The sequence below is a fragment of the Octodon degus genome, unplaced genomic scaffold, assembly GCF_000260255.1.
Source record: "Octodon degus isolate 3935 unplaced genomic scaffold, OctDeg1.0 scaffold00017, whole genome shotgun sequence".
In the NCBI taxonomy this organism is placed as follows: domain Eukaryota; kingdom Metazoa; phylum Chordata; class Mammalia; order Rodentia; family Octodontidae; genus Octodon; species Octodon degus.
The window spans coordinates 20,078,598-20,130,155 of NW_004524593.1; the positions used below are offsets into that span (position 1 = coordinate 20,078,598).

The following is a 51,558-nucleotide window of genomic DNA, read 5'->3' on the forward strand; positions in this document are numbered from 1 at the left end:
TGGAACGGGGGATTGAACTCAGGCCCTTGCTCTTGCCAGGGAAGCGCTTATTCTACTGAGCCATCTCCCCAGCCCTTCCTCCTTACTTCTTAACAGCTGGCTCCTAGATTACCATGGAGAAGCAATTTAATGCTACCTGTTTTAATGCTTTCCTTCCAAACTAGATTCCTGACCTCACCTTTGAGCTCTGTTAAGCTCCTTTTCTTCCCCTCAGCAAGCGCTCCCTTGCTCGCCAAGCGATTTCGATGCACGCATGTGTGAGGGTCCACTGTGCACAGTGGGAGGGTCACTTCTCTGTCTTTTCCACAAGGGTTTGAGCTCAGAGTGCTGAGGGAGATCAAAACACAGGAGTAAAAGTAGGTTTCACCTGCCTGGCTTAGCGGCTATGGGAAAAGGAATGGGGAATAAGAAGGATTCTTCCCACTGGCAAGTAGCAGAAGCCAAATGCAAGCTCACCAAAATTAATAGGGAGATTCGATGAGTGGCCAGAGAGTTACCTCTGGTTCCAGGTTTGGGTACCACTAGGCCTCCAAAACGTGTTCTCAATTTTTTTTTATTTCTCTGTCTCCAAGCCCTGAGGTTTCTGTCTTCACAAAGGAGGTCTCTGTAGGGACTGTGGCATGGCTGAGCCAGGTGTTATCCACAAAACGTGCAAGTCGATGTTACCAGCAGCTTGCCATGCTGAAATAAAGGCGAAAGCTCCAGAGCCAGACTATCCTATGCAGAACTTGCAGTGTAAAGGAGAGCGATCTGGACTCAGCAGCTGTTAGAGTGAGCATTTTACAATGTTGGGCGTCAGGAGGAGGCCCCGATAGTGGAGAGGCAAGGGCTTCCTGAAGAGGGTTGGTGCTAGCTCCTCTCCTGAGCCCACTGAGGCTTGAGTTCTGGGTGAGAGTGTGTCTCACCTTAAATTTGGTGGGGATTTATCTCTGAATTAGTGGACATAGATGACAGAAGTCAGAGTCACTGAGAAGCAAGCTGAAGCATCCAGGGAAGCCAAAGGGAGAGGGGCTGCTGAGTTGGGCCCTCCCTGGGTCTGTTGACATAGTGGAGGGCAAAATACTGTCATGAAGAGTTCTGTCCACTTCTCCTTAGCACTGCTCCTCCAGGGCCTGCATCATTGCCTGAGAAGCCTCAGCCCTTCCCAAGGTAGAACCCTGCACTGCCCGCCCAGCCAGCCTCTGAGGAAGCTGCTAACATCCCCAAGGCCTCTTGGGCTGATTTCAGAGCAGCCGCTGGCAGCACAGAGACATCCACCATGGTGAGAGGGAGTCCACCCAGAGTCCCCGCCTCCTGGTGAAAAGAGCTGCCTGAGATTGAAACAGGAGCTCTAATCCTGCTCAGGGGCTCCAACGCAGCATGACAGGAGCAGTGCGCAGGGCCATGAGTCTAAAGTGCAAGAATATGGTGCCAGGGGTCTTGGCCATGCCCCAGGCCCCCTGGCACCACCCACATGCTGCCCTCGGGCATGGACCCCTCCCCCCTGCTGTTGCGTGGGAGCAGGCAGTGGGGCAGAGCACGAGCACTCCTGTCTCCCTTGGTTTGTCCCAACACCGGCCACTCTTAAGGAGTTGCTTAGTGGGCCACTGCGTAGACAGCGAGTGGGGTGGGAGTTGCGACACTTCTATTGCGATATTTCTGAGAAAAGCTGCAAGAGCTTTACCCACATTGGCTTTCCATTCACAGGCCTTTGGGGTACAGGTTCATTCTCTCTCTTGCTCGCCCAGTGTATGGGGACCACGTCAGATCCTGGGAACATGCACGCCTTTGGAGACAGTGCCTATAAGCTTGCTTCCCTCGCCAACTAGAGTCCTCATAGTGTGGTGTGCCATCTGCCAGCTTGGCTTCTGTGACTTTGGTGCTTGGGAAAATGCAGTACCATAGAAATTCACTAAATGCCACTTGACTGAATGGACTGGCATAATCAATGTCCTCGTCAAACTCCAGCGGAGGAGAGAGAAGTACGAGCACATTATGTACATCGTAGTCCAGGGTGCTGAGTTCAGCAGCACAGGGCACGCCGTTGGGCTTCATGGGGAACAACGCCATGCAGGATGCACATTTTATAAGATTATTTTGTAGTAGCCACCCAAGAACCGCATACAAAGAGTGCGGGAATTCTGTCACTCACTAAAGACCAAATAATCCAGCTGAGGGTTTGGATCATCCCTATAGCAATGCCCTGTGCGAGTCCAGCTGGAGGCCTAGAGCCCGTGACAATGTCTCACAAGGGCCTGCTTCAGGGATTTGCACTGGGAAGGCCCACAGGTCAGTGGTGGAAGCTAGGAAGACTATGCCAATGGGAGGAAGGATCTGGGCTAGCAGTTGAGGGATCCGCACAGGAGCCAGATCCACTTGCTTTGCACGTAAGGTGAGAACCAGAGCTTAAGGTAAGCACAACAGCCATCCGCAGTGACAGCGAGGTCCTGTGCTCCTCCACCAATGAGGAAAGCGGAGTTCCCATCAGGAAAGCCAACGTGACGAGCTTCTCCAGGACACTGAGCTGTGCACTATCTTCCCCTCCAGAGCCAGAAGGCGATGTTCAAAGTGGGGACCAGAGCTCCCCTAAACTGAGCTGTAGCCTTTTTCGGTGACAGTAAGGTCCCAAACTCCCTCTCCAACGAGAACAGCCAGCGTCATCAGGAAAGCCAGCATGACAGGGTCCCCCAGCTGAATAGCCCAGGAGAGCCCGCAGTTGCCAAGGCTCCAACAGCTCCTCCAAGCAGCTTCCCTAAGAGCCTCCCAACTGCGTCTCTGGTTTTACCTGCTATGCTGCCTGCAGCAGTCCTCAGCGGGGCCTCCCACAGTGAGCCCCGCGCTAGTTCAGTTCAGGTGGTTGTAAGAAGTTGGCCAACAGTCGGCATCCACCACACAGGGGATCCTTAAACTGCAGAGAACGGGAATGCGGGACAGTGTTTTCACGAGATGGTGCCCTGGGTGACGTCAAAGCACACGGAGCACCTTGCGCCACCCCCTGCTCTCCTCCACTGCTCTTTCCCAGGGCTCTTGGTTCTGTCTCTCTCTTTGGCAAGATGGGACAGTGGGTGGAATGAGGATCCTGGGCTGTTCCGTCCCAGACGTGGTCCTCTACGCAGCCAGGCGACTGGTGCCACTCCCAGATCTGGGCACCGAGCCTGTGGGAGCTGGATTCCCAGGATCGTGAGAGGACCCCTCCTGGGAAAAGGTCGGCTTGGGAGAGGAGTGAAGTAGTTGCCACGGAGGCAACACAGGTATCAGAAACTGGGCTCCCACCAAAGCGTAGGGCAGCTTTTCCCGTGTGTGTGGCCGAGTCCATAGGGTTAAACTATGATTAAACTTAACGTGAACATTCAATCCCCAAGGTAACCGTGATGTAATGTTCCGTGGAGTTTAGGCCAGATTACAGCTGATTGTGTTGCTTCATATTGGAATCCGGTCCAAAATGTTGATTCCTCTTTTTAAATCCTGTAGTCATTCCCAGAAATAGCACGACCCACCAAAGAGAAGCCTTTCTAAAGTTTCTAGGGAGTTTCAATGAGACTTTTTGTAAAGCACCACCTGGAAAAACCGCAAGCAACACTGACTCTTCCCCTGGGAGTCTCGGAAAGCGCCACACATCTAGACGAGGCAGCCCGCAGGGCCCTCCGCGGGGTCCCGCGCTCTCCCTGGAGCTCTAGCTGGGAGGAAAGCACAAGGCCGGGAAGCAGAAAAGCCCAAACCACGCTGGGCTGAAATCGCATCCCGCTGGGGACAGGGCCCCATTTGTAACCTTTGGTCCCTTCTGGCTGCCGTGGACACCCCGCCAGGACAGATCCTTTTTCTTGGGCAACAAACGCTTGGGTCTTCAGGGGCAGAAGCGCGGCTCCTGTTCTGTTGCTCTAGGGCCCTGCAAGGGTTGAGCAGACACGGAGACCAGAGACATCGGATTTCCCGGAGGGAATGCCCTTCCACAGCCGTGGGAGCACGTTGGTCCTTATCACTGAGTCCCTGCTTTGCACAGGATGGGGGTCCCTGGCCACCCCCCACCAGCGACTTCACAGGCAGGCTGGCTGCGGGGTCCAACCGCAGCATTTCGGACCACGCCGGAGTGCGAAAGCAAATATGGCTTTTAGGAAGGAACCTAAAATAATGAAGTTTTTAAAGGACCAGCAACAAGAAGGAAGTGCGCCGTGGGAGGTCCTAGCGGCAGGGCTCCTCGGCCACCAGTTCCACCATCTCGGCTACTCGGGACTGTGCCGAGGAGCACCGTACACTGCTCCGGCCGTGCACAGCTCGGTTTCCACTCTGAGTTCATAAACACTAAAAGTTAAAGGAAAAACCTGAACAGAGCTCTTCCCCATCCCGTGTTTTCAGTGCATATGGTTATGCAGATTAATCCGTTTAACTCTGGCGGATTTGTTTTGATAAAATTGATCTTATTGGTCTACTTGTGTACACAATGATCACAATCAGCATCAGGAACCCGCACCTGTTCGTGACAGATCTTGGTTCTTTTTTCCCTAATCCCCTCCCCTTCCATCAACGTCTCTTGCCCTCTTTATGTACAGAGGCCTTGTTTCCATTTTTTCCTTCTATTCTCTTTGTTTTCTTTTTTCCCCTCCCCTTCCCCTCCCCCTTCCTGTCTCCGTCCCACGTGAATGTTTCTCCCAATGTCCCAGTACCCACCATACACTGTGCTCCACATTTTCTCTTTGCATTCTCACACCAGAGAAAAAAATGCAACTGTTACAGTTTGGCAGATTTGTACACGCACACTATGTGCCTTCGTCCTTTCTCCCCGTGAGCCCCTTTTCCCATTCTCCTCCGTAGCTCTATGTCTTTGGAGCATTCCAATGTTTATAATGTACTTTGATGATATTCATATCCCCTATTGCTTGCCTCTGCTGCCTGAGGCTGTTTGGCAAAGCAGTTGGAAATGAACAGAAGATCCCTAACTGTTCCATGTTAATAGGTGAGATGTTTCTCTCCTTGATAAAACTACACAGCAGACTCTGTGCCCTCCACTTAAACAGCAGAAAGACTCAAGAATGAAACTGTGATTGCCACACTCCCAGTGTCACTGTAGGCTCCTGTCCCGATTGCTTTTCCTGTCCCTTGCTCTCTAGCTCCTCGTTCCAGTCTGACTAATGCTATCCTCGATTTCAGCTACTGTTCACAGCGAGCTGGAACACACAGAAGTCTGCAGAAGGAAGCTCTGGTTAGCCCTGCCCTCTGCCAATTGCCAGGTGACAAGTTAGTCGGTCTCCTTAACCTCAGTTATTTCAAGAGAGCAAGAATTTTTTGCCTGTCTAAAAGCAGGAGGGGAGACCAGGTGAATGATGTGTCTCAATTTGATACATACTTTGCATTAGTTTACAACTAGTGTCGTGGGCCTGTCACCTTGCCTTGCTGTCAGTACAGAAGTGACATACACAGCTTGAAGAGTTCAACCATGCCACAGCACACATGCCTGCGCTCAGACTTACTGACTTGCATCTGGGCAACTTGATATTTTTTAAATTACATCAATTGATGTCTCCCTGAATTCTCAAACAGCAAGAAGTTCAACAATTCCATTGTGTTTTCAGAGGAATTTAAAGTTTTTAAAAATTTGAAAGAAAATATGGGCCCAAAATTCAGGTGAGTCATGCAAATGTTCCTTTGGTCTCTCTCATTTTTGTCTGTCGCTGCATTGCCTTAAGCTTCTAGCCCTTCTTGCCTTGGTGATGTCAGTGACTTCCTTCTTGCTGGCCACATACATGGGCCACCATGTTTCAGTTCACCCTGTGTGTGCCACTAACTTCTCTATACACAGATCTAACCATGAGCCTCTATTCTCAGCAGGAGTCATGCTTCTTTTGCACAGGACTTTCATAAAGCAGGTACAACAGGACTTCTAGTCTCACTTTTCATCCTTCAACAGGAAGTGTATGGCTGACCGCAGGGGACATCAGCTGCCCCATCACAGGCCATGAAGCTTCTTGCCTGCAGAATAGCCCAGGCTGGGCACTCTCTGTAGAACTTTCCTTTGTGTTAGTTTTCTTTTGCTATTAAAACAACACACAGTGATCTAAACCATTTATGAAGTCACGTGTCAGAAGTTCAGGCTCCAACAGAGCGAGGTTCTCTTCTCTGTCCCCCACAGGGCTGGAATCCAGGCATCAGACTAAGCAGGAGACTGCACTACTGGCCATTTGCCTCCAAGCAGCTGTGTGTCTTCACCAGAGGCCATTTCCTTGGACCTGTGGGACCTGGGCCTCGGTGCCCTGGCTTGCTGGCATCTGGAGACAGTGGCCAGCTCTCAGTACCCCGCGTGTGTCCTCAGGAGGTGGCTTCTCCAAAGCTTCTCTCATCTCCATGTTCTCCGGCTTCACCATGTGGAGTACTGATGAGTACTGATGAGTACCATGTGGAGTACTACATGGTCATGGCCCGGGCTCTGGCTGCAGAAGGCCTGAGTCCCTTTCACTGATGCCACTGATTGGAGGAGGTTCAGCCAGAAAATCCCTTCAACAAGCTAAGGCTTAATTGCATTGGAGAAACCTCTCCTGCTCTCCAGCAGGCAGTTATGGGAGCAATATCTCATGGCCGTCACGGATCTCACCCAGACTTACCGGGAGAGCACGGCACCATGGCGAGACCGGTGGGGGTTGCCTCCAAACTCGGGGCAGCAAACTTCCCTTGTTTCTCTGCTGGACACACTGGCAGTCATCTCTAGGAGCTGCTAAAAGGCGCCTCCAGGGATGAGTGGTCCTGGCAGCCTCAGGACTCTCCCAAAGACTCTCTGTGCACCCCAAGACTGTGATGTCTGCCACATCGGTCACTCCCAGCCATGTGGGTAGTTGTCGGATCTTAGCGGCAGATGTTGTTCTTGTCTTCGTTTTATTGTGCATGTTGTCTTAGACCCATTGCCTCTGAACAGTGTTCTTCCTACTTGAAGGGGTGGGGATGGGGGTTATCCAGTAGAAAACACTGTCCCAGGCAAGGGTGCTGGTTTATTGTTGGAGGAAGTACCAAATCACTGTCTCTGCATACCAACATTCAATTTTAGTATTCATTCAGATTTGCTCATAGAGGACAGACCCACATGAGAAAATGTTCTCAGCAAACTGGCTGTAACATATTGAGAACTAGGTAGAATTTTTAAAAATTCAATTAGTTTGTGTCTGTTGTCAAAATGACTATAAGCAATGGCCATAGCTGGAATAAATGCCTAACCAGGAGAGGGCTTTCCTTCCCTGAGAATCTCAGGATGGCCATTAATTATAACATTTTCCCCACTAAGCTTTCTTTCATAAAGAAAGTAGAAGGAATCTGCATTTCATGTCCTTGATTCTTCCCTGGAGAGCCGGTTCAGGAACTGCCTGTCTCTCCAGGACTCGCACATGCAGCGTTTCGTGCTATTCTGAGCACACACAGAGCAGATGGATGCTGCAAGGACATCAGGACGCTCCACAGACCCCGGTGTGCAGCCCGGTCAGGAAGGAACAGTTGCTGATGCCTGTTTAGCAGCACAAAATGTACTCTGGATTGTCACTTTTCCTTGAAAGAAAACTGGAATTGGAGCAATTTTTCATACTATAGGCCGAAGTTCAGGATTCCTCATTTTGAAAAGAATGAGCATGGGAAATTCTCCAGAACCACAGCTCTGCTGCGACTGTTAAAACAGAAGAAGAAGAGGCTGGAACTTCACTCCCAGAATTCTCGTGTGCAGGACCACACTGTCCAGAGTTTAGAACTTCCCAGATAACAGTGGAGGAAGGAAAGTCACTCCACACCTCCTAATATATTTGGGGACAACTGGGGTCCGGCACTCTGTGCCAAAGGAATGCTGGAAATAAAGGCGCTGCTTAGGATAATATTTAACAAAGCATTTTGAACTCACACCAACCTTCCATGAATGGAATTAGGGAGCTCTGCCAGTGTTCCGAGGAAGATGATTCCCACAGTTCCCCTCCAGAATGGCTTAAAATATGCAGGGGAGGAAAGCAAGTGGGCTGGATCCAGCGGAATACCTCATGGACAATTTTCCTAAGCTGGGATGAATTATGTTAGCTTCTGTTCCCTGATCAATATGTATTCACGAAATGTTTGGGACTGCTATTGTCCTAATCAGCAGAGACAGCTCCAAAATCAATCTGGAAAATAAGCACTTGAGCCTGTGACTCTTTTTTTGCGGACACTGTTGGTCACATCTGTCACAACTGTACAACTGTTGGCCTGCTCCAGAGCCTAGGCCCTGACAGCCACCTGAGTCTGACCTCAGGGCAAGTCTTCTCCCAGCAACAAGGAAAGGAGGGCCTTCCTTGGGGGTGCTTAGCCCCTAAGAGAATTCTATAAGTTTCCACAGAAAGGTTTTTGGCATCAGATATTGACAAAGGAGTCATGTTATGAGAAGCTACTGGCAAGGATCAACATTGGGGTGCAAAGAAGCCTGGCTTTAAATTCTGCCTATGAGCCTCAGTTATACAAAGAGAATGAAGGCATCCTGGGGGTGACATTTGGAGGGATTAAAACAAAGTACAGCTGAATCAAGAACACTTTTATAAAAATTTATGTCAGTTGCACAGTGTACGCCTAGTATTCCATTATTGGAATTGACAATGGAGCATAATAAAAAAAATTTCCCCTCAAATTTTTGTTCTCTGAATTTTTCTTGGTAACATAGATGGATTTCAGGTGAAAAAAGTTAAAGAACTGGGAACTTCAATATCACACAGATCGCTCTGTCCTAACACCTTGGCACCTTACTGACATGTGCGTATATCCATTCACAAAGACTCAACTGGGGACCTACCCGTGGCAGCCTCACTTGTAAATAGCTGTGGCATAAATCATCTGCACAGGAGGACAAGCAATGATTTGCTGGTGGGCAGATCGCTGACTTGATGTTGAGGCAGCATTTTGCAGCATGACGGAGACACCCTCCGAGTGCTGCTCTCCTTAGGGCCTCCTAGGCCGCCTCATCTAAAGCCCCTACTAGCTCCCTGAAGTACAGGGCCTCAGGGTAAGCAATTGAAACTCAGAGTTCAAACCACCAACTCCAAGGCACATGATTTGTTGAGCTCAGGATCAGCCGAGGTTGGAGAACCAGGACTGCCTGAGGCACAGGGCAAGTTTGTGCCACGCAGTCTGTGAACTGGGATCCTAACGCTTTGAGGAGCCGGGCAGCCCCGAAGGTCTCCAGTCTTTCAAAGGAGCTGACATTACGGTGGCCCAGAAATGACCACCTAGTAGGAGTAGATAAAAAAGGTTACCTTGAAGTTGTTCAAGGCCTCCTGTAACATGGGCTGGTGCTTTCACGGCATTCCCACAACAGGGCCTGGCACTGCCTGCCACCACCTCCTGAAGACCTGCTCCCCCAACTCCTGGTCTCCACTGCAGCTCCGTGGGCCACGTCATGGAACTCACTGTCCCCCAGGTCCTTAGCCCAGATCTCTCCCGTCATTCTACAGCACCATCAGCAGTAACTGCAGGTTCTTTAACCTGTTCCTGAGGGATTCTGTGCCAAGTTATTATTGTGCACATTGTGCTTAGGGCTAGGGTTAGATCATGAATTTGCCATCATGTCTGAGACCCCCGCGTGTGGCATGGCATTAGCGTATGAATTAAAGCATGCCTGTTAATTGTTACTGTCTCCATTTTCCACTACACTCTACTTGCTCCTTTACAAGGTGTGACTAACATACATGGCAAATATGTGCATTTTGAAATTTTTATTCTAGTTAAAGGCACGTTGCTATTAGTCACCCTCAAATCATTCCCCCTTCCTCTGAACACAGCTAGCCTGTTTGTCATTCTTGCCACTGTGGGAAGCAGTGCGGGAAGCACTCTTCTGTGAGGGTCTCTTGTGGTGCCTTGATGTCCACAATTGATTCAAAACATTTATTGATATTTCTATCAAATAAAAAATCTCACAGTGTGTCCTCATCCACTCTGTTTACCAGATCCAATCTGGCATCGTGCAACTCCTAGCTTTTTGTCAAAGTCAAAATGACCCTGAAAAGACTTTGGTTTGAATTGACTTAGGCTATTGAAGCCACCGTGACATCAAAATGGAAGACATGAAAGTGGACTTCTAGTACTGCGTCAGAAAGCATGGGATAAGCATGTTCAAAGGAAGGAGAAACACTTATTTATTTATTTATTTAGGAAGGATCTACGGGGTATTCAGGGTCTCACTACTAGATTTAACTCACAGTGATCCATCTGTTTACAGCCTCCCAAGTGCTGCAATTACAGGTGTCCGCCACCATGCCTAGTCTCAATCGCCATCTCAGTGCACCCCGGGGACGGAGCCAGCACAGCACGCCTGGGGATCAAACCCCCAGCCCCTGCAGCTGCTCGCAGGCGCTTTAATATGCTGAGCTATTTGGCCAGCCCAGGAGAAACATTTTGAAGAGGATTAATGGCCATGTATTTTTCACCACAATATATTTTTAAAAAATTTAAACATTAGATTTTTGTCATACCACCTATGTTCATGGGAAATGATGTCTAGCATTAAATGACTTTTAATGTAATGGGCACACTTTAAGGCAACGCTAGACTTTCTCCGTATCTCATGTGGTCATTCGGAGAGCGGACTGGACTGAACTCGCTAAATGCTAGAACCCAGGAGAGTACGAGGGTCCATGCTGGCCGCCTCCCCTCTCAAGCACACACTGATACAGAAGGACAGACACAGCATTCACTCAGCTAAGAGTTCTCACTTAATTTCTAAGGCATTCAAACAGCACAATGCAGAAAACGATTTATTTTGCTTAAGTCAAAAGTCTCGCGATTATAATTTCTCCGTCTGATCTCTAAGGTTCTTAAGATACCTCTCATAAAAAAGTATCATGGAAATTTCCAGTTACAGACAAAACATCGAAGTAACACAAGCTCCTGTCATTCTTTCCCAAATGCAAGTTTGCTGAAGTGTTGGAAAGAGAAGAGGTGAGATCAGTTACTCTGAGTAAACATCGAGAAGCCTAGAGAGCGAAGATGAGGGGACTTTGGCCCAGGCAGGGCCTGAAAGAAGTGGGTTACATACATTTCAGGTATGCTTTAGAAGAGACCCTTTTTTAACTTAAAAAAATCTGTATTTATTTGGTACAGAGTCGCGCTACACAGCTTGGACAAGTAGGGAATCCTCCTTTCTCAGCCTCCCCAGCGCTGGGATCACAGGCTTGCGCCACCACACCTGGCTTTGGTGGACATCTCGGCAGGCGATGTCAGGCACTGAGCCTGGGTCCTTGTACTTGCCAGGCAGGCTGTCACATGCTGAGCTATCTCTCCAGCCCCTTGGGAGAGACCCTTTGGGCATATTCCTTTCCCTGCTCTATACTGCCCTGGCAGGGCCAATGCCTAATCCATCACAGCTCCAAAGCAAACCCCGGGCAATGTCATGCCATACCAGGTTCTGCACAGGCTGAGCGCATCAGGAGATGCACACGTGGCTAGAGGTGGCTGAGCTTCGGCTCCTCCCGCCTTCCCTTCCACTGCAGGAGCCACAGTATTCCAACTGGGAGAAGACCACTTCTCAGTGGCCCGCAGTGTGCAGGCTGCTGGAGCCGGGGCTTGGCTGAGGGCAGGGGAACCTGGATGGGAGGGTGGCAAGGTGGTTGCAGGTCTGCCTGGGCTCAGCTTCAACGTGCTCTATGCTGAGGAAGGTCCTTCGTGCTGCTTGCTGCTTAAGCAACGGCAGAGGTCAGGGTCGGGGCGTAGGTGTTCTCGCTGCACCGTCTGTTAACCAAGGCAGTGATGTTTCCGGGAAAGAAGCTTGCGGTGAATAGCGGGATGGACGTTGTCATGTCGGCTCTCCAGGTAATAAACCAGGCATTACGTACAGAAGGATCAGAACGAACGCACTAGACTAAAACTACTTTAGCACGAGCATTATGGAAATACTTTAAAAAGACCAAAACACGGGCAACCTGAAACAGGCACAAAAAGTTTTTATAAATAAATATTTGAAAGTGGTACATAAGAAAAACATAATGGAAAAGTGCAGCAGATTGAGAAGAAACATCATTTAAAGTGAAAATAACATTTTCCGGCCCCCAGAACTCTTTGACAATATAATTTTTTAAAAAATTCTGCTTTGCTTCTTTTCCTTTTTCTGCTTCCTGAGAGCTGAGTCTAAGAAGCCTTCTAAGAAGGGCAGGGAAGGCGGCTCATGTTTACTATTGATTGGAAAATGCAAATTAACCCATAGCGAGCTGCTTAACTGAAGCCACTGATGGGCAACGGCCGGAGGGACAGTACCAATGCCAGTCTAGGTGAGAACAATCTCTAACTTTCAAGTGCACCACTGATGTTTTAAACCATTTGTGTTTAACATGATTATTAGTATGCCAGGTCTCACTTTATAACATTTTTCTTCTCTCTGTCTGCGCCACCTGACATTTGAGCCCCCTCCTTTACACTTGACGTGGACTTTATTTCACTCCTCCCTGACTTTATGACAGGACGTGCACGAGCTTCTGAAAGCACTGGTTCACTGAAATACGTAAGCCTTCCAGCATTAAAAAGCCATGTTGCTAAAAGTCGGATTTTAATGTAATTAATAATCTTTGCCAATTCATCCAGGACATTTTAAAGTGAAATTTAATTTTTAAAATTTTGGCTAGTGCATGTTAGCGTTACAGGATGACAGCTCATTTGGGGCAGTGGGTGCGTGCACGTAACACCCCTAGCCAACAGCAACTGCTTTCCCCTCTCTCTGTTGCCTCCCAGCTCCTTCATGTCCCCGCCCATGTCTCTAGAAGTCTGCCTCCTGGTTTCTCATCTTCTCTCCTTTTTTAAAATTCTTTGTCAATTTATGTATTTTTTAGGTTTCTTATATAAGAGAAATCATGGAATATTTTACTTTTTGAGTCTGACTAATTTCACTTAACATGTTTGTTTCTAATTCCATCCATTCTGCTGCAAGTCCTGTGATTTCACCCTTCTTGAAGGGCGAGTAGTACTCCACCGTGCATACCTACCTCCACCTCTTTGTTCACCCGTCTGTTGGTGGTTGTCTAGGATGCTTCCACAGCTTAGCTGCGCAACGCCATCGCAGTGTTCACGCTGCAGAGGACGGCAGTGAAGAACGCCATCGCCAGCAGGGTGCACTGCTGCCGCCTTGATCTGTGTGCGATGCCAGACCGTGCCCAACACCACTTTGGCACCGTCAGTGCCCATTCCACGGCAGGAAGGAGAGGCAACCGCACGTTCTTCCTGTCCTTTCTTACACTGATGACCCGGAATGGACGTGAGCATGCGGGGAGCACACAGATGCTTTCCAGCATCGGGACACTGAGGGCTGGGATCTGCCGCTCGTTCCGCACACAGGCGCTTGCTGTACTGGCTCACGGTGGGGAGGCTCGGGGCGGGTGGGTGGCCATGTGCCCCGGGAGGTTGTGCCTGGCAGGTGTGTGTGTCCTAATGATTGGGAATTGTGGCTGCAACAAACAGAATAAAAACACGATTTAGGTATACCTTTTTCTTCACCTGGCAACCAAAGATTTTAGAGCATAAGCACTTCAGTCCTTTTGACTTGACACACAAATGCCGACTACTAAGTATTTGGCCAGTGGGGTGCTGTGGGGCACGTATGGAGCCCCGAGGGGTCACGAGCATCTATTATTGCGTTGGCATAGAAATAATTTCACTTGCAAGGCCCCTCAATGTTCTCAGGAATGAGGGATCCGCAGACAAAAGCTTGAGAACCAACATAGTTCAATACTCTGCTCCTAAAGTGTCAGAAGAACTTTAGAAAAGTTATATGAATTGTCACCATTATAGGGATCTTGATCGATTTTCTCTTCCCAAAAATATCACACTGGTCCATTACATTGATGAAGTCATGCTGATTGGGCCTAATGAGCAGGAGGTGACAACCACCTTGGATTTGTTAGTACAGCATTTGAGAGCCAGGGGATGGGAGAGAAATCCCACAGAAATTCCAGGTCCTTCTACCTCAGTGAAGTTTCCAGGAGCCCAGCAGTGTGGAGCATGTAGAGATATTCCCTCTGAGGTAAAAGATAAGTTGTTGCATCTGGCTCCCCCTGTGACCAAGAAGGAGGCACAGCACCTAGTGGGCCTATTTGGATCTTGGAGACAACACTTTCCTCACCCAGGTGTCTTACCCTGACCCATTTACCGAGTGACTCAGAAAGCTGCTAATTTTGAGTGGGGCCCAGAACAGGGAAGAGCCCTGCAGCAGGTCCAGGCCGCTGTCCAGGCTGCTCTGCCCCTGGGGCCACATGGCCCAGCAGATCCGATGGCACTTGACGTATCAGTAGTGGATAAGGATGCTGTCTGGAGTCTCTGGCAGACCCCCGTAGGTGAACTGCAGCGGAGGCCTTTAGGATTCTGGAGCAAGGCTCTGCCATCTTCTGCAGACAGTACTCTCCTTTTGAGCAACAGCTCTTGGCCCGCTACTGGGCCTTGGTGGAAACAGAACGCTTGACTGTGGGACACCAGGTCACCATGAGACCCAAGCTGCCTGTCATGGCCTGGGTATTATCTGATCCATCAAGTCACAAGGTTGGACTGCACAGCAAGAGTCTACCATTAAATGGAAGTGGTACATTCATGACAGAGCCAGGCCAGGTCCAGAGGGGACAAGCAAATTGCGTGAGGGAGCTGCCCAGGTACCTATGGCTCCTATGCCTGCCACATTACCTTCTGTTTCCCAGCATGCACTATGGCACTGGGGGGTGTGCCATATAATCAGCTGTCGGAGGACGAGAAGACAAGGGCTTGCTTTACGGATGGCTCTGCACGCTATGCAGGCACCACCCGCAAGTGGACAGCTGCAGCATTACCGCCCCTTTCTGGGATGTCACTGAAGGACAGTGGTGAAGGGAAACCATCACAGTGGGCAGAACTTCGGGCAGTGCACTTGGTAGTGCATTTTGCCTATAGAAAGAAATGGCCAGACGTGCGACTGTATACTGACTCACGGGCCGTAGCCAACGGTATGGCCGGATGGCCCGGAACTTGGAAGGAGCATGATTGGAAGATCGGTAACAAAGATATTTGGGGAAGAGGTATGTGGACAGACCTCTCCAGATGGGCAAAGGATATAAAAATATTTGTCTCCCATGTGAACGCTCACCAAAAGGCAACAGCAGCAGAAGAGGACTTTAATAGTCAAGCAGGTAAAATGACTCGGGCTGTGGATAGTAGCCAACCTCCTTCTTCAGCCACCCCTGTCGTTGCTCAGTGGGCCCATGAACAGAGTGGCCATGGAGGCAGGGATGGAGGCTGTGCAGGGCTCAGCACCATGGACTCCCACTCACCAAGGCTGGTCTGGCTACCGCCACTGCTGAGCGCCCAGTATGCCAGCAACAGAGGCCAACACGGAGTCCTCGATGTGGCACCATCCCCCGGGGTGATCAGCCTGCGACCTGGTAGCAGGTTGATTATATTGGGCCACTTCCATCATGGAAGGGACTGTGCTTTGTCCTCACTGGCATTGACACATATTCTGGATATGGATTTGCCTTTGCTGCACGTAACGCTTCTGCCAAAACTACCATCCGTGGACTTACAGCATGCCTTATCCACTGCCATGGAATTCCACCCAGCATTGCTTCTGACCAAGGAACACATTTTACAGCTAAAGAAGTGAAGCAGTGGGCTCGTGCTCATGGAATTCACTGGTCTTACCATGTTCCTTACCATCCAGAAGCAGCTGGATTGATAAAGGTGGAATGGTCTTTTGAAGACACAGTTACAGGGCCAGCTAGGTGTCAATGGCTTGCAGGGCTGGGGTAAGGTACTTCAGAAGGCTGTATATGCTTTGAATCAGGACCCTCTGTGTGGTACTGTGTCTCCCATAGCCAGGATTCATGGGTCCAGGAATCAAGGGGTGGGAGTAGGAATGGTACCACTCACCATTACCCCTACTGACCCACTAGCAAAATTCTTGCTTCCTGACCCCACAACCTTATCTTCTGCTGGACTAGAAGTCCTAGTCCCAGAAGGGGGAAGGATTGCACCAGGAAGCACAGCAATGATACTACTGAAAGGGAAGCTAAGATTTCCCCCTGGTCACTTGGGTCTCCTCATGCCTCTGAGGAAACAAGCTAAAAAGGGAGCCACAGTGCTGTCAGGGGTGATTGACCCAGACTATCAAGGGAAATTGTATTATTACTCCACAATGGAAGAAAGGACGAATATACGTGGAGTGCAGGAGATCCCTTGGGGTGCCTCTTAGTATTGCCATGCCCTGTTTCTAAAGTCAGTGGAAAATTGCAACACTCTAATACAGGCATGATGATACATGGTCCAGAGCCTTCAGGAATGAAGGAAAGAACCCAGACCTGCTGAGGCACTTGCTGAGGGCCCAGGGAATACAGAATGGGTAGTAGAAGAAGATAGCTCTAAATACCAGCTACAGCCCCATGATTAACTACAGAAAAGGGGATTATAACTGTACTACTTCACCCCCATATATGGTTCTGTTATAATATAATATGGATAAATTTAGTACAAGATTTTGGGATTATCAAACTTGTGTTATTGTTGAAGCATAAGCTAAGAAAAATTACCTTCTATTTGGGTAAGGGTATTAGCGCATTTCTGTTTGTACACAGGATAGTTATAACAATGTTAGGCATAATTATATGCACACCTCTGTATTTGGAGACTGGTTTAAAATATGCCAGGTTGACAAGGGGTGGATTGTAGTGGTTGATATATTATTGTCGACTTGGCCAGATAACTATGAGGCGCACTTCCAGCGGGTGGGGGTCCTGCCCTGGAGCACAATTGGTTCTGCCCCCAGAACCTGTGACTCAGTACAAAGAGACCATATAAAGGGGCTGAGGAAGTAATCCATGTTCCACTTTGTTGGAGGAACTTTAGTCTTCGCATTCAGCTTGGACTTCATCACCTGGCTTGCAGCGCAGACTCTTCGGCCTCCGGCTTGGATCCTTCACCTTACATCACAGACTCTTCAACGTTCATCGCAGACTCTTCAGCCTTCTGTCGCAGACCCATTAGCTGATGAATAGAGACTTGCACGGAGCACAGCAGTGAGCTTCAGACCTTGGGACTGCACTCCTCACTCTGGGGTGTGCAGACGCCCTCCGCACGCTCCCTCATCTGACTCTGTGGCTGACCGTCGTAAGCCAGTCTTGCAATTCCTTATATGTTGTATATCTTGTGTTAATATCTGTTCCTTATATTGTATCTGTTCCCCTAAGTAAAATCCTGACAAATACGGTGAGCAACCTCTCCATCCCTCTCTCCATCCCTCCCTCCCTCCTCTTCTCTTTCCCTCTCTCTCTCTCCCCCACCCCTCACAGTAACCTTGTCCATCTGCTAGGTTGGTGGGTAGAGAGCTAACAGTCAACAGGTATGAGCCTGGCCTCCTAGCGGCTCACTCGTGTGGCTAGGCAGTTATTAGAAGACCTGTCCTCTGCTTTGAATAGTGTGCAGTATGGTGGGCGAAGCTGGTGGAGATGCAGACTGTCACGAGGGTGAGGGAATGGTAGCACAGGATGTGCAGAGAGCCCTGGGACGCGTAGATGGGTGTGCTTACGCAGCTCGGCTGGATGGCCGGTTATCCCAAGATTCTAGATTGATTATCGCAAGAGTACAGGGATGGAAGAGAAAGAGGAGGCTGTGAGGCCACACTGAGTGCCTGATGTGAGGTGAGGAATGGTGATCTCTGGCCCTGTGACCTCCCATGGGAGGCAGGGACGTGCTTATGCCAAGCCACGGAGTCTGGGCTTCATCCTGGAGCGGATCACTGGGCAGGTACTGAGAAGTCATTGAAGGACTTCAAGGAAAGGACTGGCCCATCGCTGGCTGGCTCTCCCTCCCACAGTGACCAGGCCAGCGGCCGGGGAGCCTGAGTACAACGGCACCTGGCAGGGAGCTGCTCAGAGCACCCTGGGCCCGCACTGAGTGGGGATGACAGATGGCGTCAGATAAGGACGCTGCATGGGTCTGGTGCTCACTGTGGAGGAATGAGAGGCCTTGTACATGGTGGAGGTAATTTCTTTTGCATTCTTATTTTTATCTTAAATGTGGACGGGTCGTTCTTGTTAGTGAGGCTCAGTGTGCTGTCTCCGTACATACCCATAGGCTGCGCAGGTCACATAGGCAGCGTAGGGAGTGGTGCAGATGTCCCTGTGGGCAGCTGGAGGTGCCTGCGGGCCATGTCAGGCGCAGGAGCTGACGGCGCTTGGCATGGAGGCACATTCAGGTTATGGACTGCTAAACTCTTGAAGGAATGACTACTGTCTAAGGCAGATTTTGGTGCCCCCAACTGTCAAGCAAAGAGCAGGCAGAGAAGGGAAGTGCTGTGTTCTTCCTGTTGGGGTCAATACCCACAGCACCCACCAGTCCTGCTGCCGCCGCCTGCGGAAGCCTCTGTCTGGCTCTGAGCCAGCCCCTGGGAGAGAAGCTGATGAAGCGAACCCCCAATTCCTTCCCCGCTTATAGCAGGTGAAAGACTAGCTTCGCTTTGCAGGACTGAGTCTGCACTGGGAGTGCGGGCAGCTCTGCCTGTCCTCAGCGTCTGGAGCTCGCTTCCTCCTTCCCAGGAGAGAGTGGCGCAGCCTGCCCTGTTCCTTCCCACATCAGTGGCCCTTTCCCATGACCAGCTCTGCACGGGAGCCAGGGAGACAGAGGCAGAGTGTGCTGTGCCTGACAAGGAGTCCCCAGTCGTGTCCTGTGGGGATCCAGCAGCCTCCAGGTCAGGCTGGAGCCCCGAGCCCACTGCACCCAGGCCCTTCAGTCACAGCTGCCTCTGCGAACAGCCTGGTGCTCCTAGCCTGCACTGCCGCATGAGCCAAATATCCAGGCCATTTGCAGACATCTTGGGGAGACTTCAGGTGTCAGCAAGGAGAGGCATGAACACAATCAGTGGGGTAAGTGAAGAAAAATCCATTTTCCAAATCTACATCAGCATAGCTGACATGCTTGACGGCACCTGAAAGAGAATAGACTCTTTCGAGGATAATTTTGCCCAATGAGGAAAACATCTTTGTCTTGGACTCTTGACTGGAAAATCAGAGAAGTGAGTGGCAGAAGTTTACTGTAGAATTGCTTGAACAGAGGGGGTTTTGCGGAAAACGTGCCATGTAAGCCGTTTGGACCTGCAACCAGCAGTCGGGGGTTTGCCGCCTGCTCTGGGCTACGATGAGCCACTGGAGTGACAGGCTATTTTTCTTCCTCTCCATGCAGAGATTGTGGGCTTTATCATTGCCGTGCCACGTGGGTTCCTGCAGAGCAGAAAGCAGGTGCCGCGTGAACTGGGCAATGTGCCTCCTCCCCTGTAAAGTCCCAAGCCAAGTGAACAGCGATTTGCCCCAGGGTCCAGAGTGAGAGTGTGAGGTGCGGTGCCCACTGCGTCCCTGGCAGACCGCTGAGCCGGGCTGGAGCTCGGGAAGACAGTGCAGTAAGCACTGTGTGCTTGTGGGCACAAATGCTCGCGTGAACATGGACAGCATGTGCCACACAGGCAGCTTCTCCACTGGGGCAAAGCACCCTCCGTGGTAGAAAGCTGCACGAGGGGGGAGGTTTCTCTGCGTCACAGGCTTCCTGACCTCGGGCAGCTTTCGGTCTCCTCTGCCACAGTTGGGCATTTGCTTTCTAAGACCAGTGGTTCTAAATATTTCAAGTGTTCATCAACTGCCTTTTAGTTGGCACAATGGAAAGGAAAGCTGGAAGAAGCGTTGTCACAGGAAGAGGCTTTAGCATCTTGCTTTTGGAATAGTCTGGCCTGGGCTTTCCTCCCAGGCACGTGTAGAGTAAGCTATCAGTGTGTTTGTTTATATACGCTCACTTTTCGTTTTCTTTTTCCAGTACTGGGAATCCAGCCCAGCCATGTCCCTGTGCCCTTTTTACCTTTCACTTTGAAATAGGTGCCTCTAGGCTGGACTCAAATTGCAGTTCTCCTGCCTCAGCCCCCCACAGGCTGGGATGAGGGGCCTGGACCACTGTGTCCTGCTGGTCTTCACTCCTTACTCCCCACCAGACTCTAAAGGAACATCATTTCTTTATCCTGGAGCCCAGCACGTTGAGCAAGTCATAGCAGGTGCTTAATAACTTTAGGGATTGAATTCATCTTCAGCTTAATAAATATTCTTTAAATAAAACTTCAATCAGATAGTGGCTTTATCTCTAGCATTTTCATCTCAGTGGTCCCCAGGGAGACTCCAAATGAGGAGCACATACCACTAATTACACTGCAGTCCAGAAGCGTTCAGGCATCTTTGCACCGCCGACTGCCTGGACTGTCCCCCTGTGACTCTTCCCAGGGTCAGGAATTGAATGAGGCCCATCCTCCTCACAGTCGCTGTCTGGCCACAGGCTCAGACTCCAAAGGGCCTGAGTCCTGCCAGAGCACAGACTATCTCCCCCCCTTGGTAGCCACGTGTGGGGACAGACGTGGCCCCTCCCGGATGAGCAGAGGTAGGCACCAGTGGGAGTCACTTCCATCTTGCCGGGTGGCTTCCATCCGAACAGAGCTGTTTGCACCCAGCCTTTGGACCAGAGAGTGAGAGGTGCAGGCACTGACGGCCGCGGCTCTCGGGAGTCCGGGGCTGCTGCCGTTCATGCAGGAAGCATTTGCCGCGGCATCAGCTCCCTGAAGATGGGTGCTTCTGGAACACCTCCACCTGCGGGAGGGCAGAACTTGAAAGACTCATGCCAGCAACTGCTATTATTTTGAATTATGGATTTCATAATGGTAATAATCCTTCCTGGTACCAAAGATCAAGAAGAATTGTATCATAAGTGAGTTAAATGCAAAAAAAAAGTCCCTATTTAATCACTCCAATGTCCCAGTAGAGCACAAGTAGGAAGAAGAAGGAAAGATCACTGTAGTATTCGCTCAGATGTTTAAACCCCTGAATGTAGGGAAACTAACACATTAGGGGAGCTGGTGTCTGAACCTTTTTAGAATCTACAGGAAAACAGAAGTAGGGGTTGCCCGCCTCACCCCGGCTTAGAATGCACTGCCTGTGAAAACAGGCGATCATGTCCACCTGACACAGGGCAGACCTCCCCAGGATACACACCCTGCCCCGAGAATAACAGCCAACTCCTGACTGAATGAAATCCCTGAAACCGACAGCTGGCAAACGGCTTTCCTTCTCTCTCTTTCGGGAGATTAACTGCAGTATTCAACATTTATAAAGCTTGTCGGACACATCAGAATGGCCAGAGGAGAATTTGCACTGAGTATCTAATTCATTATTATTAAAACATTGCCTTGCGGTCCCAGATTTTTCCCCAGGACACAGAGATAGGAGAGAAAGGGAAACTCACTTTCAATATTTTTCTTAGTGTCTTAATTTGGGAAAACATGGAGGCCTTGTTGGTGGTTCATTCTGAGGTCTGGGCAAGGGTTCAAGCCCATTCCTGAGTTATCTAAACTGATTCATCCTCCCCCATCGAAAGCCAACAACTGCTGAGGTTTGCAACGGCACTCTGCCCTGACTGTGCTTCATGTGGAGAGGCTTGTAATCTTTTTCCTGTTGGTCTCCTTATCTTCTGGTGCTTTTCTGTCTCACCCCCCTCTTCCAGAGGCTCCCGATGCAATCGGCATCTCCTGCTGCCGATGACAGATGCAAGGAGCAGACGAACTGAAAGGTTAATGGAAGGGGAATGGCAGAACTAGCCTGGCTCAGGACGGCAGCAGGAAGTCAGGCTGGGGTCCTGCAAGCTCTAAAATATCCTTACAGAACTTGGAAACAAAGTTAGAAAAAGGCATTTGACAACTCAGTTGGTCATTGTCTCAGTTCCAAGGAAAGTTATTGTCTCAGCAAATTAAAAGAGAATATTTTACATGAAAATTAGCAAAGGAGGTATCAGGGGCTCCTCATCCAGCCATGGTAGGAGACACTTCCAAGTTTCCCATTTCCTCAGTACCCCTGTTTCCCCACATCCTTTGACTCTGACTTGGGGAATCATTCTGGGTTGTGGAGCAAGACTTGCTCTCCACCTAGGGCTGTTTCAGTGAGATGTGCAGTCAGGACCCTGAGGCTCAACATGCGATCCCAGGGGAGCCTGCTGGGCTCTCTCGCAGGTCTTGGAGAAAAGAGAAAACGACATTGCCCAGTTACTGCAGCTGTCTTAGGAGTGCTGAGCAGAAATTACAGAGTTGCCCAAATTTCTGTCCTGTCTGGATTAGCTGTTTTGGTTGGCTTTCTCTCTGGCAGTTATAACCCCTCCCCTCTACCCCTCTACCAGGGCTGCCATAGACAGGAACCCAGCTTATTCTCAAGCGCCTCTGTTTGTGATGATGACTATTTGCATCAGGTTTCCCCTCTCTGTGACACAGAACCTGACACCCACAGCCTGAAGGAGGAGAGGCTTAATGAGACTCGGAGACTCAGGGGTTCAGTGCCTGGTTTGCTGCCTGTTAGGCAGACAGCATGGCGGAAGCACAAGTTAGAGCTCAAGATCACTGGAAGCAGAATAGGGGACAGAACTAGAGAGGGAAGGGAGGAGCACATGGAGTGCCCGTGTAGTACCCCCACAGTCCGCCTAGATGTCCACCCAGGAGTTCTCTAATCTACTAGGCATTTCTTAATCCAATAAAGTTGACACATCAACATTGTCACTACTCGTCCCCTGGGTGTATGTGATATCTTCAGAAAACAGAAAGGAGCAGATGAAGGGGAAAGAGCTGAGAACTGAGCAGTATTGTGGCTGGAACTATTTATTTCCTGCCTCTGAAGTGTAGCAAAGACTTCAGAGCAGCAGGACTGCAGGGGACGAGGTCGCCCCTTCTCTGTATTTGTTGCCTGAGCTGCATAGACTTGTGCTAAGGATAATTCCTCTACTAAATTTGGCCTCTCCCAGTGGGGCGAAATAGACTTGCTTCAGAGAGAACAAGGAGTTGAAAATACTTATCAAGATGCAAGTTCCAGGGGCAGCCAGATAGCTCAGTGAACTAAAGCAGCTGCTTAGGCAAAGTGCAGCAGCGGGGGTTCAATCCCCTGCATGCTGTGCCGCACCCCCCCCCCCGGGAGCGCTGAGACAGCCTTTGAGACTGGGCATGGTGGCACCCACCTGTAATCCCCGTGCTTGGGAGGCTGAAAACAGGAAAATCACTATGAGTCTGATCTGTGTAGTGAGACTCTTGTAGGCCGTGCAGACCCTATACCAAACACATAAAAGAAAAAAGGCCCAAGTTCCAGCTGTAGTGTGCGTGGCTTTTGGCACCTAGGGCTCCGGCTACTCAGTTCCTGGCAGCTCAGTCGCCCTGCCCTTCCAAGGTCCTTGGACACGAGCGTGTGCATCTGCAGCCACACTGCAGGTAAGATCTCGGCAAGGACCATGTCACACCAGCTAAGATCAAATGCCAGAAGTTCAAAGATGTTTCTCTGAAGTAAATCTACCTTTTGAGATGTTTGGAATGGACTACAGGTAATTCTTCACCCGGCCAGGGTCTGAGTCACACCACTAAAAATCCTCTTTTGCCACAAGGCAGAGTTGCCAAGAATACATATAACATGGCAGAGCAAGGCTCTCAGGCTAGGAATGTCCGCTTCGTCCCGCTTGGTAGCAGTTCACGGCGACATTTCCTCTTGGGAATACGGTGAGGTACGTTGCTAGCCAGCACTTTGTCACTGTAACAAATGCTTGAGATAATCAACTTGGGAAGAGAAAAGACTTGTTTTGGCTCTTGGTTCAGAAGATTTTGTCCATCATTGATGGAACCCATTGCTTTTTGGCCTGGGACAAAGTCACACATCACTGTGGCAGTGTGTAATAAGTTTGCTTACATTGTGGCTAGGGAGCAAGAGAAAGCGGAAGGAAGGAGTGGGGTCTCACTGTCCCCTCCCAGGGCAGTCTCTAAAGACCTTCAGTCCTCCCCCTTGGCCCCATCTCTTAAAGGCTGTACACCTGTCACCCTTGCCACAGGGCCAGAACTTCAATCCCTGAGCCTTTGGAGGGACATTTAAGGTTCACACTCTAGCAATTCTCGGCCCCTTGGCTAAGATCAAGTGAAAATTTATGCTCTTGCCTCAGTAGCGATAGAAGTGTTGTCTGAGGATCTTGTGGCCTGTGATATCCTGGGAAGGTTTTGTGGACGAGATGGGACTTGACACCAACATTACATGGAGAATGTGAAAATGAAGATGCCGAAGGCCTCTCAGGAAGGAGGCAGAGGTGGGTGAAAACATTCGGATAGGAAAGCAGAAGGCACATTTGTGGACAGACAGTATCCAGTGAGACAGGAAGAGGGAAGGAGTTTTCAGAAATAGGCTGAGGGAACTGGGCTTTCTCTGGGTGGTAAGGGGTTGGGTGTCCAGCCAAAGGTAGGTTTTAGCAAGTAGGGCTTAGGGAGTTTAGGGTCAGAAGCAATGTGGTGAAATGATGCTCTGAGAGGTCAGTCCACTTCCAGGCCCAGCAGGGGACCTCTTAGAGCAGCTAAGGAGGAGGGTGGGGACTTTTAAGGTAGGAGAACATTTACGGAAAACGTTACAGTGCTAGGATATAAGTTCCTTTTTATATATTTAGGACAGGATCTACAGGGTCTCACTATGTAGATTGCACTAGTAGTGATTCTCCTATGTTCAGCCTCCCAGGCACTGGGATTACAGGCTTGTGCCACCATGCCCAGGCTCAATTGCTGTCTCAGTGTGCCCCAGGGGAGGGGCTGGCAAAGCAGACCAGGGATCGATAGGCTATAAGTTTTGATTGCTGCTTGTTACCAAATCCTTGGCATTAACCAATTGGTTTTCAAATGGCCCACACTTTTCCTCTCAAAGCAAAGAATGAAACTTTCCTGGTGACTGAGGATTTCAGCAGGATGATGTCCATTACTTCTAATGTCTAGTTTATTTTGAGTTATAAGTTGATTTCAGGTCCACAGAAATGCCAATCAAGTAGGATGAGGTAATAGCTGCCATTGACATCATGGAATGAGGGTTCACCATGCTAGTGTTTGTCACCCCATTCTTTTGATACTCAGGAGGACAGTTGATAAAATTACTAAAGCTCACTGGGTGCTGCCTAAGCCTTTCATGGCTGGGTATCAGAAATTTAAACCAGATCTTCTGGTAAGTCCTCATTTTCTCAGAAAGGAGAAAAATAAATGCCATTTCCCATGTGGTCCTCGGTCAGCCAATGGTGACTGATCGAGCCACTTCAGTAATCAAATCCCAACGGTCTCTCCGAGCTCAGTGGAAAGGAGCCCAGCTGCCCGGGAGTATTGCTCTCTCTGGGTGAGGAGGTGGGATCAGCTAAGGATGCAAGTAGCACTGCTGAACGTGCAGTCAAGCCTAGTTTTCTTCATAGTGCGGCATGGGGAGTGGTGGAAGCTGGAGACTGATCACAAACGTGGGGGCCAAAGCAAGGCCAGCCCTGGAGCGCAGAGCACCTGAGGTGAGTGCATGAACAAGCCGTCCAGCTCTAAGAATTCAAGGCACCTGGAGCAAGCCAAGAGAACAAGTTGCTAGGAGAAGGGACCTCACTGGAGAGTAGCCTCCCCCACGTATAACTACATGCCCTGCAATGCTTGGGTAGCCCTTTTTCTCCAACCAGGAGAAGGGGCTCTTCCTGACCCCAACTTTCTGTATCTTGGCCCTTGTTTTTCTTCATCCTCTACCATGACCCCTTCCAGAATTTGAAGAGCTATGCTGGACCAGGCGGTGTAGACTGTAGGGATCTGGAAATCCTAGTATCCATGCAAGTGCTCCTGGAGGAATTTAATGTTAACTAACGCATCTGAAACGTGAAGAACCCACACTTGAGTACGTGGAGCTGGGAGAGGACAGCAGTGAGTCTGGGCAGGAAGAAGGGCCCTTTATCCTGGAGATTAAAATGCATTAGGAGTTGCCTGGCAAGCTATTTGTAAATATGCTGACAGTATTTTCTAGGCCAAAAATTGGAGTCGCCATTTGATGAGGAATTTTTTTAAACCAAAATATTCATTTGCATTAATATTTTACAAAATTATAAGTATTGTCTCATCTAGTTAGGAAAATAAATGAGGAGAAATTGAGTCCATCCCTAAAATTCAAAACATCTGTTTAGCAAATTACAAAATTGTGGACAAATGTAAGAGATCATTATTATTACTTGAATTACTAACGCATAAAAAGATTTTCATGCCCATTTGTTATTTTGATGGGCACTCTGGTTCTTACTTTAGGATTCTGAGTTCATCAAATAAAACCTGCAATTTAAATAAAACTGCATTTGGCTAGATATAGATGCTCAATGACAGAAATACATAGTTAGGAATCTGTGTTGGTAGGTTTGCATCTGTGAGGTCAATTAAATGTGGATCCAAAATATTTGAAAACCTTTGCATCTCTCCTGAAAATGGACAGCAAACTTTTCGTGCCCTAAGGAATGTGACATAGAAGCTATTTACAAAAACTTTGCATTGCTGGTCTTAGAAGTAATCTAGAGCTGATAGACAGGATACAGAAGGCTGTGCAGAGGTTATACGAAAGACTATACCACTGTAGGCAAGAGCCTCGGGTATCCTTATACTTATACCCGTTTCCCATAGTTACGGAGGGGTGTTTGTTTTTAACATTGTCAAAAGTCAGTATACATCCTTATATGGTTGCCTGAATAGTACTGGAGATTCGTACAATAAAAAATACAAACTGAGCTGTGACTGGTGACACATCTGATATCTCAGCCCTTTGGGAGGCTGAGGAAAGAGAATCATAAGTTCAAGCCCAGCCTAGGCAACTTAGCATCCTAGTAAAACCCTGTCTAAAAGTAACAAGTGGAACCAAAACAAGCTAAAGGGCTGGGGATATAGGGTTCAATACCCAGAACTACAACAATTAATATAAAAAAGTGTAAATTCCTACAAAAAAATTTATCTGTGAACAATGAAGATGATTTGTTTGATTTGGTTTTGGAGATGACAAAGTAACGGCACACATTGAAATAAATAAAAAATAGGGAACAAGATACTTGGAAAGATAAATAATCATTTGTAAATGTTAACTGGTTATAAATATTTGATTAATGAAGCCGCATATTTATTCCCATCACCCCAAGTCTCTGGCCTTCCTTGAAGTGAGGTGATTCTTAGATGTTCATGCCACAAGTAACCCCAACTCTGTCTCAGTGAATTTTATTCCAGTCATGCAGAATAAGAAGATATTTCAAGAAGTCTGTTATAATCATGATCCCCATCATTAATTGTCGTTATCATGATGAGACATTCAATAAGCAGGTGTAAGGGGAAAGAATCTCTCTTTACATGCAGACAGCAAGAGCCTGTGTTCATGAGTGCCCTATCGATCAAATGGCAAATAGAATCTTTAATAAATCCATAAGAGGGGAGCAAGAGTGAGACACTCAAACCCAGGTCAGCCCACTGTGCATGCACTGAAAGAAATGTTCTTGTAAGTGATGGATCTTCCCGAGGAAGCTGCAATGGTCCTGCCTGCCTGCAGTGCAGCGCTGGGTCCCTGGGCTCTGCTATCTGACACCCCCTGGCCTGGACTCCAGGCCTCCCCCGCCTCCCCCACCCAGCCGCTGCCTGGGCGTGGGCCCGGAGAGGCTCTTGAGCAGCAGAATCCAGAAGGACGGGACAGGCTCTGGCAGTTGGGCCGCAGAGAGATCCCAGCCAGCTGCTCCAGAGGAGTCTCCCGGGGCGGGCGCACCGTGGCCCCGGCCCTGAGGCACAGTGGTCCTCGAGGAGGCACATGATCCCCTTGCTGTTGTGCGCAGCGAGGCCCAGCGTAGGCTGCGCAGCTGTGGCCGGCTGAGGAAGCCGGGAGGAGGAAGACCAGCTTCGGGCTTCACAACACCGGATAAGTTAGGAAGCCTCCACGCTTAGCTCCAACACAGACCAAAAATAAAACAAAATAATCCAGTCCTATTTCGAGAGGACACGGGGAGAATGCTCCAAGAATATGAATGAGCTAGGAACACATGCAATATTGTTCTTGTCATGATGAAAAGGGGAAAATCATAAAAGGATGAATGTTTCATAGAAATAGATTTTAAATTCCAGGAAACTTTTAAAAGCAAGTTTTAAAGGATGAATGTGGTATTAGAAATGTGGCCACACAGACTTGCAGCGAGAGCCCATGATCCCGTCAGTGCCTTATGACGAGTCCCAGGGCCCTTTGTCACCTCATGAAGCTCCTCAGCACAGAAGGCCAGGGTGCTTATGCCACATCTCACGATGGCTGTGAGGATCCTGTACATGTCACAATTCAGCTCCAGGTCTGGAGCCTCGTTCGTGCCGTGCTCGCTGTCCTTGGGGTGCCTCTGGAACACTCTGCTGAGATGGGGTAGCTGCAGGTGGAAATCGACACAAATGACATCAAAGTGTGCCATCGGAAGATGGATGGGAGCTCTCTGTGCCAAGCCACTCTGGATGAAAACAAGGGAGATTATGGAAACATTCTGGTGGCTCTTTGTGGAGGAAACTAAACATTCCTTTGCAGCTCTCAAGTACCCTTAAGCTGTCAAGTATTCAAAAGACTTCTGCACCACAGCTTCTCATTCTGCAGCACTGGCTTAACTACGAAGCTCGGTCGAACAGGTTTGCAGCGCAGCTGCCTGCTTTCTGGAAAACAATATAGCCTATAAATCTTTTCATATCACAACTCTGTATAGTGGAGGTGGTTGTTTTTAAAATATGCTTTCAGAAATCATAAGACCCCACATACAAGTTGTTTTATTGCCTGAGAAAGATGTTTAAGTAGCTGAAAATAAAAATGATTTGACAAAAAAGAAAAAGAAATGTGGCCATATAAAGGGAGCAGCCCTGCTCCTTCTCACTGAGGCACCTGATTAAGTAATCGTTAGGTCTGGCGTGTGTGGCAGATTCCAGTCATGGCCAGGGTGCGGGTGGGACAACTGCCGTGAAGGTAGACTTGGATCATCACACGGCCCTGGGGAGAGTCCTAGAAGACACTGCCTTGAACTTCATGCTAGAATACAGACAAGAAGGAAGCCAGAGCAGGGAGGCTCCTGTTAGGGCTGGTCATTATTTCTTGCAAGGCTTATTAGGAATCCAGATTGGCAGATGTGTCTGCTAAATGGATTTTATAAGAATATTGTTTTAGTTACCTTCTCTTCGCCGATACACCATACTTCACACCCACCCTGTAAGGAGGAAAGGTTCATTCTGGGTCGCAGTTTGTGGAGGCTTCAGTCTACTGTGCGCTGGCTCCAAGGAATGGTGGCAGGGCGAAGGGTAGGGTGGAGGAGACGCAGCTCACAGCGTGGTGGTGGAGAGCAGGGATTGAGGCAGGAAGGAGACAGACAGAGCCGCTAGGCATGAGCCAGTGACCCGTGCCTCCAGCCAGGCTTTGCTTTCCAGCATCAGTTCAGCTATTAACTCATCAGTGGCCGAATCCACGCCGATGGACGTCGCACCCCTAAGATCCAACCACCCATCCAGATCCCATGTTAAGTGTGTGAGGCTTTGGAGGGCCATCTAGGTAGAACCCACTACAGATGTCACCTCATAAGGGTGCTTACAGCATGATGACAGTGTCAGCAGTTAGACTGCATAGGAATCAGCATGATGCTGAGTGCTCATGTTCTGTGACAGCACCTTTCTTCACTGGCTTTATCCACCCCCACCTCTTTATTCTGAAATTATTTTCAAACATGCCAAGGGTCTGGAGAAACTACCCTGCTAGCAAGGACCCCCTGCCCATCTTCTGAGCTGCGCGTAAGCTGTCAACAGCCATGACACATTGTTCCTCAACTTGCCACTGCATCTCCCAAAATGAAACTTGGCCATATTTGCTTAATATCATCTGAAATTTGGTACATACTAAAATTTACAAATTGTTCACAACATATTGGCCTTCTTCTCCCCTGAAATACAATCCAGTGCATGGTCAGCTACTGGCTTTGGTGTTGTTTCATTGGCTCCTTCATATCTCCTTTTCCTTGACCTGGACCTTTTGCACATGCTCCATCTGTTTTCTCAGAGCTCCCCATGTTGTGCTACCTCTACTAGACTGGGTGCTAGGCCAGCGGGTTTATGAGGCTCTAGTGCAATGTGGGGGCTCCGTGCTCTTTGCACTGCCCGCTGTCCAGGGCTGTCCGCAGGGCTAGAATCTGTCCCGACCAGGCATGCTGGTGCGCGCCTGGAGTCCGGCACTTGTGAGGCTGAGGCGGGAGGAGCACCTCAACTGAGAGCCAACAGTGGCTACACAGTGCACTCAAGACCCGCTTTAACTGCATAATGAGATGCTACCGCAAGCAAATACAAATAAAATAATTCGGTCAGGTAATAGGAGCTATTTCTGTACAAATGCACTTTTCTTTTGAATAGAGCAGTATGAGTGGGATGACCTTTGGCCTCGCGAGGATATCTTCTTGCCTAGTATTTACGAAAGCTCAGATTGTCTTTCTGGATCTTTGTCCAATTTCACCATCTGGGGGTAGGCGGTGGCACATGGATGGATTCTAATTGTATCATTCCATTACTACCTTGTCACTGAATAATTTTATCTAAAAAAGCAGAAAAAGTTCTTAATTCCTTTCCTTTAATTATTAATTTTGAGCAAGTGGGAAAAATACTGTAATAATGCAATGTTACATAATACAGCCCAACTCCCTGCAAGAAATGTGGTCATTATGTCATACGCATATGTGCTAGTAAGAAAATGTGTAAAAAAGCTAAAACAAAACAAAAACTATTCAGAAACTGTCCAAGGGCAGGGAGACTTCCCCCCGGGGGCAGGGTTAGAATGACAGGGTCCTGAGGGCCATACTCTCTCTACTGTGGATTTATACATGGTGGGCAGAGGTGGTTATGAACTGCAATCTCCTTGCCTTGGAGTCTGTTTGGATCTAGATGGTTGGTTTATCTCCTGCTCGAAATGAAGGAGAGATTTTCCTTAGGAACAGCGTGAGAGTGGTTAGCCACTAGTGAAATCTGGTTGGGAGTCATCCATGGGGCTGTGTCCTGGGAGTGGTGGGCCAGGTCACTGTGCAGCTGGCCCCTGGGACAGGACAGAAGCGCCCCTGTGCTGGGAGGACCGATCGGGCCTGGAGAGCCACTTTCTGTGCATTCAGCTTTCCCTGCCGTCTTTTAACTGCGGAGTCCTTCCGGCCCACGCCAACAGCAGGTCTGAGGGCTTAAATGAAGAAAGTACCTGCAGTTTTGTTTTGGCCCCCTTTTCTTTCTTTCACCCCAGGACAGAGATTGCGGTTATTTCTACACCTCTGTAGCCCAGTGAGTTCTTTGTCCGGCCGAGAAGAAGTCCCTGCAGGTCCGAGCAGCCCCAGACGAAGATCAGGGACTTCCTGTCCCTGTCTGCCCATTCCCCCCATGCCCTCCTCCCCAGGGCTGTGCTGAGAACCTTGAGAGGAATGAAGGCTGCCCAGCGAGCATCTGCCTTCCTTTGCGAGGTGCCAGGACGGGTGCTGCTCAAGCCCCAAGGGCGGCGGCTCCTGCTCTGCTCTCGGCCTTGCACTGGGATGTGGGAAGAGGACGACAGGGAGGAGGGAAGGGCAGGAGGCCGTCCCGGCTGGCAGCGCCATCCCTCAGGGAGAGGCAGCAGGAACTCTGGCTTGCAAAGGCACAGTGAGGAGCAACAGGCACCAGCAGCGCTCGGAGTGAGCACAGCACCAGACCTTCACTAGACCAGCCCCTGCCCCAGGAAGCAGTCAGTTGCAAACACGGCACTGCGCTGAGCCCAGGGCTTGGGTCGGACCCTGAGGACAAGGCAAGGAGGGGCAGGCCGGGAGCGACAGAGAGGACAGGCGGCAGACCCAGCGAGCAAAGCCCAGCTCAGCGCTGTACCCTGAAGCAGAGAAGGAGGTGCACGCTGCGCGAGTGTTAGCCCAAGGAGCCAAGCGGGGAAGCATCCCTCGGCTGGACCAGGGCGAGCTTTCCCTATCTAGAGAGCCGCGGGGCTGCGTGCATTCGCCACCTGCGTCTCCTGCCCCTTCTGTCCTGCCTCGTGGCTTCCAAGCTCCTCAGAGACGGACTCACGCCCCGCTGGACCCACCTTCACTTCTGCTTGTATTTCATGGTTTATCTTGCCTTGTACAAATAAGCTGTGCTTTTTTTGTTTGTTTTTTTGTTTTTTGTTTTTTTTTTTTTACCCCCAGAGGAAAAGAAGTAGCTCAGAAATGAGTGGGTGAAATCCAGAAGTCCAGTGACATTTCCTGGCCGAGTGTCGGCAGACATGCGGTCGAGGAGATGATGGCGAAATGGGGCCATCCATGCGAGGCCTCTCAGTCCTCTGAAACGGAGGTCTCCCCAGTCCCAGGACGAGCAGACCCGGGGGTGGAGCGGGCTGCGGAGGTCCTGAAGGAGCGCTAGTCTCCTCCAGCATGGGTGGTGGATTCAGCGGGGCCGGGCAGCTTTTGCAAGATCAACCAGTACAGAGTTGGCCGAGGACTCAGCACAGCGTCTACAGTCCTAGTCCTGGTGTGGGCAGAGCAGTGGGAGCCACCTCTGAAGTCGGAGGGCACATCGAGGTGGGCTGTATCCCAAAAGTAGTATCACAGTTATTCACCAGATTTCAAAATCAATTGGATTGAAAAGAAAAAACCCTCAAGCCATCTAAAGTTATTAGAGCCATAAAAATGATAGCATATTTGATTAAACACGTTCTTGCACACACACACATGCACACACACATGCACGGGCACACAGACATCCTGGCTGGAGTGAGAGGTTGATAAAAAGGTAAACATGGTTGGAAATTTCCAGCCAGTCTATCCCTATCCTTACTTACCTGTTCTGGTTTTCTTAAATGAAAAAATAAAACAAAATTTATTAACAAAATGATGAGAGAATAACAGTTAATATACTCTGCTAAGATAAATGACTTCTCTGTCAGATGTATTATATCCCCATTCCTGCAACGCCTTAACCAAGTAAAGCCACTGACAACATTGAAGGTTTATGGCAGTTCGCGGTTGCAGTTTTCAGCCCATGGCTGTGTGGAGCAGTGGCTTCTGTTCCTGGAGTGAAGTATTCCATCATGGTGGGAGTGCGTGGTAGGAGCCAGGTGTTCATGGCATGCTGTCAGAAAGGAGCAGGGGGGCAGAGAGAGAGAGGGAGAGAGAGACAGAGACAGAGACAGGGACACAGACAGAGATAGAGACAGAGGGACAGAGAGAGGTGAAGGAGAAGGAAGAGGAGGGAAAGAGGATAAGAGGAAGATGAGGGTGGGGGGTAGGGGGTGGGGGGTGGAGGAAGGGCCTGGGCTCCCACTGTGCTGTCAAAGCCACACCCCCAGTGGCCTATCTCTTGCCAGCAGGCTCCAGCTCCTAGCTGGATCAGAACCTCCCAGCAGCATCCCAGATCGGCAACCCTCAGTGGATGACTCTCTGGGGACACTCCAGCCCACGCAGTAACAGCAAACACCGACAGAAGTGACACTGATGCGTACCTGTCACTACCCAGGCCAGTGCTTGCTCCCAAATGGCTTCCTCTGCTTCCAAGCAGAGTTGGGAGGGAGGACACTGGGGTTGCCGCAGGCCAGCCAGCAGAGAGAAAGTGAGGGAGACTTTCCTAGAAGAGGAAAACTGCGTGAGCGACAACTCAGTCAACTGGTGAGAAGCAGTTCTTGGCCCACGGGAGAACACGTAGAGGGGCGTCTATGGAAAAGCCCGAGAATTCGTCTTCCAGGCTGCCCTTTAATTCAATAGGAAACAGAAGTTTTACCTCTTCCCTGATGATAAATCCAGCGAGCTTCCTTGCTGCCTTCACCACTATTGGCTGGTGGGCGCCTAGGGAAGCCTGTGTGACACTCGCTTCGGAAATGCATCATACAATGCAAAACTACTGACAAAGGAGGTGAAAAGCCCGAAAACATTCCAAAAAGAGAAAGATCTCTTTTTCCCAGTCATCTCCTGTATCATATTACCTGGACCTCTCCTTACTTTTCATACTGTGGGGGGCTGGAGGGGTCCTTAGAGCAACGCTATGTTATTTGCCTCTCTGAGTCCGTAGGGTGACAACAGGTGAGGGAGAGAAGGTGGTTTCCTAACTGTACAGAGAAAGTGGCATAGAGAGATGAAGCACATTATAGGGCGAGGCATTCCAGATGGTTCTGAAAGCCCTGACAGGTGTTCTCAAGAGAGGCACAGGAATGACCTAGAAATAGATCACTGAGGGGGCAACACAAATACTGATACCAAACTGTTACTGAGAAACTGTTAGACAACCCCCTGGAGACACTGAAAACTAACGATGCCTGGAGGAAGAGGGTGAAACAAATACCGCTCCTGGCTACAACTTGAGAAATTCCCAGAAGACAAATCTAGCCTCTGATGTCCTGGACCAGCCTTCATGGACGGAAGCCAGTGGCCTGGTGAACCTGTGAAATCCGCGTGTCTGCAGCGGCTATGATTTATAAAGTAAGGGCGAATATTTTGAAATTATGCACAACGTTTGGCTACTTTTCGATCAGTGAAACTTCTAGTTGATCTTTTCACTAAATGAAGGTCAAATAATTCAAAACTAATTGAGACGTGAATGGTTTCTACACACTGTCATCAATGAACCCCGTTGAATACTCACTCTGTTACTGCTTCCTTCTCTGGTTGTAGAAAAACATGATAGAGGAGAAGTTCAAATGCTGATTTGCAAAACCAAGTCATTTTGTGAAAATGAAATGCTTGCACAGCACAAGTTTGCTTTGCTCTCCTTTGGAAGACCGAGTGAGGAGTCCAGTGGGCCTGTGGCAGGAAGTGGCTGCAGTTTATCATATCAGGGTGTCAAATCAGGGATTTCAACTTTTGCATCTGAATCATCCTGGATATTTTTAAAAATCCAGATGCCTGGGATTCAACCCAAACTTCTGATCAGAATCTGAGGAGGGTTCCACACTCAATAATCTGCAGTTTCAACAAGTTTGACATATGATTTTGTAAACCCTGCTTTTATGAATGAAATAGCCAATAAAAGTCATGGTGGAGCTTGAAGCGGTACCACCTAGCTTTGATCCAAGAAGTTTGGGAGGCTGAGGCAGGAGGATCACAGGTTCAAGCCCAGTCTGGGCAGCTTAGTGACTTAGTCAGACTCTGTCTCAAAATAAAAAAAAGTACAAAAAGGGCTAGAGATGTAGTACAGTGTGAGGTCCCTGGTTCAAACTCCAGTAGCACTAAAAAAGCAAACCAATACATCACATGGAAATACTTTTGTTCACACTTGAGATGAAGCATGAAGCTACTAAATTTCTCTTTAATATTTCAAATCGTGTTACAGATCTGGGGGGAAGAATGAGCCCACCTTCTGTAGGAGGATGAATGAGGAGTTCTCTCCAAGTGATGTCTGTTGTGTAGCAGTGGCTGGGCAGTAAGCCCACAAAACCTTCTTCAAATCTGAACTGCTTAGCACTGCGCTGCGGAAATGCTGAGCCACACAAAAGCAGAGCTTGCTGGCACATTTTGGTCCCATCTAAGTCTGGAAGCGGGGTTGGTTGGCATTCCGGGCCCAGAGATAATGTGAGGGCTATGAACCCCCACAAAGAGAGGGGGCAATCGGAGGTTAAGAAAAAAAAATCACCTTTCCAAAATTATTTTTTTTTAAAAGATGGAAAAATCTTTAATGAGTTATTATCAAATTGAACGCAGCAATGTGCAAAGAGGACCATTATGAGCAGGTTTATGCCAGAAATGGAAGATTTAACATTAAAAAAATTAGTCCTGTATGCTTACCATAAAAAAGTCAATCCACGCTAGTGTCCTAGAAGCCTCTTTCAGTTCCAGCAAGAGTTGATGGCGAAGAAGCCAAGACTTTTGATATTTGGTGGTGAAATGAAAGAAAAATTTCTTCGGCAGTTTTCTGTGTGAGAACTTCTTTGGCTCTGGAACGAGTCTGCTCCTTTTGAGCTGACTTAAGGCTCCGTTACCACCTCAGCAGTTCCTCTCCACATGGGTTTTTCTCAGGGACTCACTCTTGTAGGATAAAACACTTTCTTCAGGGCTCTGCAGAGAATGGTGAACATCTCCACTCAGAAAAGACCTCCTTGTACTGGAGAATATGTATATCTGAATTCTTCCTGCAAAGCTCGCTCAGACAGTATTGTGAATATCAGCTTTAAAAAAAATAAAAATTGCATTGGCATGAATCCCCCTAAAATGCTCTCCCTTTCTCAAACACCAATCCAACTCCTCTGGAAGCCACAGGGTCAGCTGACTAAGGAAGGTGTGGATACATGGTAGTGCTTTTACTTTATAGAAATCACCATGAAACTAAACTAAATTGCTTCAGAAAGTGGTGAAAAGGCTGGGGCAAATGCTCATATTCAAAGTGAAGGGGCATATTTTGAGGGAGATTAGTGGCGATATGTCTTTACTATAATGAATTATTTAAAATTGACAGACCTACCATTGGGGCCGGGGATGTAGCTCAGTGGTAGAGTGCTTGCCATGTGCAAGGTCCCGAGTTCAATTCCCAGTGCTGAAAAGAAAAAAGAAAAAAAGTAAAGAAGGATCTATCACTGTATTTTTTGTTGTCTGTACCACATATATTTCTGGACAGACTCTCTCTGTTCTGTCTGTCTGTCTGTCGCCCTTCCTTCTCTGTCCTCCCTCTCTTTCTCTGATCTTCACATCAGCCATGTGCTCCCGTGCTGCTGACACATGGTGCTGTCTTCTAAGTCACAAGCTTCGCATCATCTTCCTTCCCAAGACTGGGAAAAGAAAAAAGAAAAAAAGTAAAGAAGGATCTATGTAAAGAAGTAAAGAAGCTGCTTCCTGGCTGTATTTCCAGCACTCCTCAGCAGGATGGCTCCTGATGCTACTGATGCACAAAGGGTTGTGGGCCATTTGAATTGCAATCATGAGTCCTTAAGAGGAACAGAGATAGAGAGAGTTGGCCCAGATCCTGGGTCGATCAGGCAGGGTCACAGCACCTTGGTGTCCTCGAACAGTGAGGACAGCCTCCAAGACCAAATGGTCTCTGGATGTGGAGATTAAGGAGGAGTAGTTCCTTGTTTCGAGGTTGGTCCCTGAGGCATTTCCCTTGCCTGCTGAGCAAATGTGTTCCCTGCCGGCTGGGCCAGTGCACCTTCTGTCCCTTCCATTTGCTGTGTCCACCATGAGGGCACCCAGAGCATTCAGCACTGGAGATTTAGCAGGGAGGGGAGAAAGTGGCCCTTTTCTGTGTAGACTCCTTCATGCCTGAGAGCAGTCATAAGCTTTTATAGAACATCAAATGCTACCAAGGTGTCTCTAAAAACAAGTTATGCGATGTATAACAAAACAAATTTGTGAGGGCTGGCCAGATAGCTCAGCAGACTAAAGTGCCTGCTTAGGCAGATGCAGGGTGGGGCTCGATCCATAGCATGCCATTCCAGCCCCACCCCCGGGGTGCACTGAGATGGCAACTGAGACCAGGCACGGTGGCGTATGCTTGTAATCCCAGAGCTTGGGAGGCTGAGAACAGGAGGATCACTACGAGTCTGCTCATTGTAGTGAGACCTATAAACTCTGTACTAAATACATAAAAACCCCAAATACTGACATTGTTTAGACAAAAGATCATGTCTGCATCTTGTACTGTGAATAACTACTATGAAGATGACAATGTGCAATGTATCAATTATTGTAACTGTCCTACTAACCTGTTTTGAAACTGTCTCATTGCTATTTCTTTCTCATTAAAATTAATAAAAAAATTTTTAAAAATAAAGCTCCTTATACAAACAAAAAAGTTAGCATATAAGTATCAATGTTAGTTTTTCTATTTTGTTTGATTGAAATTTTCTTTTGGATAATAGAATGAGTTTGTATGCAAAACATTACTGTGCTAATGAAACATAAGATTGTGATTAAAAAACAAATTGATGTAATTTTTCTAAGCAAAGTAAGATAATTTTTCACATAGCCAAGAAGGACTAACAGGGACTAAGACATTCATCACTGCCTTTGACTTTCTCACTCACTGATAGGATCATCGGCTGACAAGAGTTCTCAGTGTTTGTGGCAAATTAGTTGAGGTTGAGCAAGTAGACTCCAAACCGAATGAAAGAGGCCTTAATTTAGAGTTTACTTCAAGATTTGATTATCTTTCATTCCAGTTTTCTAGCCAGCATCTAAGAGTCAAATTCTAGTCAAGAAGCAACACTCTCTGAGATCTAGCCTTGTAACAGCCCACCGAGGATGCAGGAATGACATTCTTTCTTCACCCCTGAATTCATGGCTTGGTTTCCATTTGTGTGACATTTGCTGTCATCATTAGACAAATGGCCACAGTTGGCCACATTTGGCTGAGGCTGCTGTATATGTGGGGAATTTAGCCTGCCCCACAGGAGAGCAAAGAAAGCTCACAGCCAGGGCCACGTGGACTCCAACATGGGAGCAGGATGGAAACGGCTGTCCCTGCTGCAGCAAGGTGCCTGGACGAGTGACCAAGAAAGTCAAGGCTCCGGGTGAAGCTCTTGCTGTTTCCACCCCATGGAGAGAGACCTGACCAAGCTGTGTATGCCGGGACATCAAAGCATCTGCAGAAGAACTTGTGTTCATGTCTGCAAAGAGTTCACAGTCTAAATAACTAGTATTGTGCTGGGGGAATAGCTCAACAGTCTTAATGCCTGCCTGGCAAGCACAAGGACCTGGGTTCAACCCCTGGTACTGCATGCCATGCTGGCCTGGAGCTGTGCTGGCCACTGAGACCAGGCATGGTGGTACACACCTATAACCCAGCGCTGGTGAGGCTGAGACGGGAGGATCGCTCCAAGTCCAAGCTGCATAGCAAGACCTTGTAACAAATAAATAAAAGATTAAAAAAATTAAATGGCTTGTATTGTTTTGATGCCCCTAACCCAATTTACGACTTCTAAGGCATTATAACAGCTCTGAGTCAGTAGCTAGCATGAGATGGAAAGAGTAACATCTGCCTACGAGCTTTGGCTCTAGGCCAAGAACCCATGTGAGCACTTGACAAAAGCTTACTCAGTCCTCAGAAGAAGCTCCGGGAAGCCAATGTCATCATCCACAGTGTACACACGGGACCAAAAACGGCCAGTTGGTTGCCTACAGAGTACAGAGGGGACCAAAAATGCCCAGTGGGTTGTCTACATCTGCACATCAAATGCATGGCAAAACAAGCCCCCCCCCCCCGCCTGGACAAGTAATCATGACAGTAATTCACAGTGACACTATTTATAAGATCTATTATAATCCAGCTTTCCAACCAGAGCTATATAGATTGCGGATCTTTTATGCACCTGAAAAACATAGAGCCATAAAGCAATTGAGTAGAAGTGTCTGTACTGGCCTGGGAAGGTTAAAAATGGGTTTTATAGTCAGGAAATACTATACACTGGTCTTTATAGAAGTGACAAAGTGTTATAATATATTTTAATGAGTAGATAGATACAACGATTATATATGTACAAGCGACTTAGAAATATCATGTAAAACCTAGAAAGACATTCCAAAATGTTAAGAGTAGTTATCTGTGGGTATTAAGCAGAGGGAATATTTTCTTCTTTTGTTTAAGCACATTTTCCCATTTGTACTGCAGTGATCACAGATTGTTTGATTTAAAAAGCTATATAAAGTAAAAGTGAAAAGGTTGTCTCTAAAAATAAATACTTTTGTGTCAAAACCAGAGTTCTTTTGTATTAAAGAGGCAGAAAACTGGAGAGTTTATGCTACGAAGCAGCACAGTGCTGACCACCGGCAAGGGCCCTTCATGCCTGGAAGCCGCGCCTCCTGCCCGGGAGCAGTGGTGGCCCGGCTAAGCTGAACGGGGCCACCAGGCCGGAGCTGGTATCACATCTAGGCATTCACTGTCTCGTAAGAGAGGGAAACAATCATTCTAAATTTAACCAACTGGAAAACAGGAAGAGACTGAGACAAGTCCATTGTATAAAGGACCTGTAATCTATGAAAGGCACAAAAGCCCATTTTCTAGTGGAATGCCCACAATGGAATTTTTTCAGGGCACAAAAAGTATCTTTGTCACTAACCCTTTATAATAATCTGGAAACAGTTTTGAATTTTCTCAACTCAAAGAATGAAACGACCGTGCTGTGACTTGGGCACGGAAGGGAGTCACAAAGCCGTGGGACAGTTGCTTTTGCAGGGCATGGCAGTGGAGGCTGTCACTGCACTTGTGGAGAGTGCTTTGGCCCTGTGGGGATACTTCGAGATACTGGGGGCCTGAAGAATTCTCAGCAGAGAGAAGGACAGCGAGCCGTGGACTCAGCCTGAGTCTGGCTCTGATCTCAGGTCTATGAATATCTCCTGTACGAGTGCTCCACTGCACTATGCTGCCAGGTTTGGTGGCATCCTTCTGGTCTTGTCTTTGCTCATCTCCAACAAATTAGCACGCCCCAAGGCCCTCTCTTCTGCCTGGTGTTCTGGTATCTCACATTCTCTCCACCTTCATATTTGTGCAAATAACATGGTAATCTGGGGCCAGGGGGCAAGCCTCATGGGTGGAGGAAGCAGGCTTTCTGAGGAAAGATCATCCTACTGGGGAAGATGCACACAGGAGAAGGGGTATCTTTGCTACGTGAAACCAGGCCTCGCTAGAGCACAGAGCAGCGGGCAGTGCCCAGTGTATGGGGAGCTGTGCGAGTTTCCCAGGAAACATGGTGAACAGTGCTTTGCTCTCTGCCATTCTTTCACTTGTGTTGATGACTTCAGAAATCTTTCTGACCAAGTGAAGATTCCTGGACCATCTGTGCTCCTTGTGCATCATGGGTGACTGTCACACTTTACATGCAAGGCTGAGGCTGAGGCAGGACCGACAAGCCCTTATCCTCACTGCTCACACCTCAGCCAAGACCCGAAGCTACTCCTCGACCTGTCAGAAGCAGCAGCATTTTCTGGGACATGCAGGGCTCTGAGCTGTTGCTCAGATGACATATCGTTTGATTAATAAGACTTCACACTACTGTTTTCAATACCTGGAGGTGACAGGGCTCAAGGACAACCCATCCTGCAGGCCTAACACTGTGCTTAGTTTAGTTCACCCATAGTGGAACTGGTAGAACTCCGACATAGTTCTCCATTTGTGCCATTTTAGAATGTAACAGTAAAAAGCGAAGGTCGTTCAGCGCATTTAGTAGTGTATTGTGCCCCATACCACCCCTTCTCCAATAGAAAAGAACCAATAAACAGCTGTACAGAAATACATTTTATATGACACCCCGCAAGAAAAAATGTAAACTCATTTGCAACTCCATATTTTAATGAGACCTAATCCCAAATAGCAGAAAAGCAACATCCGGAAAGTGAAGTAGGCACCGGCTCTTACGAGAACAGCCATTTAATAATGGCGCTTAAAGTCATTCAAGGGAACCAGAACTCGACAGTGAGCCTGGTTCTGTGAGCTCGCCTCTGGCTCCCCAGGAACGAGCACATCTTCTTCCCGCCATGTGGACCTCTGCTGCCCGCCTCTCTAGCGCGAGCCTCACGAGCCACAGGGACAACCTGCTCCCTGAGCGGAGGCTTTCCTCCTTGCACATACTATGAGAGCATAAATCCTACATGAATCCAGACGAGCAGTGAAAATAGAAAGCTTTCAAGTTTGTACTTTCCACAGGAAGTCTCAACCCTCTCTGCACAGATGATTTTGATTTTGGAGGACACAGTGGGCCTCTAACTTCTTCGGCTTCGGGGGATGTTAAATTCCAAGACTCCTTCACTATCCTAAAGAAACAGTAATAAAATATATTTCAGGATTCAGTTCCTTCAGCTTCAGAGGCTGAGATGGATGAACTATTCTGGGAAAACGAGACATGACCCAACCCTTCACCTGAACAAAAACGACTCGTAAGTGAACTTTCCACAAAGTTCACAATGCAAGTGAATAGCAACTTGCCTAAGTAAGAAGAAATTTGGAGTTTAAATTTATGCTTTAAGTCCTATTTCGGCCAAGCTTAAAAGTACAGATTCTACCCAAAAAGTATACACACTTAAGGAAAAAGAAATAATATGTTGTTTTGTCAACAGACAGTGTTCCCCCAATATGGCAGACCCTAGGGGATGCTGTACATTGCAGAAAACACACTAAACAAATGAATCTTAGAGACAAAATTGAAAATACATGGGCAGCAATCTCAGTGAGCAAGGTCACCCAACTAGAAGTTCACCGAACTAATAAATGTCTAGAAGCGAATGGTCACCACTCTGAGCACCGTTTTAATTGTAGGGGCCAAATGAAACTTGTATTAATCTCATGATGTCTCAGTAAATGTTGTGTTAAAATGTTTAGACAAGGTTTTATCTTCCTGAGTTGTGTATGCTATTTTGGTTGCCTCTGCAGGTCTTAATTGAAATGGAAAGATTGGTTGGATTCCCTCCTTCTCACTAGTACTGTTCACCTAGAAAGGCGCAGGAAGGATCTTCTTTGTCAATGAGGTCATGACCTCTGGGATGTTTACTTAAACTACTCCTAAGCATTCTTTGGTTGTAATGAAGCTTTGGGGAAGTTTTGGAGACTCTATCTCAACCAACCCTAAGTCATGTTCTGACTCAAACTATGTAAACATCAATACATCTTGGAAATTCTTATACAAGGAGTGACTAAAACATACAGTTAAGGCTTAAATTAAAAATATTATTATAGTAATGGACACATTCACACTAATTCCCATCAAAGTATTTTCCTTCTCTTTGAACATGTTTTCCTCATTGTCCTTGCAAGTTTCCGAACTTCTGCAAGGATCTTTACAAGATGTGATAAAAAATATATAGTGAATACTATACCAACTAAGAGAAAGAAGGGTAAGGAAAATATGGCAGTGTGTCCTCATCCACGTGATTTGGTAAGTCTGGCACCATGTAACTCCTGATTGTTCCCCAAAGTCAAAATGACCATGGAAGCTAGACACTTTTAATCAATTCGGGACATCTAGGCAGCCACAATAGCACGACTAAAGACACTCACAGAAGAAGCCTTCCAGAACTGCATCAGAAAGTGGCAAGAATGACAAGGTAAGTGAGTCCAAATTAAAGGGCAGTATGTTGAGGGAGATTAATGACAATGTGTGTTACTGTAATGAAAGTTTCTTTAAATAGTCACAGAATTTTTAAATCACAACTTGTGATCAAAAATAATTATTCATGTCCCTGCAGTTGACAAACTAAGACTTGGAATGAGCCACTTATGACCATATAAGAAATGCTGCTATCAGAACAAATGAATGCAAACGAGGTACATAATGCCCCTAAAGTATTTTTGTTTGTTTACTTGTTCTGGGGAGTAATGAATAGCACATTCCTATAGTCTGGCTGTTAGGACGAGGGACCTGGGTTATCTAAGATGCTGTCCACTGCTGTGCCCCGGGGAAACGTCAAGGACATATGTGTTCCATCCTTCCCTATGACAGCTACAGAAGCACCAGATACCTGGGAGGGCAGCCACACAGCACTGGGAGGCAGCTAGCCTGGAAGTCCCTTTCCACTCATACTTACGGGAATCAGGGAAAGAACTGTTTAATTTTGAAATCACTCCTTTTTTTCTTTGTTCACATAAACAAAGGGTCTCTATTTTATCCCTCTGGAAAGTACCCTCATAGGCTGAGTTCTCAATCCCGCAGTGCCTGCCCTCTTGAGTTCAGGTGGGCTAAGCTAATCTGACATTGATGGGAGCAAGTACCATTTCCCAAAAAGTAATACACAGTCCATAAGAACACTTGAGCTCAGTTTAAGAAAGACCTTAATCCTCTTAGTTGTTTTTGAAGATCATCTTGTCTATTCATTGATAGCAAATAATTTGAAGTGGCTCAGAAATGGCAGAGATAAGAAGAAGAATGGAGCCGGGGAGGGGAAAGGAGATGCTGTTCTGTTCGGGAACTGGTGGCTCCACCTACGTGGGCCATCTGGGTCATAGTCAGGGCGAGGAGGGATGATGGAGTGGCTGGACAGGGGAGACAACAGCCTAGAGCTGGAGCGGCAGGGGATGTGTTCTTTGGTGGCGTCAGGGCGGGTGGGGAGGTATTATGACTCCTCAGTGGTCTTGGCAGTGGGGGAGGGCATGGGGGGAGAGATGCGTGACTCACTTGGAGGGAAAAAAGCTAGTACTTGCTGTGGGGAGGATCAAGGAGACACAGATGTACTAGTATCTGACTCAGGGAAGTTACATTAAAAAAATCCCACAGAAGTTTTCTTTCTTTTTAAAGTTGAAGAACACACAGTGAGTTTTGTAGGAAGGCGCATACAAAGGAGATGAGAGTATCACTTAACCCAAACCTATAAATTCTAGACTTTTTAAAAAGTCTAAAAATCAATGTCTCATCCTTCACTGGGACCAGTAAGATACCTTCAGTGGCTCTTATAATCCCTCCTGAGGAGAAATTTACAAAAAGTTAGTTGCAATGAAGCTATATCGTGATTCCAGTGCTGTTCAATAAATTATTCTCTGTACTTTTCTAAAATCTTGGAATACTTCAGATGTTTTTCTATTAAAGAGAAGAAATTGTATGCACAGTGGCAACACATGGTACTGGAAGTCCAGACTACCCCACAGGGGCAGTGCATAAGTCACTGATTTTGTGTGACTCGGGCCTGAAGTCTGACGGCCTTCCTAAGTACCTGGGGACTGAGTGGGAATGCAGAAGCTGCCATGGAAACTTTTAGACTTCACCCAAAATGCTCTGTTCTTCTCTTTCACCTTGTTGACTTGAACAAAATAAATCTACATGTCTGTGATTCCAAGAAGCATCTGTTTCTTGTGGACACAAAAGGTTTAAAGCCATACAGCATAGGTTCAGATTGCACTGAGAAGTGCCCCACGGTACACTCCAGGATAACTCGGACCTGGCTGCCCTCAAGGGCTTCTGCCTGTGTGCATGCCTGTCAGTCAAATGCTGTGGAAAGGCCAGGTTTGGGCTCAGTGGCTTCGGTGTCTCTACTCTGCCAGATTCTTGCTTTGTTGTGTCTTTGGTTTGCTCAAAGGAATTAGCCATGCACACTTGGCTAACGCTTTCAACCTCCACATAAGATTGCCGCTGTGTTCCACGTAGCTGTTTGCTTCTTTGCAGAAAACGCATAGCAGCTTGTTTACTACAACTCAACCCTTTTTTCCCAGCAAGTAACATCTTAGCTCACTTATTTCCACACCTCATAAATGATGAGTCATATTATCCACTGGCTGCATCATCAAAAAGTGATAATCAAAACCAGGCTACTGCAGAGCGAGCGGCTCTGGGTTAACTTCCTCAGCCTCAGCGGATCCCATTAGCAGCAATTCCCCAAGCACAGAGCGATCGGAGCCCCTACCTCTACACTGCAGCTCTTTTCTACCTTTCCAGAAAAGCAAACAAATACATTCTCATTCAATTATTACATCATGACAACCTGCTCTACTTTCAGAGGAAGTTCATATCTCCCCGGACCATTGAGTGCTTTCCACGAAGAAAACATCGGGAATGTGTTCATGCACAATATTTCCTGCTGTCAGACAAGACACAGGCTTAATTAAAATATATTTCCACATCTTAGGTCACTACTTAAATCTCTAATGGTAGTCATGCTTCATAACTTGGTATGAAAGATAACATTGTTTATTTCATCTGCTTCAGTCTTACTTGAAAATTCCCAAGGCAGGTTTTTAGGAATTTTCCTTCTTTATTATTTACTAATCCTTGATCTACTTAATTAATATTTTTTGTTTGAGAGTGCCTCTTAAGAGAGGCGGTTATGTACTCTCGTTCTCCACTATTTTTCCTGGGTACAAATGGTAGCTCGCCAGTTCCTAGTTCCACACCTTTGTTGCTATACAAATTGCCATCACAAACTGATCATCTTAAAACAATCCGAAGGTTATGATAACATAATTCTGTAGAGTGAGAGTCTATGTGCTTGAAAGGGCTTTCTACTCTTGGTCTTTTCGGGTCAGAACCCAGCTGTCACCTGGCCGACATTTTCATGGAGATATTCTGAGAAGAATCCACTTCCAAGACTGTCAGGGTGTTGGCAAAGTTCAGCTCCACTGGTTGTGCGACCCCCTCCTCTCCTGCCCATCTCTTTGCCTCCTCTGCTGCTGCCTCTCTGCCCTGACAGATGAAGTTCTCTCTTCTCCAGGATCACGTGAATGTTTAGCTCCATCTACATAACTCAAAATCCTCTCTACTTTGAGGTCCATAGCTTAATTAGCATGGTTTATTCTGTCCAAGTCAATAAGGTGAAAAAAAAAAAGAATAAAACACTTAAAATCTTTAAGGTTCTTTGACTATGGGAAATCATTGACAGGTTTCTGGGCCAGGGAGCAGGCAATTCTGGAGGAAGAGAGTTCCTCCTCATTCTGTATGTAGTGTGGGCCCCAGCAAATGCGAGCCTGTCAAGAAAGCGATGTTCTCTTATGTCAGGGCTTTGGCTACCAAGGTACACCGGTGACTGAGGGACTTGGGGCAACTACCACAGTGCCCCCAAGACAAAACAGGAGTGCAGCTGCCGTGAGCACCCCCGAAAGCTAACTCTTTCCATACTATTTTCTGCTAAAATGCCTTTTTGGAATTCTGTGGTGATATCTATGAGGCTTACTTGTTGAGGGCTGGAGAGATATTTCAGTCAGCAGAAGTGTGTGAGGCCTCAGGAGAGCACTAGTACTTCGTTTCAGGGGTGTTTATGGTTCAGCAAATGTCACCTTTGTGCTGCTTCTGTGGCTGGTGGTGTAGCCCTTCTTTGTGAGGCCTGAGAAAGTTAGGGCTGGGTTTGGAGACTGCAGAGAGGAAGTTCACACCTGATGGCTGCCATTCAACTCATCAGTATCTAAATAGATGAGGCGACCTCCGTGACAGGTAGCGTGAGGTAACCCCCTCCTGGCTTCCTTCTCATGGATATGCCCAGCACAGAGACCCAGGGGAGCGTCTCTAAGGGTCAACAGCCTGCCATTCTGAGGAGCACTCCAGGTCTCAGAGGTTCCAGGCCCCTTCATTCTCCTCCTCCCCGACATGGCTGCTCAGCAGGGGCAGCCGGCAGGTTCAGGTCTCCACCTTCCCAGTGTCCTAGATGTTTGACTTCCTTTCACCTGCCCACGTGTGTGGAACTTGGAACCTTCCTCTCTCCACCCACACCAGGGTTCTCCTGTGCGCGGCCCACTGCAGGTACCGCTGGGAGATGGAGCACGCAGAGAACCTGCAACCCTACACTGCACGCTGTTCACGCATTATGGGACTTCATTTAGTTTCCGAAACAATTTGATGAGACAACGAGAAAGGCATTTTTAATTTCCTCAGGGTGAGGCTGAGATGCAGAGAGGCTCAATGCCTTGTCCAAAGTGCCGTAAACATCACACGGCACCGGTGTGACTGGGACCCCCACCTAGGCGGTACGAGGCCGCCTGGTATGTTTCACAGCACTCACAGTGAGCTGCAGGCCCTAGGGAGGCAGTCTCTGCATCCCTTAGCTCATGCACACTGGCAAGCTGCAAGAGGACGGCAGATCTTTCTGTCCTGGAATTTGAACTGAGCACCTTCACATTATTTTTATTTGTGACTGGTTCTCACCCACGCTGGGCTTGAGTTTGCAGTCCTCCTGCCTGCGCTTCGTGGGGCCCTGGGAGGGCGGGCGCACGCCACATCCAGCGGACAGCCCCGCGTGGCCTGCTCCACTCACTCTTCTCAGGCTTCTGCAGCGCTGCCAGGGTTTGGGGCGTTTCTTCCCCGTGCATGTGCGACTGGGTCTCAGGTGAGCGATTTCGCAGGACACCTCCAGGACCCTGGGGGTTTGTGCACTGGCGCCACTCTCCTTGCCTCTCCCCCAGAGCAGAGAACGCGCCCTGTCCTCCTCCGCTCCCACGCGCGCCTCAGAGGCCGCACAGTGCTGAGATAGACTGGGAGCTAAAAGCAGGCTGATAGCCAAAGGAGAGCGATAAGCATTTTGGTTTTGACAGAAGGCCTAAAAGGCGTTTTAACCTTTCCAGACCTAATTCGGCTGAAAAATTTGGAGGTGAGGTCTAATTGTGGGCTACGCAAATAAGCCTCTCCAGCGACTCCTCTTTACCTGCGATTAGAAAGGCTGGGACCCAGGTAAGGAGCTGGCTGTCCCAAGGCCAGCTTTGTTTTTGAACCAGCGCTCTCCACTTCTTTGTTTCTGTGGCCCCACACCCTGCTTCTTGGCTTCCTTCTGTGAGTTAGAAAGCACCCTGCCTCTCACAGAAAAGCTGCGTGGGCGTCGGCCCCGGCTTCACTGCCCAGCCTCTCGCTGTCCCGCCCAGGCGCCACCTTCCATCTGCCTGCGTGTTTACACGGGCCGTGATAAGGAGTGAGGCTGACGAACTCCAGTTCGTTCCTGCAGCGGAAGATGCCGAGCAGGAAACCCTCCTGAGGGGGCTTCGGGCGAGAACGTCCTCGGAAGGCTGCGGCGGGGCGCCTTGCTGCAGAGCTTTGCTGGCTCTAACGGCTCTTAGCCTGAGCTAGACGTAAAAAAGCCTGCAAGTGGAAGAGTTAGAAGTGGGCGGGCGGGCCAGACCTCCCAACACGCCTGCTCTCCTCGATGCTCCGAAGCTGCAGCCTGTACCAACAGTGAAAGGAGAACCGTGAGATTCTCCACACAGGCCGGAAAGCGAGCAAAGGCTGTCAAAGCCGCTCGGATGTGCTTGGCATCCCCTGAGGGCCACAGTGCTCGTCTGCAGAGAATGGCCAAGAGGAGAGAAAGGTGGAGACGCCACCCCGCAGCTGCGCGCTGGCACAGCAGCGGGCTCGGTGGAGCCTGTTGTGGAGAGCGAAGAAGACAAGGCTTGGAAAGGCAAATACCGCGTGTTCTCCCGAGTACATGGAATCTAAAAACAACTGAATGTTCTTAGACCCGAGGAAGTGAATGAGGGTCTGAGTGCAAAGGCAGGGGAGGGGGGTGAGGAGAACCAAAGTACGCTGCGCACACTGGAGAAACTAGCGGGGAGGCGGCAGCATGGGGGCGGGTAACAGGAAAATGAAACCATCCATCTGTATAACCCGCGGGCACCAATAAAACAGAGTGGGAGAAGAGAAAAGGAGGAAAAGACGTGTTGCAAAGGGATCAAAAGCACTGGCACGCTCCTGTCACGGGCAGAAGTGGTTCTGCGGTGGCCTGCAGGTCTCTCGGGGCTGTCTGAACTTTCCCAAGCTCAGCCATGAGCCTGTGACGCTGTGACTCTGGAATTGGGCCCCACAGGCGGAGCATTTCACGATCTTCCCTGCGTGCAGGCCAGCCACAGAATCAGAACTGGAACTAACTCTTCCCCAAGAAGGTACAGGCTGTGCTGCGGTTGTGCAGCGCCCCGAGAGTCCTCGGGGTGTATGGTGCTGTGGACCAGGGCACGAAAGCCAGAGCTGCCCCGACAGCGCCCGGCCTGTGCCACGTGCCACCACACTCAGGTTGTCCCGGCACTCAGAGGCCTCTACTGTTGTTGGCAGAAGAGAAGGCCCGGAAGATAGAACGGGCTCTAAGGGAAATTCCTTTAGGAAAGTCAGCCACGCGGTGGCACTTGGGGCAACAATTCCCATCTGGGTAAGGGAGTCCTGGGGCTGGCTTCGAGACCAGAATGGCTGTGGGAAGTTGCTTAGTTGAGTGGAAAGAGTCCATACCTGTGACGTGGATGGAATGTGCTTGCACTCTGAATTCCTCTGTCACTAGGCCTGTGAGCTCAGCTAGATTCCGTGAGTCTTCTGGGCCTCGGCATCCTCCATAGTACTCAGCACTGAGGGTTGGGGTGTAGCACGCAGTACCGAGGGATGGGGGTGTTTTCCATTCAAAATGCAGGAATCATCACACAGCTGGGTCATGCGATAGAGAACCATCTCAGCACTTCCCAGGGCAAGTTACAACAGCAGAAGGTACCTAAGGGACTGGTCTGTCAGCATCTCTCATCTCTTGCAATCTTGTTCTACTTTAAAAAAAATATTTATTTATTTATTTATTTATTTATTTATTTGGTACAAGATCTCACTATATAGCTTGGACTCATAGTGGTCCTCCTGTCTCAGCCTTCCCAGTGCTGGGATTACAGGCATGTGCCACCATGCCTGGTTTTGGGACTGGCACAGAGCACTCAGCGTGCAGTACTGGATCGAATCCAGGTCCTTATGCTTCCCAGGCAGGTGCTTAGACTGCCACGCTATCTCTCCAGCCCTTTGTTCTACTTTAGACCAACACTACTTGGGTCAGATGATGCTCTTTTTTTCCATCTGGCTCTTGTATGTCTGTGTTCAGTTGTATGAAGCTCAATTAGCTGTTTTCCTTGTTTGAAAACCTCAGTGTTTCTCACTAGGTGGACGCAGGAGTGTTTCTCACATTGCATCCCACATAGGGACAGGAGTGCAGTGCTTGCTCAGGGTTCCAAGTATCCTAGAACACTGTTGGTGCTAAGTGACTATGACCCTGAATGCCATCCACCCTGACAGAGCTCAGCATCCCCCTCCAGAGACGCCTCAGATGGAACATCTGCCAGGGTGCGGGCTCTGCCGCTGTACTCAATTTCATTTTGGTTTAAGCTAAACAAGGAAGTCATTGTTTCTCTCCTTTCTGAGATAAGAAAACTGAACTCTTAGGGGTAAAATCACACATCCAAGGACAGACAGACAGCAGAGATTTGGACCAACTTCTCTTGTTTCCCAATCAATGCTCACCTGACCTTCTAGCTCACGCCCTGCAATGCACGGCGTCCCTGTTCTTAGCCTCACTGCTGGGGAGGCTCCAATGCATGAGATTGCTGCCCACTGTGAGGACCCCACGTGATCATCCTCTCCTGCTCTGACCCTGGTGACCTTGGTACCCAGAGTGCCATGAGAGGATGCATGGGGAGGGTGATGTTAGTGTGCGGGGAGCATGCAGGCCTGATGACACCACTGGGTGCCGTTGGAGGTAGAAAGGCACAGGCCGTGCCCAGAAGACCTCCGGCCAGGCTCTACGTCAGTGGCAGCTTTGGCTGGGATGTAGAACCCAAGTGCAGCTGGAGAGGAGCAGAGTTTTGTAACCGTGAGCTTCCCAGTGATTCCCTGATACATGCTGAGTATGGACAGAACACACATGTAGGAGACATGGGGAAGCGGGGTGCAGCTGACAGAGGGGCTGTGTATGTCTGTGTACAGAGCTGTACAGCTCCTGACTCGGAGGCAGTGCGGTCCCCGGGAAGCAAGCAACCAGTGACCACATTCCTACCTAGTCATCTTTTAGTTGCGTCATCCTGGCAGTGTTATTAAAATGACTTAAATAATGCCTACGTATCATCAGCGAATAAATCTACAGATGTGCTAGTATGCTGGTCAGCTTTTCTGTCACTGGAACAGGATGACAGATACTCGCAGATGCAAGGAAGAAAATGTCGCTTTGGCTCACGGTTTTAGAGCGCTCATTCAGCCCATGGTCTGGCAGGTCCTAGGAAACAGTACGGCAGGAGCCCATAGAAGGGAAAGCTGCCCACCCTACTCTGGCCAGGAAGCAGGGAGAGAAGCGAGGAGCTGAGGAGCGTGTCCCCTCCACGCCACACCCCAGTGACCACCTCCAGCCAGGCCCCACTTGCTCACAGCACCGCCAGCTGCGCACTCATCAAGGGGGGCCACACACGTGAGTGCAGCACCTCAGATCCAGTCCTCTTCCAAGCCGGGGATGTCTGGAGGACATTTTAGCTCTTAACTAATACCTGTCTCATGGTGAGGATTAAAGATGATGATATTTATAGAATATGGTACATGCTATATAGCTCCTCTCTGCACTTAAGGGCATAAATGAGCTGATCAAACTTACTGTGAAGAATGAGAGGAAACAATGTCCAAGGATAGGTAGTGGATGCTTTTT

At 48.5% G+C, this 51,558-nt stretch overlaps 1 pseudogene; it reads left to right on the forward strand.

Moving 5' to 3' along the window:
• Positions 1 to 11,739: 11,739 nt before the first annotated feature.
• Positions 11,740 to 21,543, forward strand: LOC105741619 (annotated as a pseudogene).
• The last annotated feature ends 30,015 nt before the right edge of the window (positions 21,544 to 51,558 follow it).